At 35.5% G+C, this 72089-nt stretch overlaps 3 protein-coding genes and 1 long non-coding RNA gene across 4 annotated transcripts; 1 reads left to right on the top strand and 3 right to left on the bottom strand.

Annotated features, from left to right (window-relative positions):
* Nucleotides 1-12827: 12827 nt before the first annotated feature.
* On the bottom strand, nt 12828-26385 carry LOC123528510 (39S ribosomal protein L2, mitochondrial-like). Its single transcript, XM_045308271.2, has 4 exons — nt 26215-26385; nt 18208-18470; nt 15473-15721; nt 12828-13591 (listed from the first exon to the last, which is right to left on the bottom strand). The coding sequence occupies exons 1-4, from the start codon at nt 26298-26300 to the stop codon at nt 13182-13184; spliced, it is 1008 nt and encodes a 335-aa protein (XP_045164206.2). The 5' UTR covers nt 26301-26385; the 3' UTR covers nt 12828-13181.
* Nucleotides 23184-24398, bottom strand: LOC123528512 (uncharacterized). The gene is made up of 3 exons (XR_006681989.2): nt 24160-24398; nt 23792-23983; nt 23184-23529 (listed from the first exon to the last, which is right to left on the bottom strand). It is a non-coding gene; the product is annotated as an uncharacterized LOC123528512 (long non-coding RNA).
* Nucleotides 26386-26551: 166 nt separating the features above from the next.
* On the top strand, nt 26552-36288 carry LOC123528511 (U6 snRNA-associated Sm-like protein LSm8). The gene is made up of 4 exons (XM_045308272.2): nt 26552-26666; nt 32334-32374; nt 33039-33166; nt 35570-36288. The coding sequence occupies exons 1-4, from the start codon at nt 26636-26638 to the stop codon at nt 35658-35660; spliced, it is 291 nt and encodes a 96-aa protein (XP_045164207.1). The 5' UTR covers nt 26552-26635; the 3' UTR covers nt 35661-36288.
* Nucleotides 36289-48746: 12458 nt separating this feature from the next.
* On the bottom strand, nt 48747-69982 carry LOC123528584 (uncharacterized). Its single transcript, XM_045308405.2, has 6 exons — nt 69316-69982; nt 53414-53582; nt 52098-52246; nt 51567-51687; nt 50691-50829; nt 48747-50222 (listed from the first exon to the last, which is right to left on the bottom strand). Exons 1-6 carry the CDS (start codon nt 69416-69418, stop codon nt 50028-50030), a joined length of 876 nt encoding a protein of 291 aa, XP_045164340.2. The 5' UTR covers nt 69419-69982; the 3' UTR covers nt 48747-50027.
* Between the last annotated feature and the right edge of the window lie 2107 nt (nt 69983-72089).

The following is a 72089-nucleotide window of genomic DNA, read 5'->3' as shown; positions in this document are numbered from 1 at the left end:
AGTTCCTTTGATGACAAGAAACCTTTGAATTTGTGGAGTTATTTAACAGTGTTGAGTACAATACTGTATTTACAGCAGCAATTATCATATTTGGACGAGGTGAATGCCAAGGCACCTGAAGTCTTTGCTACGCATTTGTACGCCGGACTACGCAGGCATATCTCATACCAAGTCATGCACCGCAATTAAACCTATCTGTAAGTAACCTAAACAGTTAGAGTTGTAATGCACGGAATGGTCGGAATGCTGGGAAAAGGCAAGGAACTTTAAGAACTAGAAAAACTAATAAAATTAAAACTACCAGTTGCAGTTCAATACTGAATTCTACTCAACTCTGTTTTGCAGTCATGTGATTGAAAACAAAGGCTGTAAGATGTTTTAACCAAAAATACGTTGTACTTACTAACACTTCTCTTACTGAGATAAGGCTTGATAGCAAGTTCTAAGCATAACTGTAAAATCTTTGCCCCAAAGTATTAATGGCGGGGCAAAAACAGTGTTATCCACCTGCTTACCCTAAAGGGTAAAAACAGGCAAACGGAGTGAAATGGTATCCCCTGCGAAATGGGATAAAGGTTTCACCCTTAAAAAATTCTCAGTTCACAGAAAGCACTTATCTTTTCAAATCTTAATATATGTGTTACAATGAGCTTGACTGCAGCAAACCAAACTGCAACTGAACCATGGTTTCCTCCATTTCATTCCAACAAAAAATGTTTTTCTGTTTTAAGTAACACCGTCCTAGAACTTGGACAAAGCAAACTTTACTTCAACTTATTTTTGGTTTTCATGAAAGCTACCTATTATGTCAAATTTGATCACAGTTTCTCATTCCTAACTAAATTATTGATTACAAACCACTTTATTTAGTAACAATCTAGATCCATGCTGCCCAAAATGCAACCAGGAACATTGGTCTTCATTAAAGCTTCAAATTTACAGTCGCATTCCTAACTGATGTTATTGTGAGAAAACAATTTTTTTTTATTTTCAGTAACAATGATCTTGGCCTTGACCCAAAATACAACATAGGACCAAGGCCTTCATGAAGGTTTTCTGAATTCAAAGTTCATTTGCGCACTTTATCCCTAAATAAAGTTATTGAGCAAAAACAATTTTCTATTTTAGTAGAAGTAATCTTGACCTGGACCCCAAGAACACATACCAGAGTCTCCAAGAAAACTACATCTGTACCATTACTAATCTTGGATGCAAATCCCACAGCAAAAATAGACATATACAATTTACAAACAAATACACTATGCTGTAAGTATTTTATAAATGAAAAGAACATGTAAAGGTATTGTACTTTGTTATTAACAAAGACAGTTTGGGGTGGGGTGGGGTTGGGGGGGGGGGGGGGGGCGGCTTTTGCATTCCTAAAGACATTTCATCACCACCCGCTTATATTCCAAGTTGAAAGTCAATATCTTGAACAGTTTCGAAGTTTTTCACTGGACACAAAATACAATGGACAAATCTGACTTTTGAACTTGAACATGTAACCTTGACCTACTAAACTGGTTCATGCACTCGGTACATCACCTCACCACTGTCTGCCTTTATGCAAATTTTAAAGACAATAAATTGAGTGGTAATTAAGTTATGCTCTGTACACAAAATATGACAAAAAGATTGCTGTAACCTTCACCTATGTACCTGGTTTGTGTGCTCTGCACATCTGGTCCGAGAGCTCACGGACTTTTATTGCAACAGTTGAGGCCAAAAGAAGTTTATACATTTTTGGAAACAATATTTCATATCCTCCATGAAAATCCATTTCTTAAGTGTCAAAGCCGTGCCTATCTATATTTTGTACACTTATGTTTGTGATAGGGGAGGTAAAACTCACTTGTAAAAATTAAGAGGGTACGGTAAAGTTTACGACTACCAGTTTTTTTCACTATTTAACTACAGTAACTATCTTATTGTCATTAAATGTATATATGTCAACCAATGTCAGCAAAAAGGAATTCATCAAAAAGGAATGAAGGGCAAACTTGATATTTAAGGTCAAAAGTCAAATTTATGTACAAATCACAAAAATTGGCATATTTTAAATTTATTTTTATTCTTAAAAATTAGTTTGTTACCATAAGTCACTCAGTTTTACTTATGTAATGTGTACTGTATATATCAGCTTAAGTCAGAAATGCAAATCTTATTGCAAAACGTCAAAGTCAACCCTGATAACTGAAGGTCAAAGTTCATTTTCATGCAAAAATGTTACCTTTACTTTTTTAATCTGTTCAATATGTATTCACATTATTAGTCACTGAAGTTAATTTGTTTTAATGTCTGTATGCCACTGGGCAGGCAAAGTCAGCAGTGCAGATTAACCCGTAAAACTGCCAAGGGTAAAGCTTATATCAAAGGTCAAAGGTCAAATTTGTGTGAAAAAAAATGCATGAATAGCTTCCTGTTTGAAATATAAATGCTATTTCTAATCATAATTAGTAATCGCTCGTGGTTTATTTTAATGTATATATGCCCCACAATGTCAGCAATAAAGATATCGTCTGAAATCAGACAAGTTCAAATGTGATATTAAGGGCCAAAGGTCATTTTCATGTAAAAGAATGAAAATATGGCTCTTTAACTTTTCTCCTGTTGTTGATAATATTTCGTCAATATTAGTCAACGATATCATTCATTTTAATGTATAAATGTTAGGCGATGTCTAGTATGCACATATAATTTCAAAACATTCAAGGTCAACCATAATATCAAAGATCAAAAAAGTGAGTAAAATGTTGCAATAATATCACCTGTTTGTAATAATTTGTATTGCTTAAAAGTATTTGTTTTGTCATTTGAGTTACTGATCGTTGTTCATTTTACTGTAAATATGTCAGACGATGTCATGGAAGAGAAGATAAGTCAAGGTCAAACCTGGTATTGGAGGTCACATCACAAAACTTACCATACTTACTCATTACTTTGATCAGAAATAGCTTGTTGTTATAATTCACTGTTAGCAATTTACTTTAATGTATACATGTCAAGCAAGGTCAGCAATGTAGGTCTTATTCTTATAAGTCAAAGGCAAACCTATTATCAAAGGTCAAAGGTCAAATTTGTGCAAGAATTCGCAAAATAACTAGAATTTTGCAATGATTTTTCTTTATTGTGTAGGTTATTTTTGTCACTACTAGTAAAACTGATCAGTATTCAATTTAAGGTATATAGAGCATCTCTTGCCGACTGGATGAGAGAGTATGGAGGAGCTGTCTGAAAACTTGATGTAGGCACCACTCCCAGCTTTCTGAACTGCCTTTTCCACTCATCCATCGGTATATGCTTGGATCCACATGCTTGGAGCACATTGTCTGGAAACCCGTTCATTGGGCTCGAGCGGCTCTGCCTTTGTGTCCAGTGCTGCTGCTTTCCCTTTTTGCAGTTCTTTGACGATGTGGTTAAAACTATGTCTTTTCAGTCTGTTCTTGGTTCTGCTCTCGAGTTTTGAGTGGAGTAGGTGGGATGGTAGTCTCTTTGCCTTCTCTGCATGCACAAAACTTTTGTACTCTCGTCTTGTTTCTTATTGCTCAGGGTTGGCTGTCTTTTCCATTTATTTTATTGGAGTTGTTTTCATTGCCCCGGGATTATCCTCAGACCTGAAATTTAAACTTGTCTAGTTTATCTTTACTGGTTTTGGAAGCAGGTACCAATGAGGTTGGTGCGTACTCTGCTATGGGCCGTAGCCTGTGTAGACTTGCAGAGGATCTTTGCATTTACTCTCCGAGTTTTTAAGGCCCTCTCCTTTGACCTTTAATGTCAGATTTGACCTTGAACATTTTTCATTATTATTTCAAGAATGGATCATCTGTTATATATACTTTAAAATGAATAATAATTAGTTAATAGTTTTGAAATACCCTCAAAAAATAATGAAAAATCATTGCAAAAATACTGTTGTTTTTTTTGGCTAATTTTCACGCAAATTTGACCTTTGACCTTTGATAATAGGTTTGGCTTTGCCTTATTTGGCTAAGACCTACATTCCTGACCTTGTTTGACATGTATACATTAAAATAAATTGCTAACAGAAAATTCTAACAAGCGCTATTATTTTTGAACAAAGTAATGAGTAAGTATGCTACAATTTGATCTTTTCAAAAAATGACCCCTGACCTTTAATACCAGGTTCGACCTTGACTTATTTTCTCTTCCATGACATCGTCTGACATATATACAGTAAAATGAACAACGATCAGTTACTAAAATGAGAAAACAAATACTTTTAAACAATAAAAATTATTACAAACAGCCTGAAACAGGTGATATTATTGCAATATTTTACTCACTTTTTTTACCTTTGACCTTTGAAATTATGGTTGACCTTGAATGTTTTGAAATAATATGTGCATACCAGACATCGCCTACTTTTTATACATTAAAATGAACTGATATTGTTGATTAATATCGACAAAATATCATTTACAAGAAGAAATGTTAAAGAGCTATTTTTTTCATTCTTTTAATTGAAAATGACCTTTGACCCTTAATATCACATTTGAACTTGTCTGATTTCAGACGATATCTTCATTACTGACATTGTGGGACATATATACATTAAAATAAATCACGAGCAATTACAAATAATGATCAGAAATAGCATTTATATTTCAAACAGGAAACTATTCATGCAATTTTTCACACAAATTTGACCTTTGACCTTTGATATATGCTTTACCCTTGGCAGTTTTGGGGTTACCTTTGCACTGCTGACTTTGCCTGACATACAGACATTAAAACAAATTAACTTCAGTGACTAACAATGTTTGTTTGTTTTGTTTTTGTTGGATTTAACGTCGCACCGACACATGATAGGTCATATGGCGACTTTCCTGCTTTAATGGTGGAGGAAGACCCCAGGTGCCCCTCCGTGCATTATTTCATCACGAGCGGGCACCTGGGTAGAACCACCGGCCTTCCGTAAGCCAGCTGGATGGCTTCCTCACATGAAGAATTCAACGCCGACTAACAATGTGAATACATATTAAAAACGTTAGAAAAAGTAAATGTAACATTTTTCACATGTTTGCATGAAAATGAACTTTGACCTTCAGTTATCAGGGTTGACCTTGACGTTTTGCAATAAGATTTGCATTTCTGACTTTGACTGATATATACATATTACATATAAAAAGCCGAGTGACTTATGATAACAAACTAATTTTTAAGAATAAAAATAAATTTAAAATATGCCAGTTTTTATGATTTGTACATAAATTTGACTTTTGACCTTAAATATCAAGTTTGCCCTTCATTCCTTTTTGATGAACTTCTTTTTGTTGACATAATATTATATACATTTACTGACAATCACATAGCTACTGTAATTAAACAGTGAAAAAACTGGTAGACGTAAACTTTACCCTACCCCCTAAATTTTTACAAGTGAGTTTTACCTCCCCTATCACAAACATGTGAACAAAATATAGATAGGCACGGCTTTGACACTTAAGAAATGGGTTTTCATGGAGGATATGAAATATTGTTTCCAAAAATCTATAAACTTCTTTTGGCCTCAATTGTTGCAATAAAAGTCCGTGAGCTCTCGGACCAATCGTCTTATTGCTATCTATCTATATCATATGCTAAGACTGAAGTCAATACCATGAATGGTTATTGTGTTTAATACGGTTTTGTACCGTTTTAGCCACTGACATCCTCAGCCAGGAACCGCCCGCCGTCAAGTATTTCGGCCCTTTAATCCCAGGACACTCTCTAGGCGGCGGGTCCGTAGTGTTGATCAGGTACTACGAGTGAGTGGTTGGCTTCCAGCTCTTCTACTCTCTCTTGAGCCACAGCCAGCTTGATGCCCTTTCAGCAGCGAGACTAAGCCTTCCAATGGCCTTCTTCCTCTCTCCTGTTATACCCATGGCGCTGAACATTCTCCACAAGGACTGTGCTGGGAAGCCTCTCGATCCGATTTCAACAGGGAAGAGCTATGTTCTACATCCTCGCTCTCTGCATTGCTCTTGGAGCTCTGTGTACTTGGCCCACTTACGCTCATACGCCTCTTCACAGCGAGTTTCCCAAGGAACTGTCAACTCCAGGGATTTGTCTTTCCTGGACCAGATGACAATGTCTGGTCTCAGTTTGGTCTGTACGATGTCAGGGAAGATCAATATTCTTCTGAGGTCAACTGCCATTTCCCACTTGTCTGATTTATCAAGGAGTGACGTTGTTGCTGCCTTCTTTGATGCAGTCTGCGCTTCCTTGGCAAATTGTATCATCTGTGAGTCTGCTTTGCCCTCTTCTTGGTTCTCTCGCGTTCCAAGGTGTCTCAGGTTCTCCAAGTACGCAGTCATGTCTCCACCTGTATCTGCCTTGGGTTAGCGATGTGGAGCAGGCTAATAGCACATGCTCCATGGTTCCTACTTTGTCGCACAATGGACAACTTGGATTGTCTTGTGTAAGCTGGAAGGTGACGGAAGCAGGTCATAAACAGATCTTAGCAAGAAGCTGAGTCTGACTCGTTCGTAGCACCAGATTTCTGCCCATGTCAGTTTTCTGTCTGTGGTACACCACTTCGTCCAAGCACCTTAGGCCCCCATGGAAACTGCTCTTGTCCTTCTTTCTTCCTCCTCTGCCAAGCGTACTTCGTTCTGTATCATCTGCCTCCTTGTGGTACTGTCCGCTGAACCCCATCTCTGCTTTTGATGATATCGAGCCCTTGACGACCAACAGCAGTAGTTCCGACTATATCTTTGTGCTGGAGTCTACTTTCGGCTTGGCTAACTGCCTGGCTTGCAGACCATTTCCGTCCAGTCCGCGTTTCAATTCCTGCTTTTCGGACTAAGTCGTCCTTTGACTCCTTAGGAGTGACCACCAGTCTTGTCTCTGCAACCTTGAACTCCTCCACCAATGACGAGAGTGGGAGCTGTAGTCGATTGGTTTTGCTGTAGAGACCATGCAATGTTGCTGAAGCTGGGTGGGGCTCCTAGCCATCGACGTAGGTATCTGCTGACCATTCTTTCCAAGCCTTCTACTGTTGATGTTGCTATTTCGTAAAGCATTAAGGACACATCAATTTGGGTAGGAGCCCATGTTGAAAAAGCCATGCCTTTAACTTCCCAGACCGGCCAGTTTGGTCAGTCTGTTTCAACCCTTCCTGTAGCTGGTTTTTAATGCGATGTATGTTGTTGGCATCCTTTAAGCTTGCATCATACCATTTTCCGAGGCACTTGATTGGACTGTCTACAATGGACGTTATGTCCTCTCCTTGAACCTAGAGGTTGAACTTCTTTGTGGTCTGTCCTTTTTTAATGACCAGACCTTTCGATTTCTTTGCCTCGAATTTCATTCTGGCCCATGTGGCAGCCTCATCCAGTGAGGATAGTACCCATCTCGCCTGTATGCGAGTCTTTGTTGACACGGTCAAGTCGTCCATGAAACCTCTGTTTGCTGGTAGGTACACCCAAGATGCAGTTTTAGGACCTCGGGTTCCCCTCTTGGCTGCGTTGATGATGAGGTTCATTCCCATTACAAACAAGACGACGGAGATGGTACAACCTGTGACGATGCCTTTCTCTAGCTTATGCCAAGATGTTATTCTGTTGCCCACTGCAGAGCGCAGCTGTATGCCATCGAAGTACCCATTGATGATTCCTTGTATGTGTTCAGGAATGTAGTACTGCTTCATAGCTTCCTCAATCAGCTGGTGCTGGCTTTGCACATACTCATATCGCCACATACCTACGACAAATTTAAAGTAAATACATAGAAGAAAAATTAAGTTCAAGAACAAAAGTATGAGGAACAACTTTGAACTTTGAGCTCCATTTATGACCCTGACCTTTGACCTACCAATCTAGTTCACGCACTCTGCACATTTTCTTTCTCCATCTACCTATACACCAGCTTAAAGTCAATACCTTGAATGATGGGGGCATGAATACTAAGTATTGAACACAGAGTGGTTAAGTTATTCTCCCGACACGCAATATGACAGACTGACAGATAGATGCCCCATCACATAATATGACTGCTTTATCAAAAATAGAGGTATAAAAACCATAAATATGTACTAAATATCAAGTGCAAAGGTACATATGTATTGTCTTCCTAAAGCAACCTGATGGAAACTTGCAGGGTCACATTTCCTTATAGCATTTAACATTTGTACCATATTTTACTGAAATTCTTCAAACCAAGTTTGAGATTTGACACCGGATGAATTGAAAATGGAACAAGAGCACCAGCACCACATGCGGGTGCCACAGCTCGTCTGCAAGTGCTGGACACTATGTAAGACAAGAGGGTCATGATGACCCTGAACCTCTCACCTGAGTAATATGAGCTACACATTTCAAATGGTAAACTAATGCTAAAATATTAAGAAAGTAGGTACCGGTAAGTAGGTCACAAATTACTGAAAGTCAGTTTTAAGATCAGTGTGCAAAACTGTAAATGTCATCCAAATTTCAAGACTGTATCTTAAACAAGAGGGCCATGATGGCCCTATATCGCTCACCTGAGTATCATTGCTTTAACCAAAAACAAAAAGAAAAAATTCTTACAAGGTACAGATATGTCAAAATACACCTAAAAACTGGAGGTACCATCCATGTTGTACCACAGAAAAGTGGTCTCAGTTCTTCCCTACGACCAATAATAAAAAAGTTACTAAATAAGCTATTTATAGTAACATAAAAGGAAAGTAATAAAAAAAAATATTGTAAGCGAACAAAAGACGGATCTGCCAAATAAAAACAAGAGCACTGCAATGCAACGCAAATGCAGAGCAATATTCACATAAAACAAAGTCATATGACCTTTGACCCCGAAGTGTGACGTTGACATTGAATTTAGCCATCCAAAACATGCGCTCTGCACATCCTTTCAATGAGTGAACATTTATGTCAGGTTTCTCTGAAATCCATCAAGGGGTTCAAGAATTACAGAGCGGAAGGGAAATTGCTAACCAACACACAGACAGACAGACGGACACCGAGGCAATAACATAATACGTCCCTGCAGGCTTATAAAAAAGAATCGAGATCTTATGGTGATACAAGTTGTGTGCAAGTTTGGTTAAAATGAAATCATAAATGAAGCTGCTATTGTGCAGATAAGGTCAAAATAGTCAATTTTGGTCCTTTCAGGGGCCATAACTCTGGAACCTATTATGGGATCTGGCCGGTTGAAGAGTGGAACCAAGATCATTTGGTGACACAAGTTTTGTGCAAGTTTAATTAAATTCAAATCATAAATGAAGCTGCTATTGCGCAGACAAGGTCAAAATAGCTAATTCCGGCCCTATCAGGGGCCATAACTCTGAAACCCATTATGGGATCTGGCCGGTTCAAGAAAGGAACCAAGATCTTATGGTGACACAAGTTTTGTGCAAGTTTGGTTAAAATCAAATCATAAATAAAGCTGCTATTGTGCAGACAAGGTCAAAATAGCTAATTCTGACCCCTTCAGGGGCCATAACTCTGGAACCCATAATGGAATCTTGCCAGTTCCAGAAAGGAACCAAGATCTTATCGTGATACAAGTTGTGTGCAAGTTTGGTAAAAATCAAATCATAAATAAAGCTGCTATTGTGCAGACAAGGTCAAAATAGCTAATTTTGGGCCTTTCAGGGGCCATATCTCTGGAAACCATTAAGGAATCTGGCCAGTTCCAGACAGGAACCAAGATCTTATGGTGATACAAGTTGTGTGCAAGTTTGGTAAAAATCAAATTATAAATAAAGCTGCTATTGTGCAGACAAGCTCAAAATAGCTAATTTTGGCCCTTTCAGGGGCCATAACTCTGGAACCCATAATGGGATCTGGCCAGTTCAAGAAAGGAACCGAGATCTCATGGTGATACAAGTTGTTTGCAAGTTTGGTTAAAATAAAATCATAAATGAAACCACTATCGTGCAGACAAGAAATTGTTGACGGACGGACGGATGCACGGACTGACGATGGACGACGGGTGATCACAAAAGCTCACCTTGTCACTATGTGACAGGTGAGCTAAAAAAACAAGAAAGTAGGTCAGTAGGTCAAGGCCACAGTCAAGTGACCCCTAATCACTTGGGGTCATCAGGTAATTATAATTAAACAGTCTAGGAAATATGATCTGATAATTTTTGAAGTATTTTTTCCTCTATAACTCATATAACAAGTGACCCCCGGGACGGAGCCTCTTTTCACCCAAGGGGCATAATTTGAATAATCTTGTTAGAGATCCACTAAGCCATGCTACATACCAAATATCAAAGGCCTAGGCCTTGAACTTTCAGACGAGAAGATTTTTTTTTCTGTATAAGTCTAAGTTAAACTTGGGACCCCAAGGGCAAGGCATCTTTTCGCCCAAGGGGCATAATTTGAAAAGTTTGGTAGAGGAACACTAGGCAAGGCAACATACCAAATATCAAAAGCCTATGCCTTGCAGTTTCAGGCAAGAAGATTTTTAAAGTTTGTTTCCATATATTAAGTCTATGTAAAACTTGAGACCCCCAGTGCAGGGCCTCTTTTCACCCCAGGGGCATAATTTGAACAATTTTGGTAGAGGACCACAAGGCAATACAACATACCAAATATCAAAAGCCTAGACCTTGCAGTTTCAGACAAGAAGAATTTAAAGTTTTTTCCTATATAAGTCTATGTAAAAATTGAGTCACCCCGGGGCAGGGCCTCTTTTCACCCCAGGTTTATAATTTGAACAATTTTGGTAGAGGACCACAAGGCAATGCTACATACACAATATCAAAGACCTAGGTCTCATGGTTTTAGACAAGAAGATTTTAAAGTTTTTTCCTATACAAGTCTATGTAAAACTTGTGACCCCCCGGGGCAGGGCCTCTTTTCACCCCAGGGGCACAATTTGAATTATCTATACAGAGGACAATTAGATGATGTCACAAGTCAAATATCAAGGCTCTAAGCTTTACGGTTTTGAACAAGAATATTTTTTAAATTTTTCCTTTCGGTTGCCACGGCAACCAGAGTTCTGTATGGAATTCAATTCCTTGAAAAATTTTGAAAGGGGGCCACCCAAGGATCATTCCTGTGAAGTTTGGTGTAATTCTACCCAGTTGTTTTCAAGAAGATTTTTTTTTTAGAAAATGTTGACAGATGGACGACACACGACGGACATTGAGCAGTCACAAAAGCTCACCATGAGCCTTTGGCTCAAGTGAGTTAAAAAGCTTTATAGTTCTTGGCTTTCTTACTTAAAGCTATGGTAAGTATTCGAGAAAACTTAATTTTACCAAGAAATACTGATTTTCTAAGTACAAAAGGGCCATAATTCTCACAAAATGCAGGTTAGAGTTATGGTTCTTGGTCTACTTACTCATCTAATGATGATAAACAAGGGTGAAAAGTTTCAATGCTGTTTGAGAAAAAGTGGACCTAAACAAAAATTTTAAAGGGCACGGAATGCCCGACAGTATGAATTTTATATGAAAGCCATCCTGAAGCCATTCATAATGCTGAATAAGATATGGCCATTTGAAATTTAAGAAAACAGCTGATCATATATGGCAGCCATTTTAATGTGTTTATTATTATTATTATTATACCAGATTTATATAATGCCCTTTTCATGATAAACACTTTCAAAGGCCCTTTACAAACGCAGCCACACAGGGCCAAAATTCATCCTCTTTTAGTACAGACACAGAGTGATCTGACCAGAGGGAAGAGTGAGATAAAGCCTCTAGAACAGATAGAGAGAAATCCTTTTTAGATACAGGCCTGTCCGACTGACTTAGTCTAGCTCTTTGCGAATAGACAATCTGTATAGCACTAACACACGCGAAGCTGTCTTTCCCGGGAAGAAACAGTACGGGCTCCCTAGTTAGGTGGGAGACACTCTAGAGCATCTCAGAAATTTCCAGAACCTGGACTGGGACTTCTGGACTGACAGTCAAGCATGTTACCACTAGACCACTGGCCCACCTATGATGTCATTTAGACACTGCTGAATGCTTTATTTAGCAAATAACCTTTTAAATAGATTAATTTTATATGTTTCTTGAGTGTTAGATCTAATTCTGTTCCTTATACCGGTAGCTGGAAAAAGTAGAGAAATTATATTTACAGGTATAAGTAAATACAGTTCAAATATGTATCTAGATATTTGATAAATCTGCCATTTTGTTTTTTCTTGCCATGGAAACAAATTGACTATTATTTTGATCAAATATTTAAATGCTGATAACTTTCTCATTTTTACGACAATTTTTAAACATTCTTGCCTTCTTTAATGATTTCAGAAGTCATAGCAAATGAAATTAACATCTGAACAACACTCAAAATCAAATTTTCTGAGTACAAAATGGGCCATAATTCTATCAAAATGCTTATCAGAGTTATGGTTCTTGGCCTATATAGTCACCTAATGATGATAAACAAGTGTGCAGTTTCAAAGCAGTAGCTCTTATAGCTTTTGAGAAAAGGTGGACCAAAATGAAAATTTTAACCGACGCAGATGATCGAGTGATGACAATACCGCCTAGATTTTTTTTTCAAAAATCAGATGAGCTAATTAAAACACATTATAATATTATTTGTATAAGTACAAAGGGCTATAAATCTTGTATCTGACTCAGGTAATCTGATTGAAACTTGCAGAGTGGCATTTCCAAGCAACAGTTAATATTTGTACTAAGATTTATACAAATGCTCCAAACAATGCCTTACATATGAATTTGGATGGGCAGACTGATGGATGGACAATGTTAACTTTATATCCCTCCGCCTTTGGAGGGGGCTAACAATGGCCAATTTTTCTAACTTCTAACGTAAGTTTGTCTAAGACAGTATATATTATGTGTTATGTATTTATGGAACAGACAATTTGTATAACAAAGAATAGAAAGTTTTACTGGATTTAATGTCAGAACTTAATTAAACAGTTTATCATGTCAGATCTTAATAAAGCAATTTATTTTAATCATATGATAGAAAGCTATTTAAAAATAGTTAACTTAATAAACTTTTTGAACTCTTTCTTCTTCTAAAGCTCTTGTATACCAGATTATTCCTCTCCATGTGACCTTCAGTTTATTACCTCTTTGTTCATATTAGAAACAAAAGTACCTTTACATACACAAAATGGCTTTCTCAGCTAAAATATGATAATTTCTTGATTTTTTCAGTGTTAATTAAGATAAACCCTCTACAAATACATTTTGTAACTTTGACAGTTGTGGAAAATCTTAGAAAATATCATGTGTCAAACATTTCATGTAATGACTTTTGTGTCTTTTTCTCATAAGTTACCAAAGGTTTAGGTGGCCTTATTTTACGGCCATTATAGCCAGTTTTTCTGTGCCATAAACCACATTTTGGACGCACCCCAAACCATCTATTTCTTTGAGCCGATCCTATATGTTCCTTCCCGTGATTTACGTTTGATGCTCGTCCGCATGTAGCTATACAGTTCTTGCTCAAACTTGCCTCGCGTCCAGAAGGTAAACGCACAATCACCCTATCCGCGACCTTTCGGGCAATCGTGCCACTAGTTCCAGCAGCACGTGCAAAATTACCACCCTCATTCTCAAACATTTCAATGTTGTGAACAACAGTGCCTGCAGCATAAGCTCCGAGAGGGTGGGCATCACCTGCTTTAGCAGAAACTGGAAAAAAAATAAAATAAAAGTATCAAGAGCTCTGCAAAGCATTAAAAGGGAATTATATAAGAAACAAGAAACTGAAAGATATTTATTTTGTTGTGGGGTGGGAAGGCAAGCTATCCTTCGTGTGTGTGTTGGGGGTGCGGGTGAGGGTGGGTGGAGGAGGAATGTGAATTGTTGCACTCCTCAAGTTACTTCATCACCACCAACCTCTACTCCAAGTTTAAAGGTAACACCTTGAATAGTTTTAAGTTGTGCTCCAGACACCAAATACAAAGGACAGATATGAAATTGATTGTGACCTCGACCTACCAACCAAGTTCATGTGCTTGAATACTAAGGCAAACAAGAGCTCCGCCAAGCGGGGTAATAAATGCTCGAAGGGTTACATCAGAGGATGGGAGCAAAATTTTTGTCCTACCACCAATAATAAAAAAGTTTCAAAATAAGCTATTTATAGTAACATAAAAGGGAAGTAATTCAATTTCTTTTTTATAAAGTTGTTGTAAGTGAACAAAAAAGGGATCTGCCAAATAAAAACAAGAGCACTGCAATGCAGAGCAATAAACACAAAGCAAAGTCATATATGACATTTGACCCCTAAGAGTGACCTTGACTTTGAAGCCAGTCATCCAAAACATGCGCTCTGCACGTCATCTCGGTGTGGTGAACACTTGTGCCAAGTTTCTTTGAAATCCTTCAAGCAGTTCAAGAGTTACAGAGCGGACACGAAACAAGCTGATATGACCTTTGACCCCTGTGACCTTGACCTTGAAGCAAGACATCCAAAACATTCGCTCTGCATATCGTCTCAGTGTGGTGAACATTTGTGTCAAGTTTCTTTGAAATCCTTCAAGGGGTTCAAGAGTTACAGAGTGGACATGAAATTGCTAACAGAAGGACAGACGGACACCGGCGTCATAACATAATACGTCTCTTCGGGCGTATAAAAAGGCTACAAACAAGTTTAAAGTCAATATCTTGAAAGGGTATTGAGTTACGCCACGGACACGAAACGGGCATATAAAAAAGCTTTCTAAGATGACAAAATGCTCTATATGTATTTATAGACAAAAGGTCTTCTGCATCAATTACACTTTCAACATCAAAATATTGAATATATACTAAATTAATATCCAAGTTATTATGTCCCCCTCCCCCCCACCTATATTTATGCCTCTCTGACCTATTTCATTTTCTCATTAAATATTCTTTGATAAAGAATCTTTCCAAAAGATAATAATTATTTATTTAAATCTCTCGATTCCTATACTTAATGTTTTATTTTATCTAATAATTTACTTAAATCTATTTACATTTTGTATTTATTTTAGCACGTGTTATACATTTTTATACAAGTTACAATCAATTATCATTGATAAAAAATGAAAGCAGCTCTGATATCTGAAGATATATCCGTGATATTTGTGTTATAATCTAATAAACTAGATTTCATTTTGTGCTAAAACATCATGTTTTTTTCTTCATGAACAAAATAGTAAATTATACATGCATCCCAAAAGCATTCTGAAGTGATTGGTAAATTTATAAACATTTTTGATATTATATGACTTCCAATCAAAAATCTTAAGCCATAGTGTGAAAAATTTACAAAATCCGTTGCAGTTTTTAGTTATGCCCTTGGCAAGAAGCTATTGGAACACAGATGTCCTCAGACAGAATAGTAGTTACGTGGCCATGTTTTCTTATTTTCTTTGTTTTATTCTAACCATATAAAAAGTAAGTCACATAAAATGAACTGAATGAATAGAATTTACTGTTACATGTTGTTCTCATTGCCACATAACTACTCTCCTAAGTATGCGGACAGACAGATGGTCAAACAGTAATTATCTGAGGGCTTCTGCCATAGTTAGAATTTACCTGGTAATGTTGGGATGTTTCCATAAGACTTTATCAAATCTCCTTTTTTCATATGTTCTCCTGCTATTATCCAGCGTTTGTGGTTACCACTGGCAACCAAAGCAATGTCAGCAGACCGTAATGGATCATATCTTGTATATATAACTTTTTCCACAAGAGGCTCTTCTTCACTAATGGCGTTACGTGTATAATCTACCATCCTATACTCTTGTTTAGCGCCTCCACCAATTCTCTTGTTCATTACCTTACCTAAAAATATTGAGCACTGTTTATTACTGTATACAGAAATGCAAATATTTTCTCTTAAAACTGCTTACCGTAGACTGAATAACATTCACAATAGTTTAATGTTCCTTAATATCTGCTTACAAATTCAAAATATTCATCAAGTCCTCAAACACAAACATGTTTCGTGAATTCTTAACACTGTGAATATGGCTGCTAACCACAAATCGCTGGATAAAACCGTTGTAAAAATGATCCAATCTACAGTATACAGTACTTTAACCTTTACCCTGCTAAATTTCTATAATGAACTTGTCCATCTCTCAATTTGGACAGTAGCATTAACTGTTAAAAAGGGTGCATAGTATACCAAAAAGATACTGACTGAATGGCAAACAGTGCAGATCATGATCAGACTGCATATTGTTGTAAAGGCAGAATCAACCTCAACAGAATTATCTTAGGCCATTTCCTATGCTTTTGAGCCTTCTGAAGCAATAATATACACTTACTGCAAATGCTTGCCAGTCAACAGTCAGAACTATTGCCCATGGTTCAAAGGAGCCAATTGTTTTGACATCTGACGGGCAAACTATTAAATAAGCATTATATTACATGACATTTAGTTTTACCTTTATATTTTTGACTTGCTAGCCCAGTAAACATGTAATAGTTATAGTATGTGTGAGAGTGTGTTACCAGGATATATCAGAGCTAGGGGTACATCGAGGGTATTTTTCTCTGCACATATCGTCGAGGCCGGTAGGCCGAGACAGATATGTGAAGAGAAAAATAACGAGATGTACCCCTAGCTCTGATATATCCTGGTAACACACGAGCACTACATATTATAACTGTTTTATCGCATAGTTTATCATTAAAATTTATATATCATTTTCATTTAAATTTGTTTATTATTATTTTTACTATTTTGATTCCCTTTCTGCGCCTCGCTGACTGAAACACTAAAACTTCTGTTTTAGAAAATGTGTTCCCCAGATAAAAGTACCCAACAAATTTCTGCATTGGTTTTAAATCTTTGCATTTCATTGGCCAGACATATTGTAAAACTTGTTGTTTTGTTTGTAAAAAAAAAATCAAAGAAAAAGAAACATTTGAGAAATCTCAGAATTTCATATATTTCATGTATTTCTGAATTTGGCAATAACTATCAAGTTTTTGAAATATTCTAGTTTATTTATTCTTTTACTTTATAAATGTAGGTGTTTGTGACAATTCTTTCTCTGTGAACTGTAAATTGGAGCTAAAATCATCTTTTCTTTGAAAGGAAAAAATTATACTCCCTTGATAGGGCCTCAATAGAGAAAAAGTGTTCCGATATATATCGGAACAGTTTTACTGTGCTGATATATATCGGAACACTTTTTTTCTTATGAAACTCCATAGAGATTTCCGTGTTGATATATATCGCAACAGTTTTGTAAGATATCAGCACAGTTTTGTAGTAATAATGTGTGTTACTATGTATAACATGCTGCAAAGATCAAAGGAAAATTGCCGCACTATGCGATAATGCTGAATATAGACCAATGATATAGCACAAACTATGGATTGACGACTTATATAAAGAGTCATGTAAATTAAGAAGTTGTACTTAATATTTGTTGGTGACTAATTTTCGTGGACATCATAAAATATAATCAAAATTTCTTACTGAAGTACTATAAAGAATGTGCTTTTACTTTTAGTCACATGACATCTTATTCCAAATAAAAGATTTGTGAGCTAAAAACTGACTTCTGTGCTAAGAATTGTTAGCACGCCACCAATTAGGCATGACAATATCCTTGCTGCTTTTCCATAATCTTACATGTTTTTGTCTTTTTTAAGCAACATAAAAAGCTAAATAAATATTTTTAAAAATTATTTGGTTACATTCGTTCCTTTTTGCTTCAGATTTATTTAAAGGTAAGAGTTGTCTATAAAAGCAGTTACAAGAATACACAATCCCAGGTTGAGCTGCCCATACAGTATCCACTGGACCTATACTCTCTTCATATATTATTTAGTAACTTACTTTACTGAGATAGTAAGTTACTAAAACAACATTTGTATATTTACATAGTTCAAAGACAGACAAATACCTGAAATTTGTTAGAAACAGGTACTTTTTCATCAGTTTTTTAATGATATTAAATACCAACTTCTGACCACAGTATTTTTGCAGGTGATGGCACAACGTAATGCCGTTGAAATATATGAGACGAAATGTTTATGCCAAAACTGACATACAAGGTTTACAAAGAACAGTAACAATAAATTATCAATAGAAATGGTATTAAACCTGGCATCCACTTTTCGGCCGAAACTTGTAGAAGAGCGAGAGTAGTAGTTTATGCTGGAATATTTATAAAAAAAGAAAGAAACATGTCAGTAAGATTTTAATAAAAGTCACATTCAAGAAAATATAATTTTAAAACATATATTATCAGTTGCTTTAAGGAAGAATTCATGAAGAAACAGATATCATGAAAGTAAAAATGCTTTACCATCCCAGCCTCTCCCTCCTGTTTTGGGATATGGTATTGGAACAGTAGTGTACTTGGTCAAATCTACTCCTTGCAATACAAATTTCATCTTCGGTGAGTTGTACCTCACAGCATGAGGTTGAACTTTGGATGGATCATGTTCTGGTCTCACTCCAGGCTTTCTATTTGTTCCTGTCTTACTATCATCTTGTTTGGAATCTGTACCGGCCGATGACTTGTCAACCTTTGTATGAGAACTACTCATACGTGCTGCCCAAGAAAATCTGAAAAATTTACAATCAATCAAAATTTTTATTAAATTAAGCTATACATGTGTTCTTTACCATATGTGACAGAATTAAAGACAGGGGACTGGGAGGTAACTCTTTTGTGCTGAGTTGCCTTAGATACCTTTTTTTGTGAAACAAGAGGCCCAAATGGGCCTAAGGTGCTCACCTAAAGAGGACCTTGACCATATGACCTTGCTTCTGACCAAGTTTGGTGAACAGTTCATTAAAATAAAAGTTATTTTAAGTTTTTTTTTCTATATTTTGCTATGACAACCCAAAAATGCATAAACAATAGAACAAATTTGAAGATAAAAGTTAGTTGTTAAATAATTTTCTATTTCTGGCTCTGGTGTCCCCTAAAAGGGACCAAATGCCCCCAGTGGAATACATTTGGCATAAGACCTTATAATGATGCTACCGACAAAGTTTGATGATCAGCAGTTCATGTGAAGTCGTATTTCTATTTTTAGCTCTAGAAGTCATTTAAAGGTATTTCTATTTTAAGCTCTAGTGGCCCCTACAAGGGACCAAGTGCCTCCATTTGGAAAAACTTTGGAAAGAACCATATAATGATGCTACAGACCAAGTTTAATCAACATGCATTAAGCACTTCATGAGAAGAAGTTGTTTAAAGGTATTTCTGTTATTGGCTTTAGTGGTTCTATTAAAGGTGTCAAGTGCCTCCATTTGAACAAAGTTGGGAGAGAACTTTATAATGATGCTACAGACCAAGTCTGATCCATCCAGCAGTTCATGAGAAGAAGTTGTTTAAAGGTATATCATGTTAAGCCCTTTTCACCCCTTAAAGGTGTCATGTGCCCCCAATTTAGCAAAAAAAAAATAATCTGCATGACTTTCAAGGCATGATTGCCATGCAAATCATGAAAATAATCAGCATCACCATGAATAACGATATAATCATGTGAATAGCCTCATCCTAAATAGTTATCCCATATAGCTGTGTACAATGTTTTAATCAAATCAAGCGAATACTTTCCTAGAGCAAGATAGTTACTGAAGATGAATAGGATGATGAAAGCATGTGTTATAAGACAAAACTGAAGGCATATTTACAAACATGGCAAACTTTGTAGAAAGAATTTCATTTTTCAGAATATATAAATTATATAATGAAAAGTAATGGTCTAAGAGGTATAAATTTCCAAAATTCAAATTCACCAGACAGGATGTTTTCATTTAAAACACTTCATATGAATCTAATAAGTCAATGATACAGGGAATTGGGGGAGAGATGACTTCAAAAATTAAGAAGCAAAGATTTACAGTCAACTAAATGTCCCCATTTTGGTCATTTCGTCCCCCTTGATGATTTCAATTAGTCATTTCGTTCCCCTTTTGTCTGCCCCTCGTTTTTATACTTATTTTTGTCAAACTTTGCTGGAAAAGAATTTATTATATACAATAATAATTATTATATGTAAAATATGTATTCTGTAAAATACGTTCTGCATAACAATAAGAAAATTTTACATTAAAAACTTCATTTTTTGTTTCTTATAAAAACTACATTTTTTGTTGTATGAATAGTATATAGAAGTGCTGATTGCATGCCTGTTTCGTAGCTTAAAGTGTAAAGCTTGATAAATTGTTATTATTCTGATCGTGATTGTTTTGAAATACAAATATTTAACGCAAGTTTTATATATATATACTAAAAAAAACCGATTGCTTTTTTTTAATTAGAAAATGTCCGATTTTATGTGAAATTACAGAATGTGTACCTTTATTGTTTTTACAAGCCGATTCTCACACATTTTAACAAATATACTACTTGTGATAAATAAGTTCTTTCTAGCAATCGTCCATTATGTATTTTAATTTTCATAAACATTTGGAAAGAAAATTTTATTAGGCCAGTCAACTTTTAATTGATAAATCACTATTAACCCCATCGACTGATAAACAGTAATATTCTGTTTTGTAACACTTCTTTCATTCTTATTATAAATCTGTAAATCGGTGACACTGCATTTACCGCATATATATTAATAAGCTATTTTCTAAAGTTTTAATTTACAAACTTGCTAATTTATCTTTATTCTTAAACATTATCCCACCTTCGTAGCCTCCCCACCTCACCCCACGCTGTATAATACTCAAATTGTTTTAAAGATTTAAATATATGAAGTTAATAGAAGCAATTCCAATATCACTTTTTCTAAAATAACGTCCCGAATGTAAGAACCACTACCTAAGGCAAGAGATCCATTCAGTTTGAGGCGACACAGGTCTGGAACAGCCTACCAAACAATATACGCCAAGTAGACAACTACAAGGAGTTTATTAGGTTAATCCAGACATGGGTGAGCCCAAGCTGTAAATGTTCAATGTGCCACTAGCTCTGATCCCATTATCCACCCTTAGTTACAGTATGTTAAGTGCATGGCATGATGCTCCCTTTTTACTTGCTCTTTAGTCTTTTATTTTAATTTTTATTTTCAGTTCAGCTTTGTCTTTCAGTTACAGCTAGTCAGCATGATAAATGTGTTAACATATATTATTATTATCCTACTTATTGCCAGTCATGTTGTTTTAACCATGTTTTAAAAGTATGTATTCTTGTTTAAAATCTTAACTTAATATCTTTTAGTTACAGGTTGTTTGTTTTTTAAATGCTTTATTGTCTTTCGTTTTATAAAATGCTAATTATAATGTTATATGTTTAAATAGCAAAATGCTAATTTTATATGTTTGAACAACCAACTCAAAATAAAGCTTCTTGTATAGTCTTGTATTCTAATGTGAAAATATAAAGGATGGAAGTGTCTATTGGCACGACAGTCATGTCGATTATTTTTCTTATTCGCACGACGGTCGTGCCGATTAGTATCCTTATCTGCACAACGGGTGTTTTGATAGCGTTTCTATTTTTGGCGTGAAGTATTATCCTAATTAACATCATGTTCATTGTTTAAGATATTAAATTATTATACTTTAATTAGATATTAAAACAAGAGGGCCATGATGGCCCTATATCGCTCACCTGTTATCAAGAAGGTCCTCAGAAAAAATATCTAAGTCCAAAGGACAGGAACAACAAAGGGAAGAAATTTAACCAAAAAGAAAAAAAAAAATTCTTACAAGGTACAGATATGTCAAAATACACCTAAAAATTGGAGGTACCATCCATGTTGTACCACAGAAAAGTGGTCTCGGTTTTTCCCTACGGCCAATAATAAAAAAGTTACTAAAAATAAGCTATTTATAGTAACGTAAAAGGGAAGTAATTAAAAAAAAAATAATTTGTAAGTGAACAAAAGAAGGATCTGCCAAATAAATCTGTTGACATAAATGAAATTTCAGATCAGTACCTTCATTAGTTACGGAGATATACCCATTTTAATTTGAAATAAAGGGAGGTAATTTGACATAAAATCAGTCCATAGTTATCTACCCTGATTGGCTCAATCCAACTAATGACAATAATGAAATTTCAAATAAGTCCTATAAGTACTTACTGATATAAATTCATTTTGATTACAATCAGGGGAGGTAATCAGATATAAAATAACTCTGGAACCTACGATTGGATCTGATTGTCATGGAATCCAAGATTTATTGTTGTTGAAGATATTTTGGAAGTTTGTATCAAATAAAACCATAAATGAAGTATCTATATGGCTGCAAAAGCCAAAATAGCCAATTTTGGACCTTTAAGAGGCCATAACTCTGGAACCCATGATGGAATCTGACCAGTTCAAGAAAGGAACCAAGATCTTGTGGTAATATAAGTTGTGTGCAAGTTTGGTTAAAATCAAATCATAAATGAAGCTGCTATTGTGCAGATAGCTAATTTTGGCCCTTTCAGGGGCCATAACTCTGGAACCCATTAAGGGATCTGGCCGGTTTAAAAAAGGAACCGAGATCTTATGGTGATACAAGTTTTGTGCAAGTTTGATTAAATTCAAATCATAAATGAAGCTGCTATTGTGCAGACAAGGTCAAAATAGCTAATTCTGACCCTTTCAGGGGCCATAACTCTGGAACACATAATGGAATTTCGCCAGTTGAACAAAGGAACCAAGATCTTATGGTGATACAAGTTTGGTTAAAATAAAATCATAAATGAAGCTGCTATTGTGCAGACAAGGTCAAAATAGCTAATTCTGGCCCTTTCAGGGGCCATAACTCTGGAACCCATATCGGAGTCTGGCCAGTTCAAGAAAGGAACCAAGATCTTATGGTGATACAAGTTGTGTGCCAGTTTGGTAAAAATCAAGTTATAAATAAAGCTGCTATTGTGCAGACAAGGTCAAAATAGCTAATTTTGGCCCTTTCAGGGGCCATAACTCTGGAACCCATAATGGGATCTGGCTAGTTTAAGAAAGGAACCGAGATCTTATGGTGATACAAGTTGTGTGCAAGTTTGGTTAAAATAAAATCATAAATGAACCACTATCGTGCGGACAAGAAATTGTTGACGCACGGACGGACGGACGAAGGGTGATCACAAAAGCTCACCTTGTCACTATGTGACAGGTGAGCTAACAACACCATAAAAATGATAATATAACATACAGGCCCTTCCCCAGAAATTTTTTAAGGCGCTGGGGTAAAGTTTGTGTGGCGGGATAAGGGGTGGGTGCGGGAGGGGTTTTCCCTCCGGTGATCATTTTTTTTTTAAAAATTGAACCCAAATGGTGCTTTTTTAAGTATACCATATGCAAAAAAACACAACAACATGTATTTCATTACTTCTACATTTTTACATAATCATATAACCATCAATATATCATATACACTACACAGACATGACAGATGTCCACTTCTTTTATATGTATTTTCGAACAACACATATGTCCTTCCACTTCTTTTGTACTAACACTAACAACACATAGGCATTTTTGTTTTCATATACCGGTAAGTGTCTGTCTTTGGCTCTGTGCCATTCCTTTACTGCACCACTGAAATTCAAGTCATTCAGTTTTTGTCCCTGCATGGACACCATGAGTAAGGCATTAAGCAGTTTCATGCTCACCGGTGAATGGTGGGTGGTCTTTACACATTCAACTGCTGAAACCTCTCTCACAATCTGAAAGTACAAAAAAAAGTATTTGTTATTTTCCCAGAGCAAGGATAACCAAGGATGGATTTATATTGTAGAAGTTCCTAAGATTTGACATTTATCTTGTGTTCTTCTGCACAATGAATTGCAACAGTATTTCTGTTAAATATTTGTGGGTGTTAACAACACCATTGCAGCTTTTTTACACACAGAAGCAGGTTCTGTATTTCAAGTTTAACTAAGTATTTTACTGCAAGCAGCAAGTTTCAGAAAGAACATGTATACACACCAGCTGTGGAGGTTGGTAGAAGCAGTCCCACTGTAGCGACTTTGTTCAGGTTTGGGTGAGACTCGGACAGATTACCAACAATCCACTCCATGGTGCTCAAAGTGTTCATCTGTGGTAAGGGTGGGTAAGATCCGCCTGTGCCCATTCAATAACCGCCCGGTCTTCTTCAAGGGAGAAGAGTGATGAAAGAGCCTGAAATGAAACAGAAGTTACAATGACATGTTTCAAACATCTTAAACAATGGTAATTAAACATCCTCGAAAAAGTTTGCTTCAGTTCATCCGGAACAACTTCAGTCAAAGAATCACTGGTCATTTTAATACAGTTGCCTTTCTCTGCTAATTATTACTCGATAACAATTAACTTACCCATGCATGCCGTCACCAGCTGTTATCCCATTTCATTGCATACTACCAGTAGACTAATTATAATCTTTAACTAATTATAATCCAATCACTCCTGCTCCAGTTAACGCAAACTTGTGAAAACACAGACTTTCATCAACACGTGTCGTCTTTAAACCCTTATCAGTACACGGTAAACAGCTAGCTACAGTGTGTATTCATAAACTTCCCCGATCGATATTTACCTGAGGTGTCTCACAGGGATGAAATCGCTTACTGATTTAAGACGCTGCGCTAATAATTGAGGCACCGCGCGGGATAATTAAGCGCTGCGGGAAGCTGTATTTCGTGTTTTAAGCGCCTCGGTAGCGCGGCACCTTATGCGGCTGGGGAAGGGCCTGACATACTGTTACTGCTTTTATTAGTTAAACTGATTATTATAAATTCATCAACTGCAGAAGAAATAAATCAAATGAATGCACAGAAAACTAATATCTGCATACCTTAATTAGTTCATTTTCATACCTTCTTTTTGTGTTTCTAACTTTTAACATTATGTTTTAATTCAATAAATCAAATATAAGTTATTCAACATAATAATTGTACGCATCGTAATCGTGTGTTGACTTGTTAACTTACCAAAAGGTGCATGCTAGAAATTGTCAAAAAAATCAATACTATGGGGATCTGTTAAGCAGGGAAAAACTTCAGAAAAGCTTAACTAAATTTTACATATGTATGTTTAGTCGTATGGATAACAAAAATAATTGGTATGACTTTCCAGGCATGATTGTCGTGCGAATAAGGAATAATATGAATTAAGGCACCGCCTAGCATTGGGGATTTATCTTTTATATATCCGCTTAGAAAGAAATATTCAACGCTCAAGAAAGTGAAACTTTGCTCTAAAATGTAGTTTACATTTAGTGTCATCATACCTCTTACAGCGAATATCATACTTTGCAAAATTTACGGAAGCCATGCCGGTGACGTCATTCAGCGTTCTCACACTAGCTTTTAGAATTTTGTTTTGTTTGTTTGCACTCCACGCAGAAACTTGACAGTCTTTACACTTCCTTACTGTTTTAAAAGTGTTTTTCAGTTGCATGTACGGTTTTCATTACGAAAAAGCAGTAAAATAATCATGTTAGCGCGGTTTACGAGTTTCTATGACTGATTCGGGGTGCTCGGATGTTCATAAAGACAACCAGTCAGCGGATTTTACATAAACCGGAACCGGAAAACATCGAAAAAATTGCCCCAGTATATGCAAACAGTTAAGACGAATATCTATATACGGACGTTACCGTCTTGGGGATTTTCATCCCCTATAATCGGCGAATAATGAATCTAATCAGCACGATGGTCATGCGGATAAAGAAAATTATCAGCACGGCAATCGTGCGGATAGTCTCGGCCATAAACAGGTCTAGGAAAGTGGAGTATTTACAGATTATCTCTAAATTTACAGATAATCTATAAATTTACAGATTTTTCAATCTGTAAATTTACGGATTGTGAGTATGAAAACTGATGAAATTACATTTATCCTCAAAACCGCAGCTTGGAATTAATTGGTTTATTTACAGCATGCATAAATTAAGGTCATTTGTAGGTTTCAGCCATTTTTGTTGACTTTCAGTTTTTGGCATTTTAAGAAAAATCAAAGTCAATAGAAATGACTGAAACCCACAAATGACCTTTATTTATACATACCATAAGTAAATCAATTAATTTCAAGCTGCGATTTTGTGTCTAAATATAATTTTAGCAGTTTTCAAACACTTGATCTGTAAATTTACAGATTGAAAAATCTGTAAATTTATAGATTATCTGTAAATTTACAGATAATCTGTAAATACTCCACTTTCATAGACCTGATAAAGGATTTCAAAATCAAAGTGAACCGAGTGTGGAGGAAATGAAATAATATATGCAGGGTGGGCAAAAATTATGACCAAAACTGTGACAAGTTGACAGGATATTTCAAGAGGTGGAACGAAATGACCAAAATGAGGACGAGTTGTCTGGGGGACGAGTTGACTGGGGCCGAGTTGACTTGATACCGAGGCATATTACCTTTGGATTGAACCTTTAAACACAGAAGGTTGAGGAAAATTTCCAGCTGGCTTCCAAAGCCACAGTTTTAAGCAGTTTAACGCCATTTGCGTGTTATTTTCTATCCGGTTCTTTATTCAAGGAAAAATGTGCCCATGGGCGCAGCCATCTTGGTGTCCTTGAGGGACCATACATAACTACTTATAATTTCTTCTTTTCTCCAAAGGTCACATGATCTATAAAAAACCCAGCAATTTTGCCATATTTTAAAGTTATTTTCATATAATTCTAATTTCTACTTCGAATGAATTTTCTAACTTAGAAGGTGCAGTTTTCAATACTGTACTTGTCTATTATAATATCTACTCCCTAAATAAACGGTGTAAAGGTAGATCTATATTTCTACCACAAAAGTTGGGAACGAAAAAGAAACGTTTCAACAATGGCATCAGCTCTAGAATCCTACGTGAACAGTATCCTTTTACTGTTGAGTGTTTTTTGTCTATATTGAAATTACGAGATTGAAAGTTTTTTGTGCTGCATGTCATACTTTACCAGTTCACTCATAATATGAACCACAGGCCAGACCTAAATTCATTTGGCAAGTCCGTGGAGGTAGTTTAGACTAATTTTGACGCGATCCTAAGAAATATTTAGTTATTTTTCTTATGGGCAATATCTCCACTCGCATCTAACACTCGAAATACTGAAATAGTTGAGGAAATTCCCGATGAACAAGGCCATCCTCGACTTTTTTGTCCGAGCATAAAATTTCGCATTAAATTTCATCTTCTGCTTTGATTAAAAGTGTCGAAATATTGCCTTGTTAACTTAATGTAATTATCCATGATTACCTGCAGGTGTGGAAACAACTTTGGCACACATCGTGTCAAACCTATCGACCCTGCTTGACTGGAATGATTATCTGATGGATCTTTAATCCGGTATGTTTTAAAGGGTAATTTTAAAGGACAATTTCTTTTATAATGTATAATAATTGTTTAAATAAAAGAAGTATGCCGTATGTTTAAAAATTGGAAACATTTGTGTTTTTCGCGGCGTAATAAAACAAAACTAACCTAAAGCTAATTTCTTCAGATTATTTGGGCTAATCTTTATTACAGCTTTGAAACTTATTTTTTCTTTTCCTAGATCAATTACCAACCTCACTGGGTCAAGTCCCATAACACTCGGATATGTTTTTGATAAAATTATGCCCCCTTTTGGACTTTAAAATTCTGGTTACAGTTTTGCAAGGAAGTTACTTATACTATCTCCAAAACTAATTCAGATAATGAATTGAAACTTCACATGTCTTAGGGATTATAAATCTAGGTGATAGCATTAAGTCCCATAACTCTGTCATGCATTTTGGCCAAATTATGCCCCCTTTTGGACTTGGAAAATCCTGGTTAAAGTTTTGCGTGCAAGTACATATTACAGGGATTTTTTTGGGGCCCCATCCCAGTTGTAGAAATTTGCTTATTTTCCACAATTTTGAGGTTTAAATTTCCCAAAAATCTGCCAAAAAATACCAGTTTTGCGGTTATTTCAATTTTCAGGTTTCTGATTTTGTTTTGATTCTTGTTCCTTATATTTAATTGAGTTAGCGCTGTTCCTGTTTAATCGAATATCCGCTCAGGTACCAATTCGATTAACTCTTGCAAATAGTTCTATGTTCCATACATGACAGTGATCACATTTAATCAGGCTCGCCAATTTTTACCAGAAATAAATTTTGTCGAGTGATAAATAGGAAATATTATACAAATAAAGTCATAAAAAAGTATGCTGCTGACAACAAAAGCATCGGCTTTGTTAATAAAACATGTGCTGAGAAACACCACTGCGATAAAGTCCCAAGACTCAGTACTAAGATAAGCAAACGCCGCTGACGAATTAAAAACATCCTCGGATGAGTCGGATCTAGCCTGTTATAAAACATTGGATAAAACACTGTACACAAGTGAAGCTGGTACTGACCCAACGAAATCTGAAGGTTTTACTGACCCTTCTTTGTCTTAAAGAGTTTTTGTGACTTTTACTGGGCAGTTTGGTAGACACTTTCAAGAGACAAAAAAACAACAGAAACATTGACTTGTATTAAATTGTAATGTGACATACAATGCTGAAATAAATTTCATATAATGGTAAAACTTATTTTTGAAATTTCCCAATTTTCAGGTTTTACGTGCCATTTTTCCCAATTGAATGGGCCCCGGGCCCCAGGTTTGAAATGGTGAAAAAATCCCTGCATATAGCTATTACTTACAGCTTTGAGACTTATTTTTTCTTTTTTTAGGTCAATTTACAGCCTCACTGATTCAAGTCCCATAACCCTGACATGTATTTTGGCCAAATTATGCCCCCTTTTTGACTTAGAAAATCCTGGTTAAAGTTTTGCATGCAAGTTACTGTCTCCAAAACTAATGTAGATATTGAATTGAAACTTCACATGATTGTGTCTTCGGGGTTATAAATCTAGGTGATAGCATTGAATCCCATAACTCTGACATGCATCTTGGCCAAATTATGCCCCTTTTTGGACTTAGAAAATCCTGGTTAAAGATTTGCATGTAAGTTATCTCCAAAACTGATGCAGATACTGGATTGAAACTCTATAGATATTTTAATATTTAAGGTAATATTCCTGCTTCTGGGACAACAATAGTCAAGCATAGGCTGTCTTACGGACAGCTCTTGTTACATTTTAGAAGTCACTGTCAAGATTGTGATTATAATTTGATGTTCAAATGTAATAGTGGTAATTCACACCAGCTTCAAATCTGTGAAAAAAAGTTTAAATAAATGAACAAGGGGGTTGGTTACTGAATAATTCCTTTCCAGCTTTGATAGTGGAGGAAGAACCCAGGTGCCTCTCCCTGCATTTTTTCATCACAGGCATGCACCTGGGTAGAACCCCAGACCTTCCCTAAGCCAGCTGACGGCTTCCTCATATAGAGAATTCAACTCCCGGAGTGATCGAGTGAGAGGCAAGTGATAAGAAATCAGTAACCTTAACCACTCTGCCACAGAGGCCCCAACTGGCTATGAAATAAATACTTTTGTATGTCTCCTCAAAATCTGTTATCAACTACCTGTATTAAATATTCTGCAGGACATTCTGTTAGGATTTTTTTTAGCAGACAACTTTTAAGCAGGCAACACCAAGAAAATTTTTATCATCAGTTTATTCTTCTAGAAGCTTAATTTTCAGTTATTGGACTTCACAAAATAATAACTTGGTCAATTTGGAAAACTTGTTCAACTAAGTGCAATGCAACTGAAACAATGGACAATAGTGTTGGTATACTTTTGTCTGATTATACATTTGATTTTCCTGTGCTCAGGATTCTGAGCATGAAGATAAATTAGAGAATACAATGTAGAATTAACATGTGAACAAAATAGAATTATCAGTTCATCATTAAGAAGAAATAGGTTTTGCCCATTTCATTTTAAATCAGTTTTTGTCGGCCCTGCTTTCAACGGTTTAAATATATCTTTTAGCTCACCTGATGGGTGGATGGTCTTGCATTTGGCATCTGTCACCAACAGTTGGCTTCAAACATCACTGAAAATGCTGTCAGCATACACCAGATTTTGTCTGTAGCATCCTGGCAAGGTCCCCACTTGATGAATCTTATCTAGTCTTTGTCTTTAGTATTCTTAGATACATGTAGTCCATTATCTCAAATGATTCTGTTTGGCCCATTCAGGGAAAACTTAAAATAGAAAATCCTTCATAAACCTTGTGATGGATTATCACCATTTAAAACTTGGTCAATAGCATCCTTAGAAGGTTCTTTTTCAAGTTTTCTTTTCAAATGATTCTGCTTGACCTCTTAGGGGCCTCAAGAGTATGAATAATCAGTGCTCTAAACATTTTTTTCTTATGAACTGATAACTTTTCATCAAACTTGGTCAGAAGCATCTTTCAAAATATTTTGATTGGTTCTGCATGACAGAATTGCTAGAGCCTAAAGTAGAAAAGCATTGACTTGGTTTAGACTCAGTCTTGTATGAACTATTCTAAAGCTTGTTCAAATATGCCTCAAGAAAGCTATGAAATCAAAAATTGTAATATATTGCAAAGTCTTAGTAAAATGAGTGTGACTCAGTGCAGACCTGGAGCGCCTGTATAAGTTACAGACTCCGGTATATACCGAATTCAAGCAATTTGAATGAAAAGTATCTTAAATGTATATATTTTGTAACCATGATGATACTAACCCCAACAGTATATTATACATATTATACACAAAATGTGTGCGGGCATGCAATAATTTGCGTATTTTTGCCGTGCGCTCCAATTGATAATCACTTCTGGACATGCGCAGAAGACCGCTCCAGCTCTGCAGTGAGCAACATCATAGTAAAACACTGCAATATATAGCAATACCATTGTACTTGTACCTGGCAATGCCCGGCCCTAGACTCTGACTATCTCCAGTTTAGGTTGATCCGCATGTTGGTAATACTGGCAGTGCAACAATATATTATAACCCCATATTGCCCAAATCAGACTGTCATCCCACAGAGGAGCATTGCCAGTGCTGAGGTCTCAAGATGTCATAATATTATATCAACATAAATATTAATATTATATCAACATGAAAATATAGATCAAAATCTTGCTAAACCTGTGGAAAATATAGATCAAAATCTTGCTAAACCTGGATAACTAGTTTATAGCATATATTCTAAAATATAAACATGTATTTTGAACTCTTCTCAGATTTTGTCAGGCCTACTTCTAGCTAGGCTTTTCATATATTTTTTTTAAAAATAAACCAACAGTTGGAAATTTGGTTTAATACTTTTAGCTTGCATTGCCTGTCAAAGAAATGGCTCTAACACTTAGAGAACATGTTATTTTGTTTTAAGTTATAACTATTTACGGTGTCATAAGGACAAACTACTTGAAAATCTAGGTCAGGAACAACAACTCTTTGAAAGGACTGGGATTATTGTAACAAGAGTACTGCCCCCTGTGTTAAGTCATTTCAAGTTGATAAAGCTAATTAATGTAATGATATTATATATTAAATTATGTAATAACTCTGAGATTATATAATATCAAAGAGTTTGTGCAAATAGCACATATTGCATTGAATACAAATACTCCATAAATACAAAACTACATTAATGTTTGTTTGTTTCATTTTTAGGTCAAATATATATCACCATTGAAGTGAATGCAACATTTTATATTTTATTATGTCAAAAAGGTCTTATATTTTCATGTTATTGTAAAAAACTGTGTACATCCAATTCTTTATTAATTTTTTATAAAAACATCAAATTACTTATGATTCAGATTCTTCAATGTCACGGTATAGAACTTGATTATTTAGATGGGGAGGAAAATGTGCAGCCAGACCTGGACTCTAAACTGGGGCTTAATACTGTTCCAGTGCTCTACAGACTGAGCTGCCCGACTGCCTACACACTTTCTCCCCATTTTAATAATCAAGTCCTTTAACGTGATATATTTCCCCACAATTCTGAAATTCATCCTCAAATTTCAGCAGGTACTTGACAACAAGCAGTTACAGGTGCCAGAGACTAACCCAAATAATGCTGTCACGGTCCTAGTTAGGCGTCAAATGTCACAGGGTTAGAAAGATATGCATCACATTTTTATATATTTTTATATCAATCGTGTCCAGCATGATAAGGGAATTATTGTTGTAAGTAACATCTACTGGGACTCAAACCTGTGGCCTTGGAATAGCATTTCAATGCTCTACTGACTGATCTACCCAGCTCCCTACACACTTCCTCCCCATTGAAATAATCAATGCTTTACTGTGACATTCAGCACAGGTCATAATATATAAAAGAGTGAAACTATCTGGATCATGTTAACCCTTACCGTGCTAAATTTCTATAATGAACTTGTCCATCTTTCAATTTGGACAGTACCATTTACTGTTAAAAGGGGTGCTTACCAAAAAGATATTGACTGAATGGCAAACAGTGCAAATCATGATCATACTGCACGGATGTGCAGGCTGATCATGATCTACACTGGCCGCAAGGGCAGAATCAGTTGTGTCCAGCATAAGAGTTAATAACAGTTACTGCAAAATTGAAATTAAATTCTTTAAAATGTAATGACCTTAATTTTGTACCAGAAACAGTTTCTATTGTGACAGCTGACGGGAGAATTATTGTTGTAAGTAAACACCAGAATTTTTGTTTCATTTAACTCTGTTGTAAGTAGTTTTTAAAAGAAAAAGTCTTTAAGTGGCTTGCCAGCTTTGATAGTAAAAGGAGGCAGAAAGGTGGCGCCATATGCCTTGTTTAAGGTAAAAGACATTGAGGACATCTGGGTAGAACTACAGCTTTTGCATGATGCCAGTTTTAACAACAGATCTGGGCAAATTATTTTTGGTGGACAATCTTAACCACTTGGTTACAGTATCATTGGTAACAGAAACTGTTTCTTATCCTTATGAATGTTATTGCAACCTGAAGATTTAAGATGACAAATATTTAGAATTCAAGAAAGAAATGACTCCATTTATATTCAAATAGTTATATGTTTACTTAAATCAATCTATATTTATTTATTCTTGAAATTGTGGCATATTTAGGATGCTGAATGTGGGAAGTATTCTTTTAAGAATTTGAGTTATCTTCATTTTTAACCAGTGTTTTATGCAGCCATGTTATATAGAATTCCAAAACATCTAAAACAAAGTTTCAACCTCTGTTATTTGAGGTTTATAAGTAATGTAATTTATCTGAATGTTAGCATGCATAGTTAGGGTGTAGTTTTTGTATAGAATTGTGTGGTTGTTGCAGGTTGTTTTATATAAATGTTGTATTTTTTGCAGGGAATGTTGAAAGGTTTTGATCAAACAATAAATCTTATTCTGGATGAAAGCCATGAGCGTGTCTATAGCAACAGTGAAGGTGTGGAGCAAGTTATACTCGGATTGTACATTGTCAGGGGAGATAATGTGTAAGTTACTGTAGGATTGTACATTGTCAGGGGAGATAATGTGTAAGTTAAAGTAGGATTGTACATTGTCAGGGGAGATAATGTGTAAGTTACTGTAGGATTGTACATTGTCAGGGGAGATAATGTGTAAGTTAAAGTAGGATTGTACATTGTCAGGGGAGATAATATGTAAGTAACTGCAGGATTGTACATTGTCAGGAGAGATAATGTGTAAGTTAAAGTAGGCGTGTACATTGTCAGGGGAGATAATGTGTAAGTAACTGCGGTATTGTACATTTTCAGGGGAGATAATGTGATGTGTAAGTTACTGTAGGATTGTACATTGTCAGGGGAGATAATGTGTAAGTTAAAGTAGGATTGTACATTGTCAGGGGAGATAATGTGTAAGTTAAAGTAGGATTGTACATTGTCAGGGGAGATAATGTGTAAGTAACTGCAGGATTGTACATTGTTAGAGGAGATAATGTGTAAGTTAATGGCACATGAGGTGACATTTTTGGCCGAAAAATGGACTAGGGGTGGCCTCAGAAAAACGAGAATTTCTCGACTTCAAAATATGATTTGTAAATGGAACTGTGCAGGTTGTCTTTACTGAAGGTTTTCTGAGAAATAAATGCAAAAGTTGCCGAAAAATAAATAATGTAGTTCCCCTTATAGGTTATATAGCAGTAATTCGGTCAAAAATGTGCTTCCATGGTGTAGTCGAAAGAAGTACATAATAAATAGATCCTAATCTTTCCATTTTTCGCGCATTTGCGCGTAAACCGGGGGCCAAATGGGCATTATTTCACTGATGGAATGAATTTTACATAAAAATAAGACACTTTTATTGCTTATATTCGCATGTTTTCGAGTTGTTTACTTGAAAACGAAAGTAGGGTGTTTATTCTGCAGACCGCTTTCTGAAATGCGGCAATATGAGGGTACCTAACTTTTCTTGAAGCAAATGTATGGGTATCTTGTGGAAAATAGGTCTACGACTGAGTAAAAATCTAGAAACTGTATGGAAGTTTATCTGAAGTAGCTGAATTTTATATGAAACAAAGAACAATTTCTTTTATTGGTATATAGCCTATAATGTACATTGTCAGGGGAGATAATGTGTAAGTTACTGTAGAAGTTTACATTGTCAGGGGAGATAACGTGTAGGTTACTGTAGGATTGTACATTGTCAGGGGAGATAATGTGTAAGCTACTGTGGGATAGTACATTGTCAGGGGAGATAATGTGCAAGTTACTGTAGGATTGTACATTGTCAGTGGAGATAATGTGTATATTGCTGTGGGACTGTACATTATTAAGTAAGAAAGAAGCCAGCGGCCAGCTAGTGTAGAAGATCAATAAAGCGGACTGTTTATTACCTCATGTATTCCAAACACATGTCAACTATGCGGATAACATTGCCTAAAGCAGTCGTAACCAGAAGGCAGTCTGACAGAAAAACACAATTTTACTAATCTAGCATTTAAGGTGATGCTATCAATCAAATTGAACTGGCATGCTTTTGAGAACGTTTTCAAATGCTAACACAAATTTTCTTCAACTCTAGATTCGGCAGTTTTAAAAACCAGTTTCCTGATGAAAACCTAGATTGTCATCTATAATACCGCTAATTTAATTATCTGTAAAAACATATTATAAACTGACCTAATTGTCGACAATTTCAACATATCTTTAATCAGAATCTATAGGTTATAGATCTGTCTGTTTTTATTCTAAATGCAAGTGTTCAAAGTGAGAAAACCTCCATCCCAGCTTGCTCCAATTGTCTGTGTGTGTGTTTTTTCCCCCACCCAATTTCGAAGGCTTAATAACCTATTCTGTTTGAACTGTTCTGTCATCATTTGAGCAATCTAGGGCCATCATGGCCCTCTTGTTTTAGTATTGACACACTCATTGTATGCCTCTAGATCATTCCTTTTGCCAGACTTACTGAAATGGTTAATAGAGCTAAGGGGCATGTTCTTAAGTTTCACACACAGCGTCAATAATTAAGAAATAATGTATAGAAAAACCATGTTTTAACGTTATTAATGCATGGAAAGAGGTTATATGTCCGCGGAATAATTTTAGGAGGACGTAGCCCGAGTGAATTATTCTGGTGACATATTACCGATTTTGAGTGTATTACCGGTAATTTAGGTAAAACATGATTTTGCTATACATTATTTCGATTCTAATATGCCCTTATTCTAAAACAGTAGATAAAATAAAGTAGCGCTCTTTCCTGGTCGCAACAAAAACATTGACGTCATCGCACATTAACAGGACGTCATGTTAGCTTAAGCATGTTTTAACAGAAACAAGCATATTAGAATAGATATATTGCTGTTAACTCTTAGATATCAATTACCTCAAAGGTAATAGTGAACTTGTATTAAGATATTATGTTTGTGTTTTCAGAGCTGTTATTGGTGAAGTTGATGATGAAACTGACAGATCACTGGATTTCACAAGTATACGGGCAGAGCCCCTCAGTTCTGTTACACACTGATACGTTCAGGCTGTAGGATGCACATATATTCTGTTGTAAATAAGGATATGTACATAGAGCAATGGATGAGCGTGTTTTAACTGTACATACTTTACAGCTGTATAAAGACCAAGACAGATACATGATCTCAGTTTTGTGAAAGACATCTAGGGGAGCCTGTATTCATCAAGGAGCTGTGTATTGGTGTATTCATGCTGCTGATGTTGCAGGAATTACCTCCTTTAGATTGAAGAAAGAATGCTTTCATTCATCGTCTGGCACAGAATTACCTCCCTTAGATTGAAGAAAGAATGCTTTCATTCATCGTCTGGCACAGAAAATTTTTGACATTTCATTGTTTTGGGTTCATCATCTTTGTTGCAGTACTTTCTACAGATTTTCCTTCCACTTACAATGTCAAAAAATGAAATTAGATTCATTTAAGGAATTGTATTGAATAAATGTAATATCTCCGTGAAAATTTCATACATACAGATGTATTGTGAGCATCACTGTTAAAGTGTTCAGAAGATTTTGGAAATTTTGTTTTTTGATGATCAGTTTATTCATGTTGCAGTGTACATCTGACTATACCATTTCGCAAGCTGTTTTACAAGTTCTGTAAATATATCATCTTTTACATTGAAAACTTTTGTTTAATATTTTTCTAGAATATTTAAGAGTAGCAAACATTTTATGAAACCTACAAATTCATATCCTCACAAAACCACAAAATGTTGTGCCTACAAAATTAATTGATTTAACAGTACATGATGAAAAGTGGTCTATGTATAATAGTCCGATCAATTCGTAACAGAAAATGCCAAAATACTTCAGAACATGGGAAAAGCACCAAAATTGGCACAGCTTTTTATTAAAGCATTAAAAACATTTTTTTTCATGGGACCCATTTGATATCTGTCAAGATGGCCGATACGGCGGCCATTTTCCAAAATGGCCGCCAAAACTCAAAATTTACCTTACAAGATTCTAATGAAAGGTCATTATATTTACATTCATCCCCAAAATGCACCAAATATAAATGTATATGATAAAATAAATCCTAAATTTGCATCAAATGCAAAAATAACAATTCAAATGATGTTAATTTCTTTCTGTTTCCATGGTAACGGCTAAAATCTAGCCTTTAAAACTCAGTTTAATATTATCATTGTGTTTTGTCATATTTTAAAGAATGTTTTGTTTTACTATATGTAATTTATATTATTTTACTTGCATTCCCTCAGCAGCAGCATATTGAAACATTGTTGTTATTACCCATCAGTGTTAAGCCAGAGGGGGCTTATGGGTTGCCCCCATATGCATGTCAATACGTCAGCCATGTAAAGTGGGATACTGCAATAACTTTAAAACTACAGCAGAATTTTTCATGATATGTGGTACATGGATAGATGGCAATGTGGAGAATGCCAATGTCATTTAAATTTGTTCCTACGGCAACAAATGTTGTTGCTATGGCAACAAATAGTGCACGAATATGACAAAAAGTGTCATCCTGCATTTCTTCAAAACTAGGAGAGATTGTTTCTTGGGAAATTGTACATAGATAGGAGGAAAATTGAAAACATGCTTGTTATCTTATTTTCTCCTTTTGTACATCATTTTGTCCGTCTGTATGTCCGTCCATCATTCGCAAATGGCGGATTCTTCAATAACTTCAGAAGTGCAAATTCTAAAGACTTCTTTATGAAACTTGTTTATAGATGGTAGGTGATATGGAGAATGTGAAGGTCAATTAACTTAGTTTCTATATAAAATTGTAGTTCCTTTCGGTTTGGGACTTCGAAATGCAAGAATAGATTATAGCGAAGGGCTAGTAGGATCAAATGAAACAACGTTCCTTACTATTTCTTACTGCACCCGCAGTCACAATATCTGCATAATAAATTGATCACATAATCATTGATTAATTATTGATTATGTAATGCTAACTGTGTAATAAAGAAGAGTAAGGCTGAAAATATTAAAGTGCTTTCACTGGCAACATTAACAATAATGATAACTATTCTGTGAAATATATTACTCTGCACAGTGAGCTGAAATCTGAAATAAGGTACATGTCAGATACTCGTGTCAGTACAAACAAGCAATAGATTGTCGACAACTTTAGTTAACATGCATAAGGCAGTGCAGAGCATTTCAGCACTTTTGACAAATGACATCTTCTTCGACAGCCTTTATCTAGGTTGCAAATGCACTTGAGGAGCTTTTTGTATGAGACTCATGTACTAGTACTTGAGGCAAATACTACCAGAAAGGTTCCAATTTATCAAAGATACCTCTGGTCAGCCTTAATTATCTTGACTTGGAATTTTAGGAAAGTGATAGAACACCTGACCCCCATATGTGCCCAACCTAATGGGCAACCTTTTTTAGTATGTTCAAGAGGACTGGTGTAGTAGAAGATGCAGGAATGCACACTATAGCCCTAATCTTTGTGTTAACAGATGGTTGATCAGCTACTTGACATGTTTTGTTGTAAAGAAGAGTATCGAAAGCCTCCATCTATACCATAGAAATATTATATGAACAGTTTGTTTGTAGGAAGATGTAGAAAATGCATTTAAAAGCTTGATTCACCTGTAAGCGCCAGCTGTACTTGTTAGTTTTGTTTGACAAGCCAGTGTTATTCTTACATTGGACTGCTTAACTGGTAGTGGCATAACCTAATACAAATGGCAAATAGATAATATTTGTTGTCTTAAAACTAGTAAATTGGTATTAAAATTGTGTTTCGAATACATATGCTCATTAGATAAATCCTCAAGTACTCACATTTGATATGGCCTTATCTAATATACTTTAATTTCAGTAAAAATGTCTAGAAATAGATATTAGAGCACATTTTTTGTAGAAATGATATATTCTGCTCCTAATTTATACCCCAATCTCACTCAGTCTCGTTCCCACTACGTCCTAAAAACTGGCAGGACACAGTAAGAACTTGTACAATGTAGAAGGAATACAGTAGACACCGAAAAGAGCATGATAATTATGGTCTCCACGAGTGTGGAGGATGCGGTCGAACTTTAGACATGTTCAAAACAAAAGAAAAATAGTGAGGACGTGGTCGAATCAGTAGTAATGATGTAACTAAAACCTAGTAGGACATAGTACAAGCGTGGTGCGGACAGGAAAGACTGATGGCGTGCTCATTGCGCTGTCACTGGGTTGTCATTGCCTTCTTGCTACGTAAATGGAGTTTTCACTACGACTTATCTACGCTTGTGTGCTATGACCATGCTACGTCCATGCCATGTTGTAGCTAGAATACCGCATTAGGTTATCAATACGTTCTTTCAGTGCTTAACATGTCTATGTCACGTTTGCAGTAGGTTCTTACCGTGTCTGTTTCAGATTCTGAGAACTGAGTATGAATATTGGATCCTATTCCTCATCACTTTATTTTCAACCAGCAATGGGTATGATCGCACATCATCAGGAATTACCAAATAATCACGGACTCAGCAGCACTGGCAGCTTGTAGTGGACTTCTGGACCTTCGTATACCCTTCACGCTGCCTTTGCTTTTTCCACCACGGCATCTCTATAAGACTGCTCTGAGTTCTTCGGGGGTGGCCTTGTCGTATACTGTATTTGATTGTTGTTGAGTGTAGATGCGGACACAATGTAACTTGTAGAAGGAATGAAAAAGAGGCGCGTGGCGTAGTATTTATAAGTAGCCGACGAACGCAGTGAGAAGGTGATAAGCGCATGGTTAAAGCATGGTAAGCGAGAGGTGCAATCTGACTGGTCGTAATAAGAATATACATGTTGTAAGAACGCATTGGACGTGAAGATGCGCGTGGTAAAAAAATTAGTGTGAACGTGTTAGACGCCGTGAGAACCTGGCAAGGATGTTGTAAGGGCTTAGTATGAACTTTAGAACTGCACATTTTTCGAGTTTGACCCCCGTCCCCACCGCGTCAAAATTTTTAGGACGCAGTGTGATCTTCATGGTCTTCGTCTGAGAGTGATCAGGGCATTAGTGACTGTACATTATATGCTTATGACATTAAACTATAAAACTATTGTTATGGCACAATGTGCTACAATTTGACAAAAACAGAACATTACAGGAACATGCAAATGTAAATTTGGTTACGCTGATCAAACGGCAATGACTTTTGCCCAAAGAAATCATGATGGTCTGACAGGCCAGGGATGTTCACATGGTCTGTCACACTAACATAGTTAATGAATGATATAGTTTTACTAAGTGTCATTAGTTCTCTTAGTGTAAATAAATTGAAATGAATACAGCAACACTAACAAATTCGGAGTCGCGAAAACTAATGACAAAGTGAAACACATGCTATTTATTCACTTATACACACTACAGACAAACTTCGTTCGCTCAAACTCTGATAATTCGAACACCATCCTTCACTTGAACCAATCGTCAGGTCCCAACCAAATTCCTTTATAATATATTCTCGATCACTCAAACTACCGATAACTCAAATACATTTTGTCGGTCCTGACGGGTTCCAGTTCACGAAGTTCGAATGTATGTATAATAATTTACAATTGTTGTAAAGTTCTGATCAGGACTGTTGCCATTTTAAACATTCTTGATATGCCAGTTACCATTATATACTTAATTTTGACTCACATAAATGCATTCTGACTTTTCTTCTGCTTAATAGCAAATTTTATCCAAGGGAGACAACTTTTTTCATTTTTGTTGGAAGAGCGGTATTTTTGTTAATATAATATGTTTGAATTTATTCAAACGGGTGATTTTAGCTAATTATACTGATAACTGTAAGTGTCTATAGAAGTTTTATAGATAATATTAGGTATTTCTGAAAATATATACATGCATGGCGGCCATCTTGGATTTTTCGGCCATATTGGATTTTTGAAGTGGGTCTCATGCTCATTTTTAGTGTTTTGCCCTAAAGTAGTTATGTACCAAGTTTTGTGCTTTTCCCATTTTCTGAAGTATTTTTACACCATTTTACTGGACTATAACTAGAAGTAATGAAAGAGAAAAAATACACATCAGGATTTACAGTTTAGTGCTAAATTTATCACATGTTTTACACTAGTGTAATAAAGCTTTGATGTTGACGTCATTTTAAGTATAGGAGACATTGGTCGAATCGACTTAGTCTAAAATAGGTAAGAAAGAAGAAATTTTGATGTTTTAACAGTAAAGCTTACATTTGATAAAAAGAATATTACATTCATTTTGTCTTTCAACATTGAATTTATTAAACTCATTGAATAAATTTGATAAAATGCTCGGAAGAGCCTTGCATTTTATTATTATGCCCCCGAAGGGAGGCATATAGTTTTTGAACCATCTGTCCGTCTGTCGGTCTGTCAGTCTGTCAGTCTGTCCGCAATTTTCGTGTCCGGTCCATATCTTTGTCATCGATGGATGGATTTTCAAATAACTTGGCATGAATGTGTACCACAGTAAGACGACATGTCGCGCGCAAGACCCAGGTCCGTAGCTCAAAGGTCAAGGTCACACTTAGACATTAAAGGATAGTGCATTGATGGGCGTGTCTGGTCCATATCTTTGTCATCGATGGATGGATTTTCAAATAACTTGGCATGAATGTGTACCACAGTAAGACGACGTGTCGCGCGCAAGACCCAGGTCCGTAGCTCAAAGGTCAAGGTCACACTTAGACTTTAAAGGATAGTGCATTGATGGGCGTGTCCGGTCCATATCTTTGTCATCCATGGATGGATTTTCAAATAACTTGGCATGAATGTGTACCACAGTAAGACGACGTGTCGCGCGCAAGACCCAGGTCCGTAGCTCAAAGGTCAAGGTCACACTTAGACGTTAAAGGATAGTGTATTGATGGGCGTGTCCGGTCCATATCTTTGTCATCCATGGATGGATTTTCAAATAACTTGGCATGAATGTGTACCACAGTAAGACGACGTGTCTTGCGCAAGACCCAGGACCGTAGCTTAAAGGTCAAGGTCACACTTAGATGTTAAAGGTCATTTTTCATGATAGTGCATTGATGGGCGTATCCGGTCCATATCTTTGTCATTCATGCATGGATTTTAAAATAACTACGCATGAATGTGTGACACAGTAAGACGACGTGTCGCGCGCAAGACCCAGCTTCGTAGGTCAAAGGTCCTAAACTCTAACATCGGCCATAACTATTCATTCAAAGTGCCATCGGGGGCATGTGTCATCCTATGGAGACAGCTCTTGTATTTTTCAACTTGTTTAATAAATTCAATATGAAAAGACATTCATAAACTCTATTTAATTAACATAGGTCCAAGGTTATAAAAATGTGCTTGGAAACCACCCTCAAAACTCCGCAATCTGAGTTTGATTTTTAGTTGAAATTTTTCAAATAGCAGAGCTATTGTTGTCAACGTTTTGCTGCATCAGCATCCAAGTCTATAAGCAGATTTCTCTAAAACTACTATGCTTAATTCTTTCAAACTTCATACAGTCAAGTCCACTTAATAAGAACTCGCTTGATACGAATTTTCGAATAAAACGAACAAAGTCCAGATTCCCCGGCCGAGTCCTTTTTCCTTTGTAAAATTATTTCGGTAATAGTGAACTCGCTTCATACAATAATCGGTAGATAGGAACACATTTTGGAAGTCCCAATTAGCTTAAATGTTATAATTTTCCATCTTTTGATACAAATTAATTTTAGAAGTCGGCAGCCATTTCGCCCTTGTTAGGCTTGACTATTTAATAGTTTGAAACTGTACAGTGCTGATATTTAATCGGAGTAAATAAAATGTGTTGAAAATAATAATATTGTCAACCTTGTGCCGCATGGTAATTGGACAATGCAGTAGTTTACACTTATTCAAAAACAACTACTCGGTCCTTTGTGTAGCATGTCAATATAAAACAATTTAATTAATCGACGGGTCAAGATTTAAAGAGGTGTAAATAATTTTAAACACATTATTGATGTTCTATTGTCGATACATGTAGGCCGTGTCTCACAAAATATACAAACTTTTATCTTAAAAATGATTATATAGTACAAGCTTCATAATAAAAATAATGTTGGCGGTGGATATAATTTGGCGCTCTGGACCTCGACCGCACATTAAAATTTAAATTCATACAGTTTTACGTGTTTAAGTATGTCTTTTGTTGAGTAATTTCAATGTTATCTGAATAAGTTAACTTAATCAGTTTAAAACTATTAACTACTTCCATATATTGGAATCTTTTAACCAATGATACCGGTGGTACTGCCCAACTTGCTCGGACAAATAATTTGGTGAGTCATACATTAATACGAATTTCGTTTGATACGAACATATTTCCCAGGTCCGGATGAGTTTGTATAAAGCGAGTTTGATTGTACATGTATTCTGCATCATGAGATGACCTGACAGGACAAGTTACAAGACATATTTTATTAACATTTTGCTCCCTTAACATAGAATTTCAGTTTAAAACTTTGCCGGCAAGAAGGTTTCTCAAATTCATTAGGCCGTCAAACATCAAAAAATATGTTCGGCATCTTGAAATGACCTCAAAAGGCAAGCAACATAACTTTAGCTTTTATTTCAAAATAATTAATACCCCTTTTTAACTTAGAAATTTTTACTAAAAATTTTGCATGTAAGCAGGTTTCTCAAAAAGTACTTGGCCAAGTGCTTTCAGACTTCACACATGACTTACCATCTTTTATTTTGTCAAAACTATACCAATTTTAACAGACACATTTTGTGATAGTTTTGCTCGTATGCAAGTTTCTCGGGAATTTCATCACCAAATGTTGTAAGATTCTTCACAAGACTTCAGCTTACATTTCAGCAAAATTATGCCACTTTTTAGCTCACCTGTCACATATTGACAGGGTGAGCTTTTGTGATCGCCGTTCGTCCGTCGTCCGTACATCCACAATTTCTTGTGAACACGATAGAGACCACATTTTGCAAGCAATTTTAAACAAACTTGTACAAAACTTATATTGGCATGATATCTCGGTTCCTTTTGAAAACTGGCCAGATCCCATCATGGGTTCTAGAGTTATTGCCCCTTAAAAGGCCAGAATTTGCTATTGTGCGTGCGTCAACAATTTCTTGTCTGCACGATAGTGGTTTCATTTATGATTTTATTTTAGCCAAACTTGTGTTCAACTTGTATCACCATAAGATCTTGGTTCCTTTCTTGAACTGGCCAGATTCCATTATGGGTTCCAGAGTTATGGCCCTTAAAAGGGCCAGAATTAGCTATTTTGACCTTGTCTGCACAATAGCAGCTTCATTTATGATTTGAATTTAATCAAACTTGCACAAAACTTGTGTCACCATAAGATCTTGGTTCCTTTCTTGAACCGGCCAGATCCCTTAATGGATTCCAGAGTTATTGCCCCTGAAAGGGCCAAAATTAGCTATTTTGACCTTATCTGCACAATAGCAGCTTCATTTATGATTTGATTTTAACCAAACTTGCACACAACTTGTATCACCATAAGATCTTGATTCCTTTTTATACGTCCGAAGGGACATATTATGTTATCGCCTCGGTGTCCGTCTGTCTGTCTGTCTGTTGGTTAGCAATTTCCCTTCCGCTCTGTAACTCTTGAACCCCTTGAAGGATTTCAAAGAAACCTGACACAAATGTTCACCTCATCGATACGACCTGCAGAGCGCATGTTTCGGATGGCTCACTTCAAGGTCAAGGTCACACTTAGGGGTCAAAGGTCATATGACTTTGTTTTGTGTGTATATTGCTCTGCATTTGTGTTGCATTGCAGTGCTCTTGTTTATATTTGGCAGATCCTTCTTTTGTTCACTTACAATAATTTTTTTTAATTACTTCCCTTTTATGTTACTATAAATAGCTTATTTAGTAACTTTTGTTATTGGCTGTAGGGAAAAACCGAGACCACTTTTCTGTGGTACAACATGGATGGTACCTCCAATTTTTAGGTGTATTTTGACATATCTCGACCTTGTAAGAATTTTTTTTTCTTTTTGGTTAAATTTCTTCCCTTTGTTGTTCCTGTCCTTTGGACTTATGGCTGTATAGAAAACTGATTTCAAAACAATTTTACACAAGACAAGTGTTCCTTGGGTGACCCTCTACTATATTCCTTCAAGTAATTTTGATTCAGCGAAAAACATGGGCTCCAAGGGGTTTTGCTTATTTTCCCTATATGCCTATATAGAATTTTGAAAATCTTTTTGTCAGAAACTGTTGGTCCGTTTTCAAAATAATTTTTACACAAATGTTTCTTGGGTGACCCTCTACCAAATTCCTTCAAATAATTTTGATTCATTGAAAAAGTGGCCGCCTGGGGGAGGGGCTCATTTTCCCATATGGCTATACAGAAAACTTATTGTAAGAAACTAATGGCCTGATTTGAAAATAATTTTATTTGAAGTAACTTTAAGAAAATTTCAACTATATTTTCTCATAATTCTTTTGATTGATCTTGATTATGAATTTTTGACCTTCTTGTCCTTAAGTGCAATGATAACAGGTGAGCGATATAGGGCCATTATGGCCCTCTTGTTTGATGTAGAAAATTTTGCTGATGCTTTTGTATGTAAGCTTAGAGCTAGCATTAGATGGAAGGGCTTAAAACAGTTGAGCACACTGTCATAAGACAGCTCTTGTTTCTGAACACAGTAAATGAAATTTTCAAATGGCAAGGTTGCATTCTTGGACTGGTTCACAAACTCATTTTCCTAAGGAACCAGGTGGGTAACTCAGACTGAGAATTTTCTACAGATAAGAAAAAAAACAATACTTGAAAATATTTATTTTGTATTAAATAATCATGTTGTAACAATATATATAAAAGGCATAACAATGTAATGACAACATTTACAAAAGTAGAATGAACTTCTGGCAATGCTAGTAAAAAGCAATTACAATCCTGTGCAATCATACTCCCATGAAAATGGCCATTTTGGCCAAAAACACAAAAATTCACGCCTATGACATTAAATGACTCCACAGTAACTCCGAGATGTTATGTGAAAATAAGTCTTTGTAAAGAAACTTTTACTGTTCTTAAGGATAATTTGACAGCAATGTCAGATGGTATTGGGATATTTTTAGTGATGATTATAAAACAAAATTGGTTCTACTGTATTAATCGTATTGTAGTATTTTGCATTAACCCTTACCCTACTAAATTTCTATAATGAACTTGTCCATCTTTCAATTTGGACAGTACCATTAACTGTTAAAAGGGATACATACCCAAAAGATACTAACTGAATGACAAACAGTGCAGATCATGATCTACACTGGTCGCAAAGGCAAAATCAATTGTGTCCAGCATGATGAGAGTTAAAATTCCACCCGATTATTTGATCAAATTAAGTATTACTGGATGGAGATGTAGTTTATACAGATTTCATATGTCGTATACATGGGTAAAACACTGGAAAATATCAGAAAATGGGCTCAGAAGTAGAGGAAATAGAAATACAGTAGAAAACACTGAACTGCTATCTAAGGGGTCCAAGTTATCATAAAAACACTGTTTGAAAATCTAAGGAAATAATTGTTTTAAACAAAAAAGTGTTACTTTTTTCACTTTCATCCCTAAATGAATATGATCTCACTTAAAAGTATAATTCAATTATCCAAAAAATAAGTCTACTTTCCAATTCATTGATTTTTTTCTATCCGGCCATATGGTCCTTGTGTCATGTGACAACAAGTCTGTTTGTCCAAAGCCGTTTAGCGACATAGAAAGCTTTCATTTTGCAACTTATCCCTTGAAACAATTTTGTAATGTAACAACTGATAAATGAACACAACATCATTAAACATGTTAGATATCTTTGACTGAAAGATGCAAAACATTTGTTCAGAAATTACAAATATTGTGGAATCTTTATTATTTGAGGGGGGACTAATTTTTTTGCATGTCCTTGTTTTGCCAGTACATAAAATTAAATCCTCAAAAATAAGTATCCGATCAAAATAGCCATTTTTGCCCAAACCACAAAATTTCATGTCCATGAAAGTAAATAATTTCATAGTACTATCTGCAAAATTTTAATTGTTGTCTTAAAAAGTCAGTGCTATATTCTATGTTATTACATACTCAATTTTAAAGTCCGTTAAGTTTCAGTGGAACCTAAAACGTCAATAGTTTTCCATACTGATGTTAAAATTTCATATCGGGTGTGTGATGTCATTTGTGACTTCAGTTTTACTTGGGCTTAAGATCAAATTTACATCATTTATGTAATAATTTTAAGTATAAATGTGTATGTAATAAAAAGATTATTAGATTTGCATCGAGAAATATGCACTTGTTCTTTCAGGGAATGATATTGAGCTCCTAAGTCGTGCAATATTTTGCAATACAAAACTAATAACCTATAATTGTTATTCTCACCAAATGGACTATTTTGTTCTAATACTGTAACAATGTGGAACAAAACTATGTTACTGATATTTTCCCTTATGCTTTTATTCCTTTGTTTGTTATTTGATATTACTGGTAATAACTTTTCGTGCAAAAACCAGTTTTACTAAGACTGTACAGTACACTACTGAGAAACCAGCAGTTGCCCACCTACAAAACAAATCTGAAAGAAATATTATTTAAAGACACCACTGTTTTAATCATAAAGTTGAAGCTGCCTTGTAACATATACATAGTTGCCTTGGAGATTATATATATTTAGAGATCTTCTCATCTTGCATCAAAATTCTAATGCAAAATACAGTCAGACCTGTCTATATAGACCGCCCTTGTAAAACTAGAAAAACTGAACTGCTCTTTGTTGACAGGTGGACTCTCTACACGGGTGCATTTACAGTTTTTGGTTGAATGGAAATAGAAAATAGTGGCCTTAAGTAGCAGGTTTAATTGTAGTGACCTTTATATGGAGGTGTTTGTTAGCACAAATTTGACTGTACTGTAGAAGATTCTTATTAAGTCAAACATGTGTTAAAGAACACCTTTGAACAGAGACCGGCACTCGAGACCACTAATGTTATTCCGGATTCAAAAATTTGCAGTGTATTTTACCCTGTGAGTAATGTGCACCTACAAGTTTCTGGTCTCAAAGCAAGTTCTTTATACACAGGTCTGACTGTACAGTTATATAACAGTAATTCAAGTGAAAATCTTAATCTGTGAGATGTAACTTTTTAATTAATTTATAAATTAATTTCCCCAGACATCTCTTGATTATTAATGAGTTTTCTCTTTGATCTGCTTTATAATGTATAATAATCAGGAAATATATTGCATATAGAAAGCTTATTATCAATGCATATTGCATACACATCTGCAATTAATAACACCCATAAAATTACAGCAACAACTCATTAAGTTAATGTACAGATTTTGGTCTGCCTTCTGTGTTTCAGCTAACAAATGAATTGAATTCCCATTTGGGGGAGACAACTAGAACCTTAAAAAAATACTGATGCTGACCTTATGAAAGAGATCCATCAGCAGGCTTCCTTTTCAACAAAATTCTTTGTTGTTAATTGTTGCAGTGGATCATGGGGTTCTACAGCAAAGCTTCACCACAGATCATATAAGACAACTAAATTACAAGGGCATGGCTTGGTAGACAAATCTGTAAGTGTATAGCCACTCAAACTTTTAGCATATAAAGCTAGACACCAACTTAATGGTAGACCTTACTGCAACACTAAGAACAAAACATCACAATTTAGAGGCTCAGGTGCTCCCAAGAAACATGCCTTAAACATAAAAAGTTTAAATGTATGTTTCATATTCCACCTTGATTTAGGCCTTTTTTCCTTGGAAAACTTTAAAGGGACTGTTAGCCTTTGATTTAGGCCTTTTTTCCTTGGAAAGCTCTTTTAAAGGGACTGTTAGCCTCTGATTTAGGCCTTTTTTCCTTGGAAAGCGCCTTTAAAGGGACTGTTAGCCTTTCATTTAGGCCTATTTTCCTTGGAAAGCGCCTTTTAAGGGACTGTTAGCCTTTGATTTAGGCGTTTTTTCCTTGGAAAGCTCCTTTAAAGGGACTGTTAGCCTCTGATTTAGGCCTTTTTTTCTTGGAAAGTTCCATTAAAGGGACTGGACTCCAGACTTTGACTACATTAATTATCTTTCTTTAAAACTAATGTTTGGTCATAATATGAACATTAGAAAAGAAAATGAGAAAATGAGTTTCTGTTTCTAAGCTATTTTTCAAAATGCTAAATCTAGGAAAATATTCCTGTCTGAATCGGGAATTGAAGCCGGGTTGCCTCAGCAGTAAAACTTCCCTGTCTTGTAATATACCACAGGAATTGGTGCTTAGTGATTATTATATAAAGCTTAATAACTAAGGCAGTTTACCTTTGGTTACACCCAGGAGAAATGCTTTTCAATTTTCAATGGAAAAATTAGGATAAACAACTTGTTCTTACATGTTTCCATAATAAATAATCTGTCAGCATCTAAGTTTCAAGTCCTTCTTACGAAATATAGCAATAATTTCCCAATATCTTAAATTTTTCCTTTTTCTTTGTTGTAAGATCTGGAGGTCAGTCCCTTTAACAATAAAAATAGCAAATAAAACCCCAAACGCCCTTAAATAACTGGTGCTGAATACAAAAATATGACGAGAATGATAATTAAGAACAGAAATAACAATGCAACAGTGACTAGCTGAACACATAGAAATGTTTGATTAAAAAAAAGTTGTGCATAAGTTAATTTGAGAAATTTGAGTAAATACAATATTAACTGTTAGTACTTTGTGCATTTAGAGAAACATAGAAAAGTTAACAATTTCCCTTCTTTTGGAATAAAAAAGACCTTTGGAAAAAAAGTCTTTAATAGTTCCAGTTAAAGCTTTATAATAAAAAAAGGCACAGGCTTTCTTAAGTGTGTTGGTCAAAGAAATTGGTGACCATATTTATAAACACACTCGTATATGTCAACGTAAACATATCCTCAGTTATACGTGTTGATAGAATAGGGTAGAATTTAGCGAAATTATTTGACCATTCAAAAAGTTTTTTCTTAAAATAATGGTTATAGAAATAAAAGTAAGATCAATGTATAGCCATTTCTTCCACTTGTGTGAAAACATTCTTTAAATCCAACAAATGAACAATAAAAAGATGGCACTAAATGGTCGACATCATGAAGAAAATCACAAATATCTGAGTGTGTTATATGCCCCTATTCCTTTCTGCACATAATATTCAATGGCAGATGTGGCTCCAAGGTTATAAAACTAGTGTGGACACCAGTCTAAAAACTCTAGCCTCTGATTGGACGATTTTGAGCAGAATTTTGAAATTGACCAATGACAAGGCTGCATTCTGCGACTGGTCTTCAGACTCAGATTTATGACCATGGAGCCTGTTTATGAATAATTCGATCATTTCTGAGAAACTTCTAGCAAATGAAAATATACAATTGAAACATTTACAAGCTACAAACAATATCATGAAAGTCCCCGAGGTTTAAACAAATGAGCTAAACATGACAAATATAATGAAATCGATAATAAAATATAGTTTGCTGAACAGTTTGCAGCAGACGAATGACTATTATTAGATTGTGATGATGTTGCTCGTTCACTTGGCTTACTTGCACCACCTCCACCACTGTCAACTGTTTTCATTGTTTGAGGAGTCTTCTGAAAGAACAGAGTTTGATGGTTGAAAAAGCCCTGATTGTAAACAACGTTTTCCATAAATTGCATTAGTTTAGATATTTTCTGTATAAATATATATAGCATCTGCAGTAAACCTGAAAAAGTCTTAGATAAGAGCAACTATTGCATTCTATGTTTTTTATCTGGCAACTTGTTCAAAATAATAGTATGTAAATGATAATTGCTTTACAAGCAGTTATTTGTGTAATCCTGTATAACTATAAGATTTAATATGAGTCCCACTAAAACAAAACAACAACCAAAGCAACGGGTAAAGCTCAATTTTAAAGACTTTAATCGAGGCTATTACGTAATCCACTAAATAGGTTGGTCAGAAACTCATGCTCTTATGTTCATAAGTATTAAGATGAAAGAAACTAGGATTAAACTTAAAGCAAGACTTACTGACTGATATCAAAAATGCGAAATTATTTCTCAAATAGCACATACCTCCTCTACAATATTGTATTTACATTGTGCGCTGCCACTAATTGTAGGCGTCACGAGCAGATGCACGAGTTCCTTAGCTTGCTCGCCACACCCTTGTCGTATATTGTTTTCTATACAAAATGTTGCTTCTTGAACTCGTCTGAAAAGGAAATGGAAGTGTTGTTATCCAGAGGAATAGGTAATGTGAACAGTCTGTTTATTGCTGGTAGTACTATTATTGTGATTATTTTTATGATTATAAAAATTGGAGGGGAATGAAATATTCAAACAGTACATAGGCCCTGACAGGGATAAATTGAAATATTAAAGTTTTACGTCACAACTTTGATATTTTACAACGAAACTGCACCTTTCAATGGATTATTCATTGCATACACACGAGCACGTGTAAATGGAATGTCCAATGTTAACACATCACCGTTAATTTATTGCCATTTTTGCCATTCAGTCCAGATCATCTGTTTATTGGGGTTACCCGAAATATACCTTTTTTGTATAATAATTTTTAGGGGGCGGAGAGTTGTACGCCTAAATTGCATCAGCACAAACTAGGACAAATGGCGAATGCAGCTTTAACTGAAGAAATCCCACCCCAAGGTGCATCTCCGGATAAAGCTAGTATTTCAGGTATGGATATTACCCGGGTAGAACCATCGACATTCCTAACAGCATTTCGACATTTTCTTCACATCAAAAGAATTCTACTTCTCGAGTGAGGTATTGATCTAAAAGAGACGCGTCATTCGAAAACCACCTGTCCATGCGGGAGGCCCCTGTGTCTTTTTAGTATTTTATGAAGAACGTCGTTGAAATGAACAATAGCAGTTATAATATTTTTTTTTGTTATTGAACTTACTTCTTAGAGTGGTAACTTACCTACAGAATTGTTCTGTGGGTTGGGTATATATATTGGGAACGGTATTGTTTAGCTTGCTTTTGTAACACCATTCTGATTTCTGGCCTCTCGTGGAATAACATGTCATGTATTGTGCGTAAACTGGAAGTTCAAGAAAAACACATTTTTACATAAACAGTGTAAATATGGAAAGCCGATGTAATAAATTTAATTTTGAATTTCTGGAAGTGCACCCTTGTGAGTTTAGATTTATGGTACCATTATAGATCATTTAAAATGCAATATTTTCGCATTTTATGGTATAAAATTGTTAAAATTTTTGATATTCTTATGATATGATACCACAGAAACTGCTCAAGAACCCTTTTGTAATAACTTGTAGTCTGAATAAAAGCTTTGCACATAGTAAGTAAATGAACCAGTGCCAGGGTAACAACTGGTGTCTAAACATATAATTTTCAAACTTTTGACCATAAAATCAAATCACTTATCAGTTCCCTTTTGCGAACTAAAAACTTAAACACTTTTTAACATTTATCCCATCGACTTACGTTCATATAATCTTTGTGTAGTACACAGATCTGTAAGCTCTTCTTGTATACCATTATAGTTGACTATAGCCTCTTCAACTTGCTTTTGTGAGGACTGTGGACAGTCCTTCAGTAACTTAGATACGCACTGCATCGCTTTTAAGTAGGAACTGGAAAAAAACCGGGAGAAAGATGAGATAGGTTAAATACTCGTGCTTTGGCTATATGTTGACCCACTGCTGACCCACTGCTGGGCCATCCGGATTCTTATAAATAGCAAATGCGGACAACGCGGACATACGCGTGTTTAAATACAGATCACACAACGTGCTGTCGCCAAAACTGCATTCAGTGGTTTTGTCAAACAGCCTGTGTAATCCATGCCTAAATTAAATATCTTGAATCTTGAATCTATTTTGATTGATGTAGTTCAACAAACTTTATAAAGTTCTTGCCAGAATATTTAAGTGATACTGCTTTTCAATGCAAAAAGAAAACAAATTATATAAACAAACTAAATTATTCAAAATGAGTTTGGTAATTCGTGGCGGAAGAAATTGGCATGGGATTATTAACTAAAAGAGAGCAGATAAACTATTAATAGATGTATGTCATGATAATTTGATATATGGGCCATAAAACAGACGGCAATCATTCCCACTAATATGTGGTGAATTAATGTAATATCTTAATAAATATTTCAAATGAAGTAGCTCTGAAACATCAGACACCAGGCTGCTGTGTATTTATGTTCTCGTTTCATGCATTAAATAATTTGTCAAAAATGAAGTTAATATTCTATAACGTCTATATGTGCATGTTAATTTATTGTTATTTGCTAAATAATTTATTGTCATTTGCCATTATTACATCTCTTTGAAGAATAGATGGAAAATTGCTAGATCTGTTTAGCATCTTATGACGCACGTGCACTACCGGAGATCACGGCTTGCACCGGGACGTTTCATATTCAATGCGTTTTCGCCTTTGACGCATTCTATAGTTTTAATTTACCATGTACACTAAGATGGACAGTTTTTTTTTAAAAAAAAAACCAATTTGTAATATAAAGATACGAAAAAAAAAAGGAGATAGCGATGACCAGCGCGGCAATATTACACAAATCTATTCTCTACGTCCATATTTTTTGTTTTATTTAGCTTACACATATTTTCGGCTAAACTGCTTGGTAAACTGTCTTTTACAAAGGAAAACTGATGTCCTCTACAGGAGTAGGTTATGTCCCAGATACATGTATTGTCAATTGCAACGTTCCTATTTGTGATATTTAAGATGTCGGGTGGAGATAAAGAAAACATTTTTTTTGCATTACTTACCTGCAATAAGCTCGGAGTATTTCAATATCTATACCGGAAAACAGTTTTTGGTCATTACGGTCAAGGTAGAGTTTCTGTGTACTGTAAGGTCGAAAACACGCCTCGGCATCGCTCTTCAACGTCTCTACATCCGGGCACTGTGCAACAACCGTCTGTGGCCATAGAATCACTGAAATCATAGTATACAAAGAGCAATATAATATACAAAAGTTCTATTTATAAAATGAAAATAACGAAAAATCAAGAAATCAACTAGTGATAGTGATTTCAGGTTGTATGTATGTAAGAAACAACACACCTGGACCTGTTTTAATATCAAAGTTGTTTCCACTACGCTATCTTTTTGCTTCCATAAATTGAACAGTTTAGATATTCTGTAAAGTTGCAGCTAAATTAGAAAGATTTCAGTGTGAAAATTGAACGTAACTATACGCGAATTTGGAATGATGTTTTTGTTCTAGCTTCTGTGTAAAACGCTTGGAACTATGTATCAAGTTTTGCTATTGAATACCAGTTCCTAAAGGAATGGAATTTGCCTGTTTGACTTCTTACCGTCTGCGTTCGATACGACTTATAATTCAAGTTACTACCGTTTGTGTTCAAGTCGATTTATGATCGTCAGCGTCCGATTCGACTGATGATCCGATTATTCAACTTATTATCTCCTGCGTCCGAGTCAGTATTTATTACCATCTGCGTCAGTCCAAGCTGACATATTATATTATCGCCCGAGTCCGAGTTAACTTACTATCGTCTGAGTCCAAATAGACTTATTATCGCCTGCGTCCGAGTGGACTTATTGTCTGCCTCAATCGCCTGCGTTCGACTTTGCTTATTATCGTCTGCCTCTGAGTTGACTTATTGTCTGCCTCACTCTCCTGCGTTCGACTTTACTTATTATCGTCTGCGTCTGAGTTGACTTATTACCGTATGCGTCCGAGTTGACTTAGTGTCTGCCTCACTCGCCTGCGTTCGACTTTACTTATTATCGTCTGCGTCCGAGTTGACTTATTGTCTGCCTCACTCGCCTGCGTTCGACTTTACTTATTATCGTCTGCGTCCGAGTTGACTTATTTCCGCCTGCGTCCGAGTTGACTTATTGTCTGCCTCAATCGCCTGCGTTCGACTTTACTTATTATCGTCTGCGTCCGAAGCTAATAACATAATCGTGTCTGTACTTCAGTAATTGTTTTGTCCACAGGAAAGTAATACCCCAGCAAATGGCATGCTTACGTTACTTAGTATAAAGGACATAAAGGCATTCTAACGATGAACTAATCAGCTGCTGAAAGCTTTGGTCTCGTTAAATGATAAAAAGTAGTGTATATATATTTTAAACAACTACAGGAACCAACCCGGAAACGAATTCAAGATAGGCGCTCCACGGGAGCCAAGAACCAAAGAATGTCTTACCAAAATCAAAGGCGGGGGATTTTGTGGCGCTGTGGTGCATGTTGACGATGTTTTCCGTTTTATGTTGATTCTAATCAGGGCCTTGTTTACTTGGATTCTGAGTTATTGCCGCGAAGATTTAATGAAGGTATCCTGGGATGTTAAATCATATGTAATAATCCATTCATGCGATACCAACTATATCAACGGCAAAGATTTCTGTTTCAAATTTAATGGTGTATGTTTTGTGGGTCCTGGGGGATGAAAAATCTCAGCGATGCTATAAAGATAGGGTGGTGATTACTTAAACATTCCATTATATACCTCAACATCCAGCACGGCACAATATACAGTATTTCGGTGATATAATGCAGGGATGTTGGAATGAAACCGTAGACATAAAATCTTTTGAAATAAAAAAAAAACATCCTATTAAAATATTCTAACTGAAAAACAAACCAATGAGGTAGAATATATTCTCGATACAAATGAGTCTACATTCGTAGCAAAAATGAATCAAAACAAAAAACGTTCACTACGACACTTTCATGGATTTGAACTGTGTTCGTAGAGAAAAAAAATGAATCAAAACAAAAAAAAATAACTTTCACTACGACACTTTCATTGCTTTGAACTAAGGTAGAGCATTAGTGCCAAGTGCTTGTTTTTATTAGACCGAAATACGAACTATCAACTTGCTAAATACTGTTTCATCTCCTCTTCCGTTAAATTTGAATGTCCGTACGTCTGTCAAAATTAACACTAATCAGAAGACACATCTGTAACATACCTTTAAATGGTACTTATAGGTAACGGACATGAGCAAGGAGCAAAACGTAACTATAGTATCTGCATGTACTTAAATTTATCCTACCCTAATTCTTATATCACCTACCCTGGCTTCTAGAGCTACTTCAAATTTCAAACTGTGGCCAGGATATATACCTACAGGTAGAAAACTTTCCAGGTATGGTCAAAATAGTGATAATTTATACACTTATTGAATGGCTTTAGTCAAAATCAAAACCATTGCCTACGGACAATAGGACCGAAGATCATTGGTTTTGACTATTGACCAGCAACCTCTTCAGAAAGTTTTTTTTTATTACATGACATCAAAATTAATTTCCACAATATTATTTCAGAACACAACCCGGTCACCTTCTCCAATTACAGAGCTTCCCCAGGTTCCCGTGATCTTAAACGGTAGCCAGGACTTATAACTACACGTGCATGTAGGCTATGGCTATATTTCGTTGCCATATATCCTAGAAATGAGTCGAAAAGTAGTGGAATGTTTTAAAATAAGAACACTACCTTTCATTACCTCTATAGGAACCCAAGAGTTATCAAAGTTACCTGATCTTGACCAAAACCTAAACATATATGTTCATATAATACTATTAGTATTTCAAAATTTCGAGACAGTAAATCGAAATTTCGAAAAAGTATGTTGAAATTTCTAGTTAATGGTCCACATTTCGAGCTGATAAATTAAAATTTCGAGTAACGCATCTCAAAATTTCGACTTAAGTATGTTAATAAAAACATGCACTTGCAACCAATGCTCTACCGCATAAAACTCAGTGTATTCCAAAATAATGTACACATCCTCAAACCTAAAATCAAAGAAATAACCTAAATTCGTCTAAAAACGAGATTTTTTCCCCCGAAATGTGCAAAGCAGTACGAAGAAAATATACTAGGACGACAGTGACAATACGCATGCTCTGATAAAGCAAAATGTATACTGCAAGCTGTTGAAATAGATATGAGCCGCGCCATGAGAAAACCAACATTGTGCGTTTGCTACCAGCATGGACCCAGACCAGCCTGAGCATCCGCGACGTCTGGTCAAGATCCATGCTGTTCGCTAATGGTTTCTCTAATTGCAATAGGCTTTGAAAGCGAACAGCATGGATCCTGACCAGACTGCGCAGTTGCGCAGGCAGGTCTCGATCCATATGCTGGTCGCAAACGCACTATGTTGGTTTTCTCATGGCGCGGCTCATATTGTGTAAAAATGAGAAACGTTTACTCAGAACTTGAAATGATTCGAAATACCAAAAGAATGAAGTTCAGTGCTATAGCTAGAAGTAAGGAAAAACATAATCCATAAGAAGATCTTTTATGACCAGAAAATAAAACAACACGAGCCATACAAAATCTATCGGCGAAGACCGCTTGTGCATTTTTCTTCGCACTGGAGGGCACGTGGAAAGAACCAGCGGACACTGGCTACTTTATACATATATCTTAACATTAGCATTGTAGTCACAAAGAAAAGATTGGCGGAATGAGTGGTAATGCTATTAAAAGAAAGAAAGACAAAAACAGCCCAACAATTTACGAAATGGTAATAAACAAAAGTCACAATAAAAAAGAGGCATTTTTATTTTGAGAAAGAGCGTGGCTCCACCATAAACGAGCAGTCATATAACGGTGGCTGGTTATACAATGTGAAACATATCAGAAAAAAGTCAGATTTTACATATTATACATGATGGAATAGGAAGCTTGAACCTGTAGTTTACTGGCGCTAGTTTTACGCCTTGTCGAACCTTGATAAACTCGACATTATTTATACACAAAACAGCTGGAACACGGTGCTAAATCTTCACAATAAAAACAAGCTCTGTCGACAAAAATATCACTCCTGAACAGTTTTTTACGAAACAGAAGCGAAAGTAACAAATATATAGACGATGTGTGGTAATGCCTTAAGATATATTTATGCTGAAACGAAAAATGATGCTGTCACTTTGTCTAAGCGGCAAACTGTCACTTGTTGTTGATTTGTTGTTTCCCGGTAATTGTTTTTTGTGGGTGCATAAGTTCGCTAGATGCACCGTGCGTTAGCAAAAATTTCGCTGCAGGTAAACACGATACATTCTCTTTAACAGGAATGAAATAACGAAATGCTACTGGCACCAAAACCAACCATTAAGAACAGTACCTTAAATCAAAATATTGTTACAATTAAATTGATAAACTGAAAATATCTAGCTTTCATTTTCACCCCTTTCTAGATATATACTTAGCAATAATTCAATGTAATAAGCTGCAATTTTCGAAAAAAAAAGCTGATATTAATTAAGTTACTTCAAACGTTCGTTTCATTATCAAAAACTACCTAAATCTTGTTTGTTTCATATCAAACTGTTTGAAAATAATCTTACTTTGCACAAATTGAATGTTTTTGATAAGTTTCAAAGGGAATATATGAATTTTCCATTAACAATTATTGCCGGTAATGAGGTAAAATTTCCTCTATTAACAATTTGCAGCCGAAAATAAATTAGCAAATCGAACTTGGTTCAAAAATGAAGATTACAATAATAAATGTAAACGCTCTGTGGGTTTAATTACCTCCTGTCATTTTTTTATGGCGGTAAAGTCATGAATAAAAAACTAACAACATCATTTTGTAATGCGACACGTTGATATCTTTATAAGATTATCTCTAAATCGGGCGCAGACAGCGTGAAAATAAAATATTAATATTTTCGCCATAAATTCAAACACGAGATAACTAGGTAATTGAACATAAACGTTCTACCAGCGTATCGTCTGTTCAGTACCAGATGAAAGCGTCTGCGTCTTTAATTTTTATTTACTTACAGCAGTTTTGCACTGTGTTGACGATATGTATGTGGCTTGCACAGTTGCATGTTTTGCCGATTTAACAGCTATGATTAAAGATTTATCACTTTGTCCTTTAAATATGAAATCTGTTTACGTAAATCAGAACAAGTTTGCCAGAATCCTTATAGACAAAACTAACCATATGATACCATTTCAGCAGTAACCAGCTAGAATCCTTACATACACAAACGTAGCTGTATGATATCGTTTCAGCAGAAACCAGCTAGAATCTTTATACAGCCCTAACCGTATGATGCCATGTCAGCAGTACCAGCTAGAATCTTTGAACAAACCTAACCGTATGATACCATTTCAGCAGTAACAAGCTAGAATCCATATACGGCCTAACCGTATGATACCATTTCAACAGTAACCAGCTAGAATCTTTATACAGTCCTAACCGTATGATACCGTTTCTGCAGTAACCAGCTAGAATCCTTATACAGTCCTAACCGTATGATACCATTTCAGCAGTAACAAGCTAGAATCCCTACGCAGTACTAACCGTATGATACCAATTCAACAGTAACCAGGTAGAAGCCTTATACAGTCCTAACCGTTTGATACCGTTTCAGCAGTAACCAGCTAGAATCCTTATACAGTCCTAACCGTATGATACCATTTCAACAGTAACAAGCTAGAATCCATATACGGCCTAACCGTATGATACCATTTCAACAGTAACCAGCTAGAATCCATATACAGTCCTAACCGTATGATACCATTTCAACAGTAACCAGCTAGAATCTTTATACAGTCCTAACCGTATGATACCGTTTCTGCAGTAACCAGCTAGAATCCTAATACAGTCCTAACCGTATGATACCATTTCAGCAGTAACAAGCTAGAATCCCTACGCAGTACTAACCGTATGATACCAATTCAACAGTAACCAGGTAGAAGCCTTATACAGTCCTAACCGTTTGATACCGTTTCAGCAGTAACCAGCTAGAATCCTTATACAGTCCTAACCGTATGATACCATTTCAACAGTAACAAGCTAGAATCCATATACGGCCTAACCGTATGATACCATTTCAACAGTAACCAGCTAGAATCCATATACAGTCCTAACCGTATGATACCATTTCAACAGTAACCAGCTAGAATCCTTATACAGTCCTAACCGTATGATACCGTTTCTGCAGTAACAAGCTAGAATCCCTACGCAGTACTAACCGTATGATACCAATTCAGCAGTAACCAGGTAGAAGCCTTATACAGTCCTAACCGTTTGATACCGTTTCAGCAGTAACCAGCTAGAATCCTTATACAGTCCTAACTGTATGATACCATTTCAGCAGTAACCAGCTAGAATCCTTACAGAGTACTAACCGTATGATACCGTTACAGCAGTAACCAGCTAGAATCCTTATACAGTCCTTACCGTTTGATACCGTTTCAGCAGTTACCAGCTAGAATCCTTATGTAGTACTAATCGTATGATACCATTTCAGCAGTAACAAGCTAGAATCCTTATGTAGTACTAATCGTATGATACCGTTTCTGCAGTAACCAGCTAGAATCCTTATACAGTCCTAACCGTATGATACCATTTAAGCAGTAACCAGCTAGAATCCCTACGCAGTACTAACCGTATGATACCGTTTCAGCAGTAACCAGCTAGAATCCTTATACAGTCCTAACCGTTTGATACCATTTCAGCAGTAACCAGCTAGAATCCTTATGCAGTATTAATCGTATGATACCATTTCAGCAGTAACCAGCTAGAATCCTTATACAGTCCTAAACGTATGATACCGTTTCAGCAGTAACCAGCTAGAATCCATATACAGTCCTGACCGTATGATACCGTTTCAGCAGTAACCAGCTAGAATCCTTATACAGTCCTAAACGTATGATACCGTTTCAGCAGTAACCAACTAGAATCCATATACAGTCCTGACCGTATGATACCGTTTCAGCAGTAACCAGCTAGAATCCTTATACAGTCCTAAACGTATGATACCGTTTCAGCAGTAACCAGCTAGAATCATCGTTTGATACCATTTCAGCAATCCAGCATATATAACCTGTATGATACCGTAACCAGCTAAAATCCTTACACAACTCAACCATGTATCTTTAGAATCTAACCGTATAATACATCAATACTAGCTTAAATCATTTGGCACAATTTATAACTAACATACTACGACAAGAAAAAAAAACGGTTCGTTCTCCGATTTTTTTTTCTCAACATTATATTTTCGCCAAAATTGAAATATAAACATCTGTCATATAGTTATAAATAATCTGTCAAAAATACTGTTTATATTTCATAAATAAATATGAACTGACAGAAATCAGAATCTGTATTGCAAGAGGTGGGAATGCAGTACCATTCATGAACAAGTGAAATGATCATTTCTTTGTTGAGGAGTTCATCATAATTTTTGGTTAAGATAAAACAAAAGCTTTATATGTCAGTAAAATCAGTAACAATTATGTTGTCTACTGCTTTAGCAATGCAGTAATAAATCGAGTTTAGCTGTATATATACATGTATTTATAATTTAGACTTTTCCGAATTTATTGTCATAAAATATAAGACTTATATTATACGTTTCGATATTTTATAATCTTGACTGTGTTCATTTACCTTGTAAAGATTCTGTTATGAATTTAACCACATTTTTACAGATTATAAACATTTAGCATATCTGCCCAAACCGTGGAACCAAACTGGGTATACTGACGTTCAGAAGCCAACAGAACGGAGAGTTTTGAGTTCACTAATGAACAGAATCAAGAAGCATGCGGAGTGAACGCTAGCCCCACGCTGTGTTTATGTTTCTGTTTCAAATCCAAGCTTATTACTGAACCTTTCAAATTCGTATCGCGCGTGGATCAGCACCACATAACGCAGAAACAAACATTCTTTACTAAAAATAAAACACGTAACAGAAAGGTTACAATTCTCATAAAAATATAATTTCTGTAGGTTCATTCTTCCTACAAAACTTCCTTGTTTAATTTTAAAACTTCGCATGAGCTTCTGTTTCAAACTGATTCAACTTAAATTTATTTGCAAAGCGCATTCAACATTGTTGCTGTTGCAATGTAGTCTTGTGAAATCATTGAATATTCTAACTCTGACACGAAACCATCAAAGTAAATTAATGTAGGACATGCATTGTGACCAGCTGACGAGATCACGATGTATCAACAACTAATTTTGGCGGTAACCGCCTCCTATTGAAAGGCAAGTTCTTGAGAATACGGTTCATGTATGAGCTGACGAGACTGGATCAGAACAAGGAGAGAGAGACCGAGGTTGACTTATGAGCTCGGAAATACTTTCTGATGGGATGATTATTCAATGTGCTTATGGGGACATTAGGACCAGTTGACGAAATCATAGCTTAGCGCGTAACTTGCGCATAGACAAAGGCTATATAGGATGAATGTTGGATAACATAACGTAAGAATACAATATGTGACATGAACACCATGGAACAAGCTGAATTTATCAATTCAGAAATCGGTCTCTTTATCGACAAATCACGTGTTTTATTGCACCCACACATGTTTGCGCTTCGAACAATCTACATATTGATTCCGATAACGGTTTAACGTCCTGACACCTTCTGGTCCTTTTCCGCTGGTTCCCATACACGTGTTGCACGTTTATGGGCATTTTTGTTGTAAAGTGAAATGTAATTTACAATTTTTTACATGAAGCTGGGAGCTAAAAGTCACTTACGCGATCTGACATTAGATACTGGGGATGAGAAATGAATTATGTCAGGAAAGAAACACGCTGTCACCCCAGTGTCATTTACATATGATACCTCTTCTAATAAACTATCTCATTTGCATACATATTTTCGGAATGATACCATTGTCCCATTAAAAAAAACTTTTAAGGGCAAAGCATGGAATCATAACCTCTGTAGCACCCAGAAGATGACGGTGTTACTGCTGAAAGAACTACAGCAAGATGCAATTCTGACTGGTTGCTTTCTTTTATGTGTTTTATTGTTTTCGTTTCGCATTTACTGCTGACAAATGTTAAAAGCCACTGAAATGCTAATTATTCTAATATTTTAAATTTGTAGAAAAAAATACATATAAATCGATACTCGTATAAAAAAAAAATCCACAACATGCCAGATAATATGAGCTTATTATGTGTGCAGATCTGCCGGTTCAGAGCATAAGTAAACTTTGCAGAAGCCTCAAAAGACATTTTTTGTATGACACTAAACTTTTGTTTCGAACAGGACAGTCCTCGTGGTTTGACCGTTTTGTATAATGGCGTATGCTTGTCTTAATTTGGATGTGCTATTATAAATATATATTTAAATATGGTTAAACTATGGAGTTCCCTCTATTTACGTGAAGTAATTATTTGTTATTTTTCTCATATTGTCTTACACGTATCCCACACATTTTCCATGAACCAAAACTCTAGTAAACAAATAAGATATATGATTTATACACTGTACAGTGAGTTTTATGATGATTAAAATACTTCGAACTTTGTCATCTTGTTTACCTGGTAATTGTGTCTGTATAATGCATAATGATCAATTCTCTCGAGTCTTAAAGCCTACATTAATATATGGTAGGGGCGCATCGTAAAAATGCAAATATTCCCCACAATGCGATTAAATTGCAATTAAGAACAGTTCCATGGTTAATATATTGCATATTAAATTATGAAAAATAGTTCCCAAGGCTTTAATCATCACTACGCAGAACCAAAGCAGGAAATTATTTAGTATACAAATGACAAGTGCGGAGTTCAGCCAGAACGAAGACAACGTTTTATGTTAAACCAAAAAGCAAATAATAAAGCTTTAAGCATTTTTACACGGAAAAGAAAATATTTGACAAATAAGCAAAGCAAAAACAAAAACAAAAGTCAAAGGGACATAATTCTTTGAAATATGTGCACGTGTAGGCGTGTCTTTCATATAAAATTCGTCATTTAATTATGAACGTACCATTTTTTATAAACTTTCGGTTAGAAATTTTTTCATTTTGTTTTAAAAAAACGTGCTTATTGTTACATGGGAATTTTGATGCCCAAAGTACTTTAAGAAATGCGTGTGGATCAGTTAAAGTGGTAATTTGGCATAAAGAGGTTTATGTGGGCGTTCAGCCCAGCGGTATTGGGATCGAACCCTGAAGACTAATTTTTCAGGATGTACGGAAGAAATTTCAGATCTCAAATTAAAACAAAATTTAAATGCACGTGTTTTGTATAAAAAGACATTGTCTTTTTTTCTTACATTTCTTTAAGTTTGCAGTAGGTTAAGTAAAAGCATAAACGTCATCAGCGTATATTTTAAACATGACATATTTTGCAGCATATTTACTAATATTTTTTGTTAACATGTGACTTTCTTCGTGTGCCCCGCGGCTTGTAATATTTCATCTATGATGAAAACTTCAACAAAATATGCTTGCTTGATAAAGTTAATAGAGTATATCAATAATAATGATGGGGGTTCTCGTTAATGAATTATTCTCTAGAGCTCTTGTTGCTAATTAGAGGGAGCAAGGTGCGTATCTAGACAGTGGAAAATGACAGAGGGCTGCGGGTTCTCGGGAACAGTTAGAATGTACACCATGTAACTGGCTGATTATGGATATGTTATATATTTTACTCGTTGACTGCTGTTTAATAAGCATGAGTCATTTACTATAAATATAGAGATTTCAGAAGCAGTTTGGGTGTGGAAATGACAGAGGCTGCGTTGGAACGTGAATTACACATGTAAACTGCTGATTATGGATTGTTATATGTATTCACATCGTTGACGAGTTTGAATATCATGATCATTTACTAAAATATAGAGATTTCAGAACATTTGGTGAAAGCTGGACCAGTAGATACAATGTAAACGTGATTTTTATTGTTGACTGCTGATTCAGAAGTCGTTGGGGAGGGGGATATCGTATTTACGTAAAATATAAATTTATTTCAGACACATGGTGTAACTTTCTGAAGAAATATAAAAGAAACAAATAGTGCAATGGCTGAAATAGCAAACAATTATTTTGTCCCATACGGTTAAGATTTTACGCTGTATCTATTTCAAACCGATGAAGTATTCTTGTCTGGTAATGTCCTTCAAAAATCTTCCTACTAACCACAAACTAATCCAAGGAAGGCATATTAACGCTACAGGCTATAACTATGTCATTACAAACGAGCAAAGAAGGATGTTTACATTTCTGAAATCTCGATGAAAAAATCACCTGAACGCCTTATCGAACTTCAGGGTGCGCAACTCTCCTAAACTAAGGGGGACGGAAAGATAAAAATATATATCTGAACGCCTTATCGAACTTTAGGGGGTATAACTCCCCTAAACTAAAGGGGACGGAAAGATAACAATATATATCTGAACGCCTTATCGGACTTCAGGGGGCGCAACTCTCCTAAAACTAAAGGGGACGTAGAGAGAGAAAAATATATGTATAGAAATGTGGTGAACTTATAGAAATGCTCATGTATGCAATAGTCTAAAACGCAAATTAATATTTAAACAGAAGTCGATAGAAGCGGCAGAAAAAAAAAGAAGAAAAATCTCCCCATAACGTATATGGCGTATAATTTCAGGGCAAACTATCATCAATAATTCATTACAAACAATTTGTCAGAATGTATAATTATTTCTACTGAATAATCGGAGCTTTTATTGAAATCATCCGTGAGGGCTCAATTCACATATTATATTTATCTAACATTACAAACACGATAAAATCATTGTTATTTTTTACTCTCTGAATTTTGTATAGCATTAAGTTGTAGTATAGTTTGGAATAAAAATAATAATAAACGCATCATGTTTTACCTGAAACACTCGAGTGCAGATAAGCCCTGCTGGCTTTGTACTGGATCCGATTTATACTGCTACATTACCAGAATAATTTATAGAACTAATATTGAAACACATATAAATTGTTTTACACATCTAACGTAAGTAATGTCTTACATAACCAAGCGAACAATCCTGTAAAATGTCTCGTTTTTTTGTTTTTTGTTTTTTTTAGGTTAAAAGTTATATCAATAGATATATTTAGTGAAGTTAAATACTTTTGAGATAAAATGTTTTAGTGAATGATGGGCACGGGATATCGTTAAAACGTTTGAAAATATACACTAATTACGTTTCCTTTCTTTTTCATTGTTACAGTTTGTGTTGAAAAGGCATCACGTGACTCAAAACATATTGAAAATTCTGTATGGACAATCGCCTCATGAAAATGAAAAAAGATATGATTAATATTTCTGTCTGTCAAACAGATAGTCAATGATGATTATAAGAGATGACAACGATAACCAAAAACATACATTAGCCTTATCTCCCATTTCTAATATTCTAAATGTAAATATGATGATGTTTCACAATGGGTGTATGAGATTTCAATGATAACGGACAGACAGACAGTCGGGCTGATGTTCATGGACACTAAGATGACCCCTTGGGGGTCAAATAATCGCATTGTAATGTTGATATGCGTAAAAACCACCTCATTATTTATAGTATTTCAGATATGCATCAATTCAAAATATATTCGTTTTCAATTGTTATCATCAATCTGAATCTCCGTTCTAATTCAAAGATTAAAATACATTATAATTTATTGTAATGTTCTTTATATCTGTTTTGTTTCAAATTTATGTCTGTCTTCGGAAAACAATTAGAAAAGCTAAATTTGTGTTCATAATATTTGGATCGCTAATTTTAAAAGTCAATGTAAACAATTTTCTATGCAAATGCCTATTTGAGGACCATGAAAGCCGAAAAATCCGAAAAGAGCGTCTCCTCTGTTCTATTCTATTTTAGTTCGGGAAACAATTCGTACTATCTTCATGAGGTTTTGCAGAAACAAAAAAAAAAGCAAACAGCAGTAGGTTCTATAATTATTGATTTCTCTCGATTCTTATCTGTCCTGACATGATATGTATCTAAGCAGACGAACTTATTGTTTTATAATGTAGATTGATTAGTGCTAATGACGTTATTGTGTAACCCCTGTAATCATCTCGGCATTGTCAGATCCGTAGCAGACGAAAAATTCTAAGCAGACGATAACCTGGATATATTTTTGTTTGTTAGGAGAATATATGGTACCTGACTATCTTATGGAAAAACAATATTTTTTTAACGTATTCATGTATTAAAGCTACAAATTTGACAAATTTTTGAACAATGAGATCTCAAAAGTTTATAAAGATTAAAATAGCTCTTGATTAAAACTTTACATTTTTATTTCTCTAAGTATGCCCTTCTAAAGTACGCTTTCATGACCAAAAACTATAAGAGCATTATTTGGAACCATAGAACTCAAGCAAGCAAAACAACAGCAGACTCGGTTTGAAATATGCAACACACCCCACGCCCCTATGTACCGTCTTAGACGGAATTCTATCATTGTATAACTGAATCCACTCCATGATCCCAAAGTTTCAGCAAAATACAAATGGTATATTATCTATTCTGTCCAGTTATTCAGTTCAGCATATTAAATTTATTATCATTAAGACAGTTTTATCACACTCGTTAGTGTTACTTAATGTATTCGGACCAGTCGTATAATACTATATTCTTAAAACAATATCTCCACACAGCGGCAATTTACATGTGTTCAAGTTGCTTTAAATGTAGAATATTTACGTACATTGATGAGACAATAATAAACAAATAAAATCTGTGTTTAATGCAGGTTTTCGCCGTTTTTTTTGTCATTTTTCTATGTAACATTATACATTTTTATGCCAAACTGAGAAATATTCGAGCATAAAGCAAATTTTCACCCTATCTCTGAATGAGCTGCTTTAATGGTACTGGTATATCGGGTGTTGAGCTTGACAAAATACCCATTGTCATATGACGAAAATAGGGAAAGCGCAACTCATAAAATATACGTGCAATGTATCATTAAATTTTCATCAGGCTGTTACGTTCGTTTCAGCAATTTCGCGATATAACGACAGCAAGTGGGAATTGTCCTTTTATAGTTCCATCAACAAGTGTCTAGCAGTTTCTGCCATTGCCACTTTCAGTTATTTTCTATGAATATTGCAACAATATTGCAAATGAAACGAGAGATGCCAATTAAAGTAATTGGTGCATTTGTGCGTTATCGATGCTGCCAAAAATCAAGTAAAATTATACATCACTCACAAAAGTCAATATTATCCTGCAACAACATATTCGTACTAATATAAATGCTTATGTTTCTGCTCTTCCATGTAATTGAGTGACTGGTTTGAGATTTCGGTTTCAACGGTAGGCGTTTAATGCAACGCAGAGGAAAACATGACCAAATTAGAAATTTTCATAATCGGTTTCCACTCAATAAATATATTTTTAAAACATATTAGAAAACTTCTGGACATTTATTACAATCCTTATAATGTATATTGTGTCATTTGCTTTTCACTGACATTTCTAACCATTATTTTAGAATTCTTATCCTTACTCATAATTAAAATGAATTGTCTTAGAAGCTCTACTGCAATGTTTTTTGCATGTATACGTATTAGCCAAAGACCTATCCCCATTATTTCATCAAAACAGACACAAATTGGAAGACTCTATGTCATATGGGGAGGGGGTTTGAAGTGGGGGAGGGTGGGGGTAAATGGGTTAAGGAATATGTTAATGAACCTGTGCAATATGTCAAGCCTGTCTGTAACTCTGACAAGTATTATAGATTATAGTGTGGTTTAAAGTTTTTGACACATGCTATTTATTACGAAAGGACTGGCACGCATTTTATACAAAATGAAGATCAACAAGATTTAAAACCCTTATCAAACTTATTTACAGACAGAAAAAATCAAATTAATTTGCCCGATGAGTTCATTAGGTTAATCGATCTATTCCAATCAAGCGTATCTGAACAAGGTATGTTTGTTTTAAGGTCACGTCAAGAATGCAGAGGTCAACAGTCATTTTTGATATCAAGTTCTAATGCACTACCTTAACACATAAATAACACATAGTTAACGCCGAGGGAGGCGTTTTGTGCGGTAGTGTGCGCGAGTCTCGTACAATCTAGTCATCAATTATTCAAGACATTTTGTGAAAAAGATATGTCGTCTGCGACAATATTTAAACACGTTTATCTACATTTAGATCTTTTGTCAATGCCAAAGCACTGGGATATAATTTCCGAAGGGCACCGCAGTGAACTAGTATAACGAATTTTGTCACAGGATCAATTTACATAAAATATTAAATACAAAAATGTGTCTGAGACATTTTTCAGATATAAACACCTCTTTAACCGAGAGGCTTTTAAGAATATCGCGTTTTGATCAGCAAAATTGAATATATGTTCCTCTGTGCACAGAAATACAATTTAATAGATTGCAACGATACAATAGGCTCGGTAAAAATAATGCATTTAGGTTAAACTTCACATAAAATTTCAAAGTGTATTGTATGAGGCTATAAAACGACACTCTGCAACAATTAATTGGTATATAGCCTATTAAAACCATTATCTTTGTGTCAAAATCAATAAATGAAACAGCAAAAGCATGTCAGTGAATTCAATTAAGTCAAACAGTGATTAATAATAACCCGAGTATTTCAAGGTTTTATTCTAGTATTTTAGGTTTAAGTAACAGTCACGCATGCAATTTAAACGAATTTCTGAAATTTAACCATAATTTGAACCAAAACATTTTAAATCCTACAGATGTAAAACTTTTCTGTTTCGTGTTTATAATAAACTGCCGGTTTTCACTTATATATTTGTACATTATCAACTGATATGATCGCAATGTTACCTGGTGATTCGAGTATTCCATTAACAGTCCATTACTTTGATATGCACGCCCTTTAACATACTTAAATAGCGATTTAATAACCTGATAATCACTTACTTACCCAAATTTATTATGCAAGTCAGCCGACAGAATGTTAATAAAGATTTCAACGTCAAATAATTCCGCATACATGAAAAACTATTTCTAAATCCTCTCTTCACCATTTCGAATTTTTATCCCAAAAAATTATTGCACAAATTGGAACATAATTATAAGCCTTAACATGTTTTCATGTTTATTTACTCTGTTCAATGAAGGGAATGATACATCCAATCTGTTCTTTATTTACTGACACAAGAATCTTCTGCTTCGTTGGACGCGCGCTAGGAACTAAATCGTCTGCATGTTTTCCTTTCCACGTGAATTCGTTCGTCTGGCCAATCAAAGATTTTCCTACAAATGAACTGCAAAACTTTACAGATTAAGCGTAATGATCCAAAACACGACTATTTTCCTCGCTTTCATAAACACAGATATATGATTATACCCCTCGGTTAGTTAGACGACTAAAATATATTATAAAAATTATTAACTTATTTCAATGTCACCATTTTACGTCTACCTGTCAGCGTTCAACAAATCAAACGTCAGGATTTCCCCTGAGGCGTTACGTTTTATTATTTCAATTATTCAGACATTCATTTTCAAGCCTCTTACTATACGTTATAACACAACTTTCACCGAAAAACAAAAAATGATATTCTTAACTCATCATCCACGCATTAGGCCAACTTGATATATCATATGAATGTATGCAATATATTAATCCAGCGGGCTGATAGGAGGACAGGGGAAGATATCGATGGAAAAGTGCCGAGATATATGCTTGATAAAAGCATCTAGACCGCTCTATCCCCGCTGTTCAAACATACGTAAGCCGATTGTTTGCGGAAAACATAGGGATCATGAAAAATCAAGTTAAACGTAAACATTAGAAATATGTCTCTAACCTTTAGAACAAATATGACCCTGGTCTGTACCAACATACCTAGAGACAAAGCTAATACAAGTGAGTATTTCTTTAGCTCGGTGAATTTTAAGAATACTTCATGTCAAATTTTGATGTAACAAAGAAATAGTTTCTTCAGGAGATATAAGACGATTTAAACTATTTAAAGCAAAACGAATATGAGGAAGTCGCCGATGACCACGATGATGATGATGATGCTGATGATGAAGTTATCAATAATAACAGTTGTTGTTGTTGTCGACGACTTCGTCCTGCTCATCATCATCATCACCATCATCATCATCACCACCTCCAGTCCTGTTTGGCGCCATGTAACCTATACTGTGTTGGTGCGCCGTAAAATCCAAACAAATAAATAAATAAACCTCCACCATCACCACCACCACCACCACCATCATCATCATCATCATCATCATCATCATCATTATCACCACCTCCAGTCCTGTTTGGCGCCATATAACCTATACTGTGCTGGTGCGCCGTAAAACCCAAACAAATAAATAAATAAACCTCCACCATCACCACCACCACCACCACCATCATCATCATCATCATCATCATTATCATCGACAACAACAGCAATAACGACGGGCACTCAATGTGTCGGTTTGATAAAAGGTAAGTAGGTAAAGGTATTTAGGTAAAAGTGACCTTTATCTAACTTTTTATATAATCAATAGATAGCATGAGCAACAAAGCTCTCGTTGGACAATACCAAGTAACAGTTACTTTTCTGGGCTTATTTTACCTCCTGGTACAAATATTGAGTGCCAAGTATTTTTCAGGTCTTTGTATGACGCTGTCAGGGATCGAATTCCGACCCCCCTATCCCAAAGCGAACACTCTACCTTCGAGCTATTGAGCTGGTTTTAAGCAACGAAGCTACCAGTACTATTTTTCACGTCTTTGTACGACGCGGTCAGGGATCGAACTTGTTGTTACTGTTAAGCAGTACTGATACGTTGATGAGAAATTATCTGATGTAAAAAGAGCCTAGATAGCGAAGTGCCATTTATCATGAAATACTTGGGCTTCTTCAATAAACGTTTTAGTCGGGTTTTCATCAAAGATAAAACATGTAAGAGGAAGTACTAAAATGATATTGATTGAGTGTAAATGGATGTCAAGTACCGTAGTTTGTATGGGAACAAAACTCTCCATGGTTCAGGCCTGTAACATGTCTTAAAATGTCGATTAAACAATTAGCTCGAGTTTTCTGTAAATATTTACACAAATACCCACGTGAGGAAAACTTCCGACTTTCACAAATCCATATTTTTTCACTCTGGGCATTATAGCTACTGTCAGCGGGTTCGTATGGGAGTATGTCAGCTTTGATAGCTGTTTTCAGTCTAAATAGTAAAGCTACATAAGGAAAATAATATTGTACATGCCACAGTTCTAGCCACCGGTAAGATCAGTGTTGTAATTGTTTTACAGCAGGATAAAAAGAACGAATTGGAGACATAGTGGGTTGACTATCAAAATATATAAAACAAAGTTTTTCGGAAATCAATATTTCTAAATATAATAACTTCCTAATTCAGTTTGTTATTGTTATTGTTATTATTATTATACATTTATTGTACGGAAGGTATAATTATCTAGATTGCACATTTTTCATGATAAACACACCCAAAGGTGCTTTACATGCGTATGTATAACATTCAGACGGTCATACATATAAACAGACAGACATACACACATACAGACAGACATACAGACAGACAGACAAAAAGGCAGTGCCAAATTCATCCTCTACCAGAGAAGATATATCTGATATTCTGACCAAATAAAGTCCAAACTATGCATGCATGTCCTGATAACTTAGCTTGGGTTTTTGTGGATAAACCTGGTTAAATCTG

Source organism: Mercenaria mercenaria, chromosome 13 (assembly GCF_021730395.1).
Source record: "Mercenaria mercenaria strain notata chromosome 13, MADL_Memer_1, whole genome shotgun sequence".
NCBI classification, from domain to species: domain Eukaryota; kingdom Metazoa; phylum Mollusca; class Bivalvia; order Venerida; family Veneridae; genus Mercenaria; species Mercenaria mercenaria.
Note: the sequence above shows the minus strand (reverse complement) of the source record. Positions and strands in the feature narration are given on the sequence as shown.

Excerpts from the sequence above, each read along its gene's own strand:
- LOC123528510 (XM_045308271.2), bottom strand. The coding sequence starts at position 26,300 with ATGGCGTTAAACTGCTTAAAACTGTGGCTTTGGAAGCCAGCTGGAAAT. Across the intron at positions 15,722-18,207 it reads AGGAGGGAGAGGCTGGGATG|GTAAGGTAATGAACAAGAGA; the intron begins GTAAAGCATTTT and ends CAATATTTTTAG. Across the intron at positions 13,592-15,472 it reads AAACATCCCAACATTACCAG|TTTCTGCTAAAGCAGGTGAT; the intron begins GTAAATTCTAAC and ends TTTTTTTTCCAG.
- LOC123528511 (XM_045308272.2), top strand. The coding sequence starts at position 26,636 with ATGGCATCAGCTCTAGAATCCTACGTGAACA. Across the intron at positions 32,375-33,038 it reads CTGACGGGAGAATTATTGTT|GGAATGTTGAAAGGTTTTGA; the intron begins GTAAGTAAACAC and ends TATTTTTTGCAG. Across the intron at positions 33,167-35,569 it reads ATTGTCAGGGGAGATAATGT|AGCTGTTATTGGTGAAGTTG; the intron begins GTAAGTTACTGT and ends TTGTGTTTTCAG.
- LOC123528584 (XM_045308405.2), bottom strand. The coding sequence starts at position 69,418 with ATGGTGAAGAGAGGATTTAGAAATAGTTTTTCATGTATGCGGAATTAT. Across the intron at positions 53,583-69,315 it reads GACTTGCATAATAAATTTGG|TGATTCTATGGCCACAGACG; the intron begins GTAAGTAAGTGA and ends CTATGATTTCAG. Across the intron at positions 50,223-50,690 it reads AATACAATATTGTAGAGGAG|AAGACTCCTCAAACAATGAA; the intron begins GTATGTGCTATT and ends CTGTTCTTTCAG.